Below are 72,089 nucleotides of genomic sequence, written 5' to 3' on the forward strand. Positions count from 1 at the left end.
TTTAATTATTTTCTTTCTTTATGTAAGTGTGAAGTTTGTTTTTTATGAAATTTGTTATCGAAAGTGAGGAGTCTTTCACCTCGATTTTCTTAGAAATATTGTTTTTATAAATGTAGTAATCATGTAAAATCTATTCCTAGCTCATTTTCTAAATATCATGTACAAGTAAAACGTTTTTGTTTCTAGACACTCATTTCAACATTGTTACACTAACAAATAAGAATTATTTCCAAGAATTGCTTTGACAAAGAAATATACAACACAAGTATTGAGATATTATCCTAACAAATGGTACAAATGTTAAAAAAAAGGGAAAACATCCAACAAGATAATTTTTTATTCTTTGTTTTTATAAGGAAAAAATAAGTAAAATATAGTTATTCTTTTATTTTTATGAAGAGAAAATAAGTGGCATATTGTTTCTTTATATACTGTCCATTTCAGTACTAATGACTTATTTTTATCGATAGTCTATTTTTTACTTCAGTCCATAGTCAATGACTGTTATTTTTTAGTTTATTAGCTGTCTGGTGTGCTTATTTAGTTTTTCACATGTTTGTTTTGCACAATTTCTACATCACACAATTTGATTTCACACATTCACACAATTCTATGAATGTTCAAGCATGAGGTTGGCAAATGTTTTTGCACGAAGGTGATGGACTTGAGCGAGATGGATGTGGGCAAGAATTTGATGTACAGCTTCGTTCGTCGTTCCTTGTTGGTTCTGCAAGTGTGTGTTGCTGTTGTGGAGGTCCCATAATGGAATGGAGCTGTGAGTGCAGAATCTTGTGGTTTACTGGCTTTGTATGCATGAAAGTCATCGTTATGTGTCGCTGAAAGCGGTCATTTTTTCGTTGTAATACTTCGCAGACGACTAGTTTACAATAGAATAGGGATTTGGGAAGGTATGTCGTCTATTCTTCACCCATCTTCTTTCTTGGTCTCAATCTTGCGAATCTTCAACTTCTGTTCTTCCTGCTTTTTCTCTGCTTCTTACTTGCTCCTTGGTTCTTCTCTGGGCAGGATATGGAAATATTTATTGATAACTAGACGCTTCGTATCATTTTTACTTTGTGGAAGTTTTCTTCAGTTTCGTGCATCAGTGTGCTGTTTAATAGCAGTAGCGTGACTTTTACACATATTTTTTGCCAGTGGTGGCTTGCCCATGCGGTCTTCCCGTCGGTCTTCTCGTCAGGCCGTTTTTTGCTCGCTCCGCTGAGTCGTGGGCGCCCCGGGGGTGGCGAAAGTCGGGTGTCTGCTTGTCTGTCCTTGCACCCTTCTGACATTTGGCGTCCCGTCGTTCGGCGTCCCGTCGCTACAGGGCTCAGGCACTCTATGGTTCCGCTTGGCAGATATACAGCAGCCCAGTTCAGCTACAAGGACCTTCTGTTGGTCTCGCTGTCCTCGTGTCTTACTAATTACGTCTTTTTTTTTTCTTGATACTTCTCGTGTTGCAACTTGTTGGTCGTTGCATCTGCTCTATGTTGGAGTTTTTACAATGGCTCTTACAAAAAGTTTTACTTATAATCACCTAACATATGTCTAGTATCTACACTGTTGTGCGCATTCTTAAAAAGCTTTACAAATTTCGGCGCCCTTTCCATGTTACAATTCTAAGATATTTGGAGTCTTAACATCTACTCAAGAATCCTCAAATTCGTTTTTTATTTTTGTGTAGTGTCTTGGTGTATAACATTTTAGGATTTCATGCTGTTAGACTATCTATGCTTTATCCCTTCACCTTAATCGATGGTACTATTGGTGTTATTATTGAAACTACTTTCATTTTCCCACCTTCCTCTCTATTCATTCTTCTTTCTCCTGACGATCTTATCTGCAACATAATCTTGAAATATTGTGTTGATTATTTACCAGTAATAAAATTAATCTTGAAACTTGTACTGAAAGTGTTTAATACTGCCAGCCTTAGATAAAAATACCTCTGCTTTATCTCGTAAAATACCCTCTAATTCTCTTTTACTGTGTTCCGAAATACCTTGAACTTCTTGCAATTTTTCATCGATTTCTTCATAGACTTCTAACATGAGTTGAGGCGATTCCCCTTTTTTTTGTGCATACCATTCTAATTCTTCATCCTCTTTATCTCGCGTACTTCTTAATTGTTTGTTTATAAGTGTTATTTCATCTAATTTTAGCTTTTGCTCAAAGAGAAGTGTGACATTCCCGAATGTTACGCTACCTTTCCCCATATCTATTATCGCTTGTCTCTCATTTAAAAAATCTGCACCTATAATCAAATCTACAGTTAGTTTAGGTATAATCACGAAGTTGGCTTCGATCTTTTGACCTTGGCACGAAAGAGTTAACCTTGTTTGTAGCGTAACTTCCGCAGCATTGTTTGTAATAGGACCTCTTACTTTAATCTTATGTGCTTTCAGAACTGGCAATTCCTCATTGGCATTACACTGCATGAATAAACTTTCTGAGATCGCAGTCAGTTCACACCCACTATCAATTACAATACTGACTGGGATATGCTTTACCATGGCCTTCACAATTGATTGAATTTGAAAGGGTTGGTTTTCTTCTTCCTCTTGCATCAACGAATCCTCCACTGAATCATACATGAGTCTTTTTAGGAATTTCCCTTGTGAATTCGAACTTTCTGTAGGATAAGCTTCGACTGCTACTTCTCTCTCTTTTATTTTCTCTTCTCTATTTCTTTCTTCATTTACGCTTTCTTCTACATCCTCTACTTTTTCCTCATCCTCGTCTATTTTCTCCTTCTTCGTCGCTACTTCCACATAATCGCATCTCAATGCTCTAATTATCGCTTCATAACTTCCTTCATTATATATGTTGGGTTGTGTGCCCACTCGTAATTTATTTACAACTTCTGTCGACTGCGCATTATCCTCATTATATTCGCTTTCCCTGGTTTGATCTCAAATAGCTCTGCAATACTCATTACTTCGTCCTTTCCTCCTACATTCGTTGTGCATGCCTCTGGTAATTCATCTTCCTCGTCAGTATTTTCCCAATTAATTTCGTCCCAACACAATGTTGTTATTTTCTTGTCTTCGTTTTCATCTGGTCCGTGCGGATTTGTTTCTTCCTTATTCTCTTCTCGTGATAAGATTTTTACTTCTCTGTTCAAGGTCCTGCAATTGTCCTGGGTCGGTGCGTCATTCTCTTTGGCATGAGCGCTTAGCTGTCAATTCGAACGTTTATCGGTCTTTGGTGATCTTACCTCCACCTCCTCTACCTGTATTCGCTTTTCGTGTTCAGCTTGTTGATAGTGGTTCCTTGGTTGATAATTTGTCGGTCTTTTGGTTCTCCAGTACCTGTTCCGGTTGTCGTTATTCCCTCTGTAATAGTTGTTGCCGTTCCTGGGTGAATTATAGTTATTGCCATATTCTCTTCTAAATCCATAACCGGTTCTTTGTTGAAATCTGTTGTCGTTTCTTGGTGTGAAGTTATCACGTGGTTCGTAATTATTGTTTCTTCGTACTGTGTCTTGTGGATTCCACTGCTTTTTGCCTTCGTTTTCACGTGCGCTTCGTCTTTTTCTTGCGTCATCTTCCTAAAATATGAACTCTAGTTCCCTTAGAATACCTTTAAATGCTTCGACGTCATTGCCTTCGCGACCTACTAATGATTGCTGGTATTTCAATGGTAGCTTCATCGCGCATAATTTAATCAACTCTCCGACACTGTATGGTACATCTAAACATTGATTTTTCTTTGTCATTACTTCGAAAAATTTCACGTGACTCTCTTCTCCTGAATTTTCAAAATATGGGTTCTGTAATAATTCGTACTTTGTTCTGAGCTTCGCTGGACCAATATCGTGAGAGAAACTTCTCTCTGAAATCTTCGTACGATCGGCATGTCGCTGCAACATTCTGCATGGTTTCTGCGACTGTTCCTGACATGTGTGCACATATAAAGTCTAATTTGTGTGCTAGCGTCCAGTGTTCTGGTAATCCTACACGGAATTGATCAATAAAAGTTCGTGGATGTAATGAGTTGCCTTCGCGAAAGTGTTGAAATTTTCTGACTGTGAGGAAATGACCGTTGTCGTACTTCGTCACAGTTCCATATGAAATTCGCGATTCTTCGCCACTTTTGTTTCTGATAATTTCTCCCGTCGTTCTTTCCGGTTGTGGTAGATCCATTGGATATTGTCCACTGTAACTTTCGCCTACCCTTGCGTAGTATCGTTGGAGTGGTACGCAATAATTTTCTTCCATCGGTTGTGAACGTATAGCTGAATGCATTGCACTGTACTCTTCGCGACCTGGCTTTCCATTGTCACGTATGTTACTTTCCGCCTGTGATTGGAATCGCAAATGCGTAATATTTTCGTCAATTGCTTGTTATTCCGGTGCTGTTACAGATACGGATGTGTTTGCAGACTCTGTTCTTGTTCGATCCTGTTCACTACGCTCTTCAATGCTTTGCAACAACTATGTTCGCAATTTCTGAAATTGTCGCTTCGTTTGTGCCTCTATTTTGCCTAAGCCGTTATTATATCTTTTCAGTGCTGCTTTTGTGATACGTTTGTGTAACACACTGTTTTCAACAATTTCACGCGCTGTACCTGCTGCTTGTCTAGTAATTTCGTTGATCTGTTTCTCTAGTTTCTTGACTTCTCCGTGGGTGTTGTTACGTAATGTTTTGATCTCGTCCTGAATGTCATTACGCAATGTTTGTACGTCCGCTTGTACCTTGTCAATGTCTGTTCTCAATTGATTGTTACCTATCACTTCTCAAGATTCTTTTGCCTCGTCTTCACTATGACTTGGGTGTAACTGAATTTTTTTGTCTTGTTCTTTAATCTCACGCATTTGTCTCGTGGTTTCTGCATTCTGAATTTGAATTTGGTTCGCTATGTCTTTATTTTGCCTTGTTATGATTTCCGTAATTTGTTGTAATAATTCTGCGAGATTGGTGGGTCCTATTGCGTTTTCTTCCGACGTTCTACGCTCTGCGGTTTCGTCCAAGTGTTGGTTCGCAACCGATTGCATTGACCTGTGCTGTGACACGTTTCTGCTCGCATTCCTTGTACTCTGTGGTGAGGGAGCTCTGATTACTTGTACTATGGGTTCTACGTATTCAAGACGCAAGTTAGAATCCTCATCGACTGTCTCTCTACTTTCCTGCTCCTCTGTCGTATGCTGACCAAGGTTTTCTGTGCCTTGGCGTACATTATCCTCGTTATGGTGAGTTATATGTCCTATTTCTCGCTATACTGCATCGTCTGTTGTACTGTCCTCTATTCTGTGTCCATTTTCATGTTGGTTCTCTACCTCAATTTGGTCAAGGTCTCGATCTGCCATTGCTAATCTTTCCGAATCCCTTATTTTCTGATTTAAAAGCAATTCACGCGCCCTACTTCGCGTCAACATGCGCTCATACGATCTCACGCGTTTCATGAATTTTTTGTTCACACGACTTGACAAACCATTCACTTACTTGTTGGGTCAGAACCAACTTGTCAACGATGTATACGCCACCTGTGCGCTTGCATTGAAGAGAAAACTTAATTCTAACAATATAAAATTTCATAATTTAACTACGCTATTGCCTCTGCTACAATGACACATTATTTGTGGAATACTTTCATACTATCTATCGCTGCAGCTACTGTTTTCGACTATGTATAACTTAAGCAAAATAATTTTTACTACGAATATTTTTCAGCAGGTATTTTTCTGACCTAGTTAGGCATATGGTAGACCTTCAATCATGGTATTTTACCATCCTGGCTGGATCGCCATTTTCTAAACATTCATGGTGGTGTCTGTTTGTTCTATTCGTGTCTCCCTACCACTTTCGCGTAACGTCGCTCTGAGTATGTTTTTTAGGGAATTGACTAGTTTGAACCTGGGACATGTTGCTGGTAAGGAGACGCCAGACCACACATGACATGTAGAATTCAGAAGAGTTCAGTGAGACTAGCGATGATATAACCAAATACTAAATGATCTCAGCGTCAGCTCCACTGCACTCCCTGTAAAAGAATCTTAATACTAACTAAATATAGTGGGAGGGGTTCAAGGCTTTCCTTATCTAACTTGTCGTACATTACAGTGGCTGATGTGGCTTCTCAATAACTATATAAAAGAAAAATCATCGCGTTTCAGATCTGTTCTTCAAGTGGCAAATGTGAACACCATGAGTTTTAACTAACGATCGCCACTAGTATTACGCAAAAAAGGGGGTGTAACAGATGAGACTTCTGCAGTTCTGAGTGAAGCCTTATGCGCTCAAAAATGCGGCATCGCGTGCGTTCATTACCCTGTCGGTGTTTAGGCAGCGTCAGGGCAGCGGCGGGCAGCACAGCTCCGCTCACCTCGCCATCTCGGAAGCAACTCTCCACTTCTCCTTACTACAATTTACCGAAGTTGATTTAAAAAAAAAAAAACTATCTGGCTGTGTTTTCATCTGACCAGTCTGGGTCTCAATGTTAACCTTAAGCTCCGCCTACAAACATTCTGTCCAATGAGAAACGTTACACTTTTCGTGGAGGGGCAATGTTTTTAAAGTTTGCAACGTAACAGAGACGCGAAAAAGTCTCACGCTAAAACCTGCAGCTAGTGTGGTCCTTTTAGCGTTATCGTAAGATCTATACTGCTCTTCTGGAGGGCTCTATCTTTTAGCATGGGCTGGGGGGTGGTCCTAATGTAACAGACACGTGAAAAGGCTCACGCTAAAACTTGTGGGTGGTAGTGGTCCATTTTGTGTTATCGTAAGATCTATACTGTTTTTCTGGAGGGCTCTAGCTTTTAACATGGGCTGGGGGTGGTTCTTGTAGTAACGGAGACGCGAAAAAGTCTCACGCTAAAACGTGCGGGTGGTAGTCTTAGAGGTAGGCTGGCGACGTGGGTGTCCAGTCCGTCCCGTATCGTAGAGCCTTCTAGCTTAACACGGTTCTGCTCTCGGCTTCTGTTCTAGTTTCTCCCCTCGGAACTGCGTCGGTCTCACAGTGGGAAGGTATGACATGCATTTAGCCATTCTTGTGTTAGTCTGTGGTATTCCATTTGCTCACTCGTTACTCGTATTACTCTGGTTAATTTAATGTCACGATTTATTCCGAGCTATGTGACATACTACTGGATTTGCTTATAATGTCAGGGTTTTCATGGAAGGTGTTGGATTTGCCTGCATTTATATATATGTATTTATATATATATATATATATATATATATATATATATATATATATATATATATATATATATATATACACGTGTGTGTGTGTGGGGGGGGGGGGGGGAAGGCAGAAAGGTGGAAGGAGTATATAGAGAGTTTATACAAGGGCGATGTACTTGAGGACAATATTATGGAAAGGGAAGAGGATGTAGATGAAGACGAAATGGGAGATAAGATACTGCGTGTAGAGTTTGACAGAGCACTGAAAGACCTGAGTCGAAACAAGGCCCCAGGAGTAGACAACATTCCATTAGAACTACTGATGGCCTTGGGAGAGCCAGTCATGACAAAACTCTACCAGCTGGTGAGCAAGATGTATAAGACAGGCGAAATATCCACAGACCTCAAGGAGAATATAATAATTCCAATCCCAAAGAAAGCAGGTGCTGTCAGATGTGAAAATTACCGAACTATCAGTTTAATAAGTCACAGCTGCAAAATACTAACGCGAATTCTTTTCAGACGAATGGAAAAACTGGTAGATGCGGACCTCGGGGGGGATCAGTTTGGATTCCGTAGAAATGTTGGAACACGTGAGGCAATACTGACGATTTATCTTAGAAGAAAGATTAAGAAAAGGGAATCTACGATTCTAGCATTTGTAGACTTGGAGAAAGCTTTTGACAAAGTTGACTGGAATACTCCCTTTCAACTTCTGAAGGTGGTAGGGCTAAAATACAGGTAGCGAAAGGCTACTTACAATTTGTACAGAAACCAGATGGCAGTTATAAAAGTCGAGTTGCATGAAAGGGAAGCAGTGATTGGGAAAGGAGTGAGACAGGGTTGTAGCCTCTCCCCAATGTTATTCAATCTGTATATTGAGCAAGCAGTCAAGGAAACAAAAGAAAAATTCGGAGTAAGTATTAAAATTCATGGAGAAGAAGTAAAAACTTTGAGTTTCGCCGTTGGCATTGTAATTCTATCAGAGATAGTAAAGGACTTGGAAGAGCAGTTGAACGTAATGGACAGTGTCTTGGAAGGAGGATATAAGATGAACATCAACAAAAGCAAAACGAGGATAATGGAATGTAGTCCAATTAAGTCGGGAGATGCTGAGGGAATTAGATTAGGAAATGAGACACTTAAAGTAGTAAAGGAGTTTTGCTATTTGGGGAGCAAAATAAGTGATGATGGTCGAAGTAGAGAGGATATAAAATGTAGACTGGCAATGGCAAGGAAAGCGTTTCTGAGGAAGAGAAATTTGTTAACATCGAATATAGATTTATGTATCAGGAAGTCGCTTCTGAAAGTATTTGTAATGGAGTGTAGCGATGTATGGAAGTATGGATGTATGGAAGTGAAATGTGGACAATAAATAGAAGAGAATAGAAGCTTTCGAAATGTGGTGCTACAGAAGAATGCTGAATATAATGTGGACAGATCACGTAACTAATGAGGAGGTATTGAATAGGATTGGGGAGAAGAGAAATTTGTGGCACAACTTGACTAGAAGAAGGGATCGGTTGGTAGGACATGTCCTGAGGCATCAAGGGATCACAAATTTAGCATGGAGGGTAAAAATCGTAGAGGGAGACCAAGAGATGAATACACTGAGCAGATTCAGAAGGATGTAGGTTGCAGTAGATACTGGGAGATGAAGAAGCTTGCACAGGACAGAGTAGCATGTAGAGCTGCATCAAACCAATCCCAGGACTGAAGATAACAATATATATATATATATATATATATATACACTCCCGGAAATTGAAATAAGAACACCGTGAATTCATTGTCCCAGGAAGGGGAAACTTTATTGACACATTCCTGGGGTCAGATACATCACATGATCACACCGACAGAACCACAGGCACATAGACACAGGCAACAGAGCATGCACAATGTCGGCACTAGTACAGTGCATATCCACCTTTCGCAGCAATGCAGGCTGCTATTCTCCCATGGAGACGATCGTAGAGATGCTGGATGTAGTTCTGTGGAACGGCTTGCCATGCCATTTCCATCTGGCGCCTCAGTTGGACCAGCGTTCGTGCTGGACGTGCAGACCGCGTGAGACGACGCTTCATCCAGTCCCAAACATGCTCAATGGGGGACAGATCCGGAGATCTAGCTGGCCAGGGTAGTTGACTTACAACTTCTAGAGCACGTTGGGTGGCACAGGATACATGCGGACGTGCATTGTCCTGTTGGAGCAGCAAGTTCCCTTACCGGTCTAGGAATGGTAGAACGATGGGTTCGATGACGGTTTGGATGTACCGTGCACTATTCAGTGTCCCCTTGAGGATCACCAGAGGTGTACGGCCAGTGTAGGAGATCGCTCCCCACACCATGATGCCGGGTGTTGGCCCTGTGTGCCTCGGTCGTATGCAGTCCTGATTGTGGCGCTCACCTGCACGGCGCCAAACACGCATACGACCATCATTGGCACCAAGGCAGAAGCGACTCTCATCGCTGAAGACGACACGTCTCCATTCGTCCCTCCATTTACGCCTGTCGCGACACCACTGGAGGCGGGCTGCACGATGTTGGGGCGTGAGCGGCAGACGGCCTAACGGTGTGCGGGACCGTAGCCCAGCTTCATGGAGACGGTTGCGAATGGTCCTCGCCGATACCCCAGGAGCAACAGTGTCCCTAATTTGCTGGGAAGTGGCGGTGCGGTCCCCTACGGCACTGTGTAGGATCCTACGGTCTTGGCGTGCATCCGTGCGTCGCTGCGCTCCGGTCCCAGGTCGACGGGCACGTGCACATTCCACCGACCACTGGCGACAACATCGATGTACTGTGGAGACCTCACGCCCCACGTGTTGAGCAATTCGGTGGTACGTCCACCCGGCCTCCCGACTGCCCACTATACGCCCTCGCTCAAAGTCGGTCAACTGCAAAAACGGTTCACGTCCACGCTGTCGCGGCATGCTACCAGTGTTAAAGACTGCGATGGAGCTCCGCATGCCACGGTAAACTGGCTGACACTGACGGCGGCGGTGCACAAATGCTGCGCAGCTAGCGCCATTCGACGGCCAACACCGCGGTTCGTGGTGTGTCCGCTGTGCCGTGCGTGTGATCATTGCTTGTACAGCCCTCTCGCAGTGTCCGGAGCAAGTATGGTGGGTCTGACACACCGGTGGCAATGTGTTCTTTTTTCCATTTCCAGGAGTATATATATATATATATATATATATATATATATATATATATATATATATATATATATATATATCACCGGTTGTCATAACATGACTAGTAAAAGATTATAATTAATGTTAGTCTGGTTGGGAATTTGGTAAGCTAGTGTAGATACCTTGTGAAACAGCTGCTCAGTAATGCAAGGTTATCTTCCCCAGATAGCTGACAGCTTTTAACCCGCTTTTATTGTCTCGAATATCAGCACTGTTTTCAGAACAACTTAATGCATCAACATTTCAGTGTTAACTTTGTGCCAGTCCACGATTTCTGACCACATACTGCGTATAAACGTTATTATATGCCTGGGTGGAAACGATCATCATAGGATCAGGCTGGATTCAAAAGTTAACATTCATATCAAAGACAACTGGCTCATAATTCGCACCAAGTAATGAGTGCTATCGACAAGGGATTTAAAATTGATTCCATATTTCCATATCTCCGGCAGGTTTCTCGCACCGTTCCTCAAGAACAGCTCCTAATCAAATTGCGTGCATGTGGAGTATTGTCTCGTACGACCGACTGCGTGCCTGTGACGTGTCGCCCGATATGTGGGACCGTATTTGCGATTTCGTATCGAAAAGGTCTCAGTTCGAAGTAACTGCAGGGAAATCATCTACTGACTACGGTATAATATCTGCGTTCGCTAAGGAAGTGTTACAGGCCCTCTGCGTTATTAACATATGTAAGTGATGTAGCAGACAATCTGAACAGCCCTCTTAGCAGTCCTCTAGAAATCAGTGCCATCAGAAAATATAAACCAAGTGCAAAGTATTTAGAAAAGATACATGTTTGGTGCGGAAAGTTGCAATTTGCTATAAACAATGAAAAGTTCGTGAGTTGTAACTACATACAACAGAAACGAGTACTGAAAAAATTCCGTTAAATTTCGGTTCTATGATAAGTTGGACAAATTTAAATGTTCAATGAAACTCTTCTAGGTTTGCGACTACATTGTCAATATGTAAAACTACCGATGTTTCGGTAACAGTTGCAAGTGACCTTTTCAGGGTGTTTTTGTGTACACCCACACACACAGAAGAATTTTATTGACTGTGACAATGGCCGCGGAAGCTTACGTTTAAATTTAAATGTTGTTAATTCAACTCAGTTACTGGGGATTACAATTACGAACAATATAAATTAAGCACCCCGCCCCCCCCCCCCCCCCCATGAACCATGACCTTGCCGTTGGTGGCAGGCTTGCATGCCCCAGCGATACAGGTAGCCGGTACGTAGGTGCAACCACAACGGAGGGGTATCTGTTGAGAGGCCAGACAAACATGTGGTTCCTGAAGAGGGGCAGCAGCCTTTTCAGTAGTTGCAGGGGCAACAGTCTGGATGATGCACTGATCTGGCCTTGTAACATTAACCAAAACGGCCTTGCTCTGCTGGTACTGCGAACGGCTGAAAGCAAGGGGAAACTACAGCCGTAATTTTTCCCGAGGGCATGCAGCTTTACTGTATGGTTAAATGATGATGGCGTCCTCTTGCGTAAAATATTCCGGAGGTAAAATAGTCCCCCACTCGGATCCCCGGGCGGGGACGACTCAATAGGAAGTTGTTATCAGGAGAAAGAAAACTGGCGTTCTACGGATCGGAGCGTGGAATGTCAGATCCCTTAATCGGGTAGGTAGGTTAGAAAATTTAAAAAGGGAAATGGATAGGTTAAAGTTAGATAAAGTAGGAATTAGTGAAGTTCCGCTGAAGGAGGAACAAGACTTCTGGTTACACAAAATCAAATAGGGGTATGCAGAAGTAGGTTTAATAATTAACAGGAAAATAGGACTGCAGCTAAGCTACTACAAACAGCATAGTGAACGCATTATTGTGGCCAAGATAGATACGAAGCCCACGCCTAGTACAGTAGTACAAGTTTATATGCCAACTAGGTCTGCAGATGACGAAGAATTTGAAGAAATGTATGATGAAATAAAAGATATTATTCAGATTGTGAAGGGAGACGAAAATTTAATAGTCATGGGTGACTGGAATCCGGCAGTAGGAAAAGGGAGAGAAGAAACATAGTAGGTGAATATGGATTGGGGGAGAGAAATGAAAGAGGAAGCTGTGTGGTAGAATTTTGCACAGAGCATAACTTAATCATAGCTAACACTTGGTTCAAGAATTATAAAAGAAGGTTGTACACATGGCAGAATCCTGGAAATACTAGAAGGTAACAGACAGATTATATAATTGTAAAACAGAGATTTAGAAACCAGGTTTTAAATTGTAAGACATTTCCAGGGGCATATGTGGACTCTGACCACAATCTATTGGTTATGAACTGTAGATTAAAACTGAAGAAGCTGCAAAAATGTGGGAATTAAAAAGGAGATGGGAGCTGGACCAACTGATTAAACCAGAGGTTGTACAGATTTTCAGAGAGCATAAGGGAACAATTGACAGAAATGGGGGAAAGAAATACAGTAGAGGAAGAATGCGTAGCTTTGAGAGATGAAGTAGTGAAGGCAGCAGAGGATCAAGTAGGTGAAAAGACGAGGGCTAGTAGAAATACTTGGGTAACGGGAGAAATATTGAATTTAATTGATGAAACGAGAAATTATAAACATGCAGTAAATGAAGCAGGCAACTAGGAATACAAACGTCTCAAAAATGAGATCGACAGGAAGTGCAAAATGGCTAAGCAGGGATGGCTAGAGGACAAATGTAAGGATGTAGAGGCTTACCTCACTAGTGGTAAGATAGGTAGAGCCTACAGGAAAATTAAAGTGATCTGCAGAGAAAAGAGAACCACTTGTATGAATATCAAAGGCTCAGATGGAAACCCAGTACTAAGCAAAGAAGAGAAAGCAGAAAGGTGGGAGTATATAGAGGGTCTATACAAGGGCGATGTACTTGAGGACAATATTATGGAAATGGAAGAAGATGTAGATGAAGATGAAATGGGAGGTATAATACTGCATGAAGAGTTTGACAGAGCATTGAAAGACCTGAATCGAAACAAGGTCCCGGGAGTAGAAAACATTCCATTAGAACTACTGACAGCCTTTGGAGAGTCAATGCTGATGAAACTCTACCATCTGATGAGCAAGATGGGTGAGACAGGCGAAATACCCTCAGACTTCAAGAAGAATATAATAATTCCAATCCCAAAGAAATCAGGTGTTGACAGATGTGAAAAATACCTACTTATCAGTTTAATAAGTCACAGCTGCAAGATACTAACGAGGATTCTTTACAGACGGTTGGAAAAACTAGTAGAAGCCGACCTCTGGGAAGATCAGTTTGGATTTTGCATAAATGTTGGGGCACTTGAGGCAATACTGACCCTACGACTTATCTTGGAAGCTAGATTAAGGAAAGGCAAACCTATGTTTCTAGCCTTTGTAGACTTAGAGACAGCTTTTGACAATGTTGACTGGAATACGCTCTTTCAAATTCTGAAGGTGGTAGGGGTAAAATACAGGGAGCGAAAGGCTACTTACGATTTGTACAGAAACCAGATGGCAGTTATAAGAATCGAGGAACATGAAAGGGAAGCAGTGGTTGGGAAGGGAGTGAGACAGTGTTGTAGTCTCTCCCCAACGTTATTCAATCCGTACATTGAGCAAGCAGTGAAGGAAACAAAAGAAAAATTCGGAGTAGGTGTTAAAATCCATGGAGAAGAAATAAAACTCTGAGGTTCACCGATGACATTGTAATTCTGTCAGAGACAGCAAAGGACTTGGAAGAGGAGTTGAATGGAATGGATAGTGTCTTGAAAGGAGAGTATAAGATGAACATCAACAAAAGCAAAACAAGGATAATGGAATGTAGTCGAATTAAGTTAGGTGATTCCGTGGGAATTATATTAGGAAATGAGACACTTAAAGTAGTAAAGCAATTTTGCTATTTGGGGAGCAGTATAACTGATGATGGTCGAAGCAGAGAGGATATAAAATGTAGACTGGCAATGGCGAAGAAAGCGTTTCTGAATTTGTTATCATCGAGTAAAGTTTTAAGAGTCAGGAAGTTGTTTCTGAAAGTATATGTATGGAGCGTAGCTATGTGTAGAAGTGAAGTATCGATGATAACTAGATTGGACAAGAAGAGAATAGAAGCTTTCGAAATGTAATGCTACAGAAGAATGCTGAAGATTAGATGGGTAGATCACATAACTAATGAGGAAGTAGGATTGGGGAGAAGAGAAGTTTGTGGCACAACTTGACCACAAGAAGGAATCGGTTGGTAGGCCATGTTCTGACGCATCAAGGGATCTCCAATTTAGTATTGGAGGGCAGCGTGGAGGGTTAAAATCGTAGAGGGAGACCAAGAGATGAATACACTAAGCAGATTCAAGAGGATGTAGGTTGCAGTAGGTACTGGGAGATGAAGAAGCTTGCACAGGATAGAGTAACATGGAGAGCTGCATCAAACCAGTCTGAGAACTGAAGACCACAACAACAACAACAAATTCAAGCAATATATTGGAAATGTTGTACGTTAGGCGAACATAAGACTTCTTAGCAGAACACTAAGGAGATAAAACAAATCCACTAAAGAGACTGTTACACTACGGTTGTCCGCCCTTTTCTGGAGTAATGCAGTGCGATATGGGGTTCTTAACAGACACGAATGATGAGGGACATCGAAAAAATTCAGTGAAAGGCACCTAGTTTTGTATTTTCCAGAAACATTAGGGAGAAAGTCACGGATAGGATGTGCAAGTCTGGATGGCAGTCATTAAAACGAGGCATTTTTGGTTGTGGGTAGACCTTTTCACCAATTTCAGTGATCAGTTTTCTCCTCTGAAATCGATTACATTCTGTTGACTCCATCTACGTAGGGAGAAACGACTATCGTGATACAGTAAGAAATCAAAGCTCGCACAAAAATTAGTATGTGTTAATTTTTCCTGCGAGCTTGTTGTTATCTTACCGTGCCACACATCGCCATTAAATTTCTCTTAGACTCATTTTTTTCGAGAGCTTGGGACGCGTAAGATAGACAAAAGAAATACTTTTCACTTATCTTCATTTTTTCTTCATGTTGTTGACTCCACGTCTTGTGTCTAAGTGTACATTCTTGCGGTTGAAATTTTGATTTTACGTTGTAGGCTCGTGATGACTATATAACTGATGAAGATTTGCATGTACTATTCTTGAATTTTATTCTTTGTCACGTCCTTCAACATCACAGCGCTTTTACAATTGCCACTTAATATTCCAAATTACATTGCCAGTGTCGATCATATAAATACGTCTGTCTCAGCTCCTCACACTCCGTGGCACCCACAACATTCCAAAGAGTCTAGAACGCGAAGGAGCCCACAAACCTTCTTGACAAAAGAAGAACCTTCACCAAAGTGCATCGTTATTTCGTAAATGAGTTCAGAAACAAATCTTACAATTACCGTTAAATTATGCAATTAATAATACGAACTTTGAGTGCACCAGAAATTGCGCAATTTCAAATATTTCTAAAAGAAGAGCAGCTTTTCCGTTCGTACATAGTACTAACAAATTAATTTCTGTTTATACATAGAAGGCCGAAACACAACACATCGTTCACAAAATCACATGAAAAGCCGAGAATGTTCACCTATACAAGAACCGACAGTATACATGGTATCGGTTATTTCTATAAAAAAAGGTAGTGTTAGAGGAGGGTGCCCCCTTACATTGTGGAGAGTGCACCGGCCGAGATATAGTCTGAATGGAGTTCTACAAAACACCAGGCAACGCCTGAGTGTGAATTGCTGAGTAATAAAGTAGATTTAGAAGTGGATGCAGACTACAGCACTACGCCTTACCTTTCGCAAACAGTGTTCCTACCGGCTGAGCTATCCAGATGCGACTTGCGACAATCCTCACAGGTGTACTTCCGCCAGTGCTTTATCTCTATCTTTCCAGATTTCACAGAGGTTCTCCTGTATAACTTGGGGTAGTAGCACTCTTGGAACAAAGGATATAGGAGAAAAAAAGTTTAGTCTCAGCCTAGGGGACTGCTTTCAGACTGAATGTTTCCCACTGCTACGGAGTGTCTACTGACTGGAACATCCTGCCAGATTTATTGAGTGTCGGTCAGGGACTCAAACCCGGAACCTATGAATATTATTGGGAAATGCTTTGTCAATGTCTCACTAGGTAGGCAGGAAAAATTGCCTGTAGTTCGGAAGGTAAGAGAAAGCAAGTTGCATAAACAGAGCTGAGAGGGCGTTTCGTGAGTTGTAACTACAATAGAAACGAACGTTGTCTTTGGTGTAACATTAGTCCATTTCAATAAATGAATACGAAGAAAACAATGTGTGTTCTTGCTCACTTTTTAATTTTGTTATCTATGCAATTTAGTTAACACTAATTTGGGCAAGTCACTTTCGTCTACAACGAATTTGAACAAATGATTCATATCATACAACTAAATATCACATGATCACTTTATTGTAACGTGTGAAATTCTTATTTTAGGAGAAAATGTTTTCTTTGCCAGTCGTAACTCGTCGGCAGTTTATTGTCACTCACATCTACAAAAAGTGCAAACAATATGACAGTGTAGTAGATAGAAGGCCGAATAAATGCGTCACGGAATTCTTGCCACGTCAAATTTCTGTTCAGTCTCGAGCTTTCGACAACTTCCTCCGTCACCACTGTCACACGATTACTGTAGTCCGTTATATAATTGACCGAATTAAAATACCAAACGACGTACAGAAATCGCCTGACATTGAAGACTGAGGCAAGAACTCCGTGAGGCATTTCTTCAGGAATGTTACAGCGGAAACCTACGTGATACACAGAAAATATTATGCAAGAAGAAGCTAAAACCAATGTAAATTGTTTAAAAAGTAATATTTTCTTGTGGATACAAAATGGCTCGTACTATTGTCACCCACTTCCATTTCTTCCCTTTCTAACAGTAAATAATTTGAATGATGTATCGTGATAGTAAAGATATGCATCAGATTTTATACAACGTTGTAGTTCATTGTATTTCAGAACAATGAAGAACATAGCTCTGTCGGGAGAGAATTTACCTGCAAAAAAAAAAAAAAAAAAAAAAAGCAAAGTTCCCAGGTTGTAGACCCAGTCCGGCACAGAGTTTTGATCTGCCAGGAATTTTCAAATCAGCCTATACTTCACTGAAGATTCAGTATGGAATTAATAATAATAATAATAATAGTAGTAATGATAAGTGGCATATTCCATCTACTTAGGCGACAAGTTTGGAAAAGGTGAAAAAATGTTACAGAGCATTCACCTGCAGAAACTCAAGAGAGCATAAGGAAGAACTCACGACAATCCAAAAAAAAGTCTAACAACACATAAAAGAATCAGACGTTCCAAATGTTAACAAATCACATAACATGAAAAACATCCTGAATGAGGAACGTCAAATCATGACAGAGGTTCACTGCCAAAACACAACGGACGATAGCTACATACGAAAAAACATGAAAGCAAGGAAAATGACCCACCCTTGTGTCCGACATGGAAAAAATTATGTTAAAGCATCAACAAACACCCAGAAACCCTCGACGAATATGTCAGTAGTGTTAGACAAAAAATGTGTACCTTCAAAACAGTTAACAGACGAGAAGAAATGAGAACGAAACTATGAAGAAGATAGGAATAAAGTCGACCGAAGGCAGAAAGAGAATTTATGGAGAGAATATAAGAGCAACATGGAAGCTCAGAAAATTGAATCACAAATCTTTCTTTGATCCAATACCGTGAAGAAGAACTTAATAACGATAATATAAGAACATAATAGTAATGTACATGGTAATGAATATATGGAATTTAAGAATTGCCAGTCTTAATAAAATTGTGTTAAAGTATTTCCTCATTATGTAGTTGTCGAACATGAACAATAACATCTAACAGAAATGTTTGACAACACTACACAGGAAATTAAATCTGCAAAAGGAGTGCAAGAGAGATATACTGTATAATAGGGTAAGACCAACAGAGGAGATGCAAGGAAGAAAATAAAACACACAGGAATGATAAAAGCGTGGACACTTTTGACTAAGTGTCAGAGATACTGGTTCCTTCCTGGGAAGAAGGGCAATAGCTGGAGTATGCTGTGAAGTTAAGAAAGCTTCAGTCCGGTCTTGAACGTACAGTGGTTTAGTGTAATGTGCACGCTACACTGTAGATTGTTCGAGAGCCGTTACGCTGATATGGAAAAGGTGATGGAGAAAGTGTAATAACGCATTTATGAATTAACAGAATCTGGAACTTTTGTATGAGAAATGAAAATGTTTACAGTTCATGTCGTTGGAAACACGGTACTGTACAGACCAAAACCGCTATGTGAATGTGATGTTATTGTGCCATACGGTCTATAAACTTGGTTTCATTCCCTTACGTAAAAAAAGAAAAGGGATTTGCTACCTTAAGGAGACTGTATCTGGAAAGATAATTCTTGGAGAGAAAAGAAATGATCTATCCAAGCTTATGGTTCCTTTAATTGAATTATGCGGAAGAAGTAATCGTCGGAATACTGTGAAAATACTACTAGAGGCTGGATCCACGAGTCTGATGGTGAAGCGACTGGAGTTCTTTGAGTCCGCACTTTATTAATCTCGTGCAGTACATCAGGGCGGAGGGTGAGGAGTTAGGCCTCCACGGTCGACCCAGCAGTTCACCACCCAAGACTCTAAGCCTCCGCAACGACCTGTGAGTTCCTGTACTTGGCCCATAATGGGCTGAGCGGAGCTCGACAGCTAATTTACTAGCTTTCTATTTCCAGGGGAATGTCGATAAATTTGTTTTATACTGTATGTATTCTTAGCCCAGCAATATAATTTCTTAGGCTTTTCCGGAGATCCGGTGTCATCTCGCATATTAAATACAGCGTTAATACATTGTTGTAGGTTTCGTGGAGAATAGTTGCCAGTAAAACCAAGGAGATAGTAAAGAATCTGCCGACAAAGAGAGCTCGGGACTTAGAACAACTAATTTATGAACTTTCTATTTCTACAGAGGCAGGATGCTATAGGTATCACATTACTTCATGATAAATGATGACAGCCAAAACTGTTGCAGGATAAACATTTTATTAAAATTCTTGAGCAAAGTTTCGGTACATATAAATATACCTTCATCAGAAGCAAAAAATCCTTAACAGGAAGACACTTTCATTAGAAAAGCCTTAGCATTGGAACTGATTTTTTTTTCCTTTATTGTCATTTTATACCTACAAAGGTAGGCCGGCAGCGGCCTAATATGCCGCTCTTCGGCCACAAGAAACATGTTGTTGTTGTTGTCTTCAGTCCTGAGACTGGTTTGATGCAGCTCTCCATGCTACTCTATCCTGTGCAAGCTGCTTCATCTCCCAGTACCTACTGCAACCTACATCCTTCTGAATCTGCTTAGTGTACTCATCTCTCGGTCTCCCTCTACGATTTTTACCCTCCACGCTGCCCTCCAATGCTAAATTTGTGATCCCTTGATGACTCAAAACATGTCCTACCAACCGATCCCTTCTTCTAGTCAAGTTGTGCCACAAACTTCTCTTCTCCCCAATCCTATTCAATACCTCCTCATTAGTTACGTGATCTATCCACCTTATCTTCAGTATTCTTCTGTAGCACCACATTTCGAAAGCTTCTATTCTCTTCTTGTCCAAACTAGTTATCGTCCATGTTTCACTTCCATACATGGCTACACTCCAAACAAATACTTTCAGAAACGACTTCCTGATACATAAATCTATATTCGATGTTAACAAATTTCTCTTCTTCAGAAACGCTTTCCTTGCCATTGCCAGTCTACATTTTATATCCTCTCTACTTCGACCATCATCAGTTATTTTACTTCCTAAATAGCAAAACTCCTTTACTACTTTAAGTGTCTCATTTCCTAATCTAATTCCCTCAGCATCACCCGATTTAATTTGACTACATTCCATTATCCTCGTTTTGCTTTTGTTAATGTTCATCTTATATCCTCCTTTCAAGACACTGTCCATTCCGTTCAACTGCTCTTCCAAGTCCTTTGCTGTCTCTGACAGAATTACAATGTCATCGGCGAACCTCAAAGTTTTTACTTCGTCTCCATGAATTTTAATACCTACTCCAAATTTTTCTTTTGTTTCCTTTACTGCTTGCTCAATATACAGATTGAACAACATTGGGGAGAGGCTACAACCCTGTCTCACTCCTTTCCCAACCACTGCTTCCCTTTCATGCCCCTCGACTCTTATTACTGCCATCTGGTTTCTGTACAAATTATAAATAGCCTTTCGCTCCCTGTATTTTACCCCTGCCACCTTTAGAATTTGAAAAAGAGTATTCCAGTCAACATTGTCAAAAGCTTTCTCTAAGTCTACAAATGCTAGAAACGTAGGTTTGCCTTTTCTTAATCTTTCTTCTAAGATAAGTCGTAAGGTCAGTATTGCCTCACGTGTTCCAACATTTCGACGGAATCCAAACTGATCCTCCCCGAGGTCTGCATCTACCAGTTTTTCCATTCGTCTGTAAAGAATTAGTGTTAGTATTTTGCAGCCGTGGCTTATTAAACTGATAGTTCGGTAATTTTCACATCTGTCAGCACCTGCTTTCTTTGGGATTGGAATTATTATATTCTTCTTGAAGTCTGAGGGTATTTCGCCTGTCTCATACATCTTGCTCACCAGCTGGTAGAGTTTTGTCATGACTGGCTCTCCCAAGGCCGTCAGTAGCTCTAATGGAATGTTGTCTACTCCGGGGGCCTTGTTTCGACTCAGGTCTTTCAGTGCTCTGTCAAACTCTTCACGCAGTATCGTATCTCCCATTTCGTCTTCATCTACATTCTCTTCTATTTCCATAATATTGTCCTCAAGTACATCGCCCTTGTATAGACCTTCTATATACTCCTTCCACCTTTCTGCCTTCCCTTCTTTGCTTAGAACTGGGCTGCCATCTGAGCTCTTGATATTCATACACGTGGTTCTCTTCTCTCCAAAGGTCTCTTTAATTTTCCTGTAGGCAGTATCTATCTTACCCCTAGTGAGATAAGCTTCTACATCCTTACATTTGTCCTCTAACCATCCCTGTTTAGCCATTTTGCACTTCCTGTCGATCTCATTTTTGAGACGTTTGTATTCCTTTTTGCCTGCTTCATTTACTGCATTTTTATATTTTCTCCTTTCATCAATTAAATTCAATATTTCTTCTGTTACCCAAGGATTTCTAGCAGCTCTCGTCTTTGTACCTACTTTATCCTCTGCTGCCTTCACTACCACATCCCTCAGAGCTACCCATTCTTCTTCTACTGTATTTCTTTCCCCTATTCCTGTCAATTGTTCCCTTATGCTCTCTCTGAAACTCTGTACAACCTCTGGTTCTTTCAGTTTATCCAGGTCCCATCTCCTTAATTTCCCACATTTTTGCAGTTTCTTCAGTTTTAATCTACAGGTCATAACCAATAGAATGTGGTCAGAGTCCACATCTGCCCCTGGAAATGTCTTACAACTTAAAACCTGGTTCCTAAATCTCTGTCTTACCATTATATAATCTATCTGATACCTTTTAGTATCTCCAGGGTTCTTCCACGTATACAACCTTCTTTCATGATTCTTAAACCAAGTGTTAGCTATGATTAAGTTATGCTCTGTGCAAAATTCTACTAGGCGGCTTCCTCTTTCATTTCTTAGCCCCAATCCATATTCACCTACTATGTTTCCTTCTCTCCCTTTTCCTACACTCGAATTCCAGTCACCCATTACTATTAAATTTTCGTCTCCCTTCACTATCTGAATAATTTCTTTTATTTCATCGTACATTTCTTCAATTTCTTCATCATCTGCAGAGCTAGATGGCATATAAACTTGTACTACTGTAGTAGGTGTGGGCTTCGTATCTATCTTGGCCACAATAATGCGTTCACTATGCTGTTTGTAGTAGCTTACCCGCATTCCTATTTTCCTATTCATTATTAAACCTACTCCTGCATTACCCCTATTTGATTTTGTGTTTATAACCCTGTAGTCACCTGACCAGAAGTCTTGTTCCTCCTGCCACCGAACTTCACTAATTCCCACTATATCTAACTTTAACCTATCCATTTCCCTTTTTAAATTTTCTAACCTACCTGCCCGATTGAGGGATCTGACATTCCACGCTCCGATCCGTAGAACGCCAGTTATCTTTCTCCTGATAACGACATCCTCCTGAGTAGTCCCCGCCCGGAGATCCGAATGGGGGACTATTTTACCTCCGGAATATTTTACCCAAGAGGATGTCATCATCATTTAATCATACAGTAAAGCTGCATGTCCTCGGGAAAAATTACGGCTGTAGTTTCCCCTTGCTTTCAGCCGTTCGCAGTACCAGCACAGCAAGGCCGTTTTGGTTAATGTTGCAAGGCCAGATCAGTCAATCATCCAGACTGTTGCCCCTGCAACTACTGAAAAGGCTGCTGCCCCTCTTCAGGAACCACACGTTTGTCTGGCCTCTCAACAGATACCCCTCCGTTGTGGTTGCACCTACGGTACGGCCATCTGTATCGCTGAGGCACGCAAGCCTCCCCACCAACGGCAAGGTCCATGGTTCATGGGGGGAGGACAACATACAAGAGATAAAAACAGGAAGACATAATCGCAAAACACAGACATGGAGGACAAAAATCAGAAGACAACAGAGAATAAAAAGAATTGAAGTCGTTCACCGACGCAGCACTGTTTCAGTTTAAAAAAAAAAAAAAAAAAAAAAAAAAACGGGCAGCACAGCACGGAACAGAGAACACTAGCACAGGTGAACGGTGGAGCAGAAAACGGAGAAACACTCGAGGCACAGACGGGACGAAAGACACGGACACTGTGGAGATGGGCTTCGGCGCTTGCAGGGGCACTGTCCACACCGAAAAGCTGGGGGCCTGCCAAGGGAAAAAACAGGGGGAGGGATGGAGGGAGGGGGAGATAGGATGCCAGGGAGGAGGAGGGGAGAAAACGAAAAGAGGGGGGTGGAAGCCCAGGGAGAGGGGGAGGGGAGGTAAGGATGGAAGGAGGGAGAGAGGGAGGGAGAGAAGGGAGAGAGGGTGCCCACAGGAAAATGAGAGGAGAGGGGAAGGCAAGGCTCAAAGTTGGTAGGAGGGGTAGATGGAGGGGAGGAGGGCATCATCCGGGAGGGGGAGTCGGCGGAAGCCACCTTGGGAGAGGGTGTGGAGAGTGTGAAGATGGAGAGCAGGTGGGATACAGGAGTACAGGCGCGGCAGTGGGTTGGGGTGGGAGAGGATGGAAGAGACAAGCGGGTGGGGAGGATCAAGCTTGCGGGAGGTGTAGAGGATCCGTATCCGTTGGAGGAAGAGGAGGAGGTGTGGGAAGGGGTTTGGAACTGAGAAACACAAAAGCTTAAGTAACAGTGAAATTACCAGAGTAATACAGGCACACAATCTTTTACTTACTTACTAAAATTATATCAAGCAGTGGAGATTAATAAATCAATTGTGCCAAAGGCGTCGTCAATAATTAGAACATCTTCTCCGTTTGTACAACATGACTATGGGCACAGGGTCAACGCGAACAGTTTAGCACCAGTACTTTGCCTATGAACTATCGAGACAAGAGTGTGAAAGCACTAGGGCAGATGGTATCGCCGAGAGAGGGCACTTGTGGTATGCGCATATTAAAATCCATGAATACCTACATGAGCGCATCAAAAATTATTAAAAGTTGTGTTAATCTAAACTTTCTGTCGTAATATATAAAACATATCTGACCATTTAAAACATTTATGTAAAATACAAAATATGGGACCAATTTACCTGTGTCCTAGTGTCAAACAGATGAAGCTTGGAACACACCTAACGAGAGAGGGCACCAGTGCAATGCGCGAGAATCCCGCGTAACGGAGGCGCTGAAGTACACACTGGCGAAAACAACCGAAGTGTTATAATAAACCGAAATATCTGTCGTTGTGAATAAAAACATACACATCGAAAATCACAAACAGCAAACATCAAAAATACGTAAAATCCCAACAAGACAGGAAAAGCGCATTTCACCGGCATCAACAAGCAAGAAAAGCCGGGCGGGGTGGTCTCGCGGTTCTAGGCGCGCAGTCCGGAACCGTGCGACTGCTACGGTCGCAGGTTCGAATCCTGCCTCGGGCATGGGTGTGTGTGATGTCCTTTGGTTAGTTAGGTTTAAGTAGTTCTGTGTTCTAGGGGACTGATGACCACAGCAGTTGAGTCTCATAGTGCTCAGACCCATTTGAACCATTTGAACCAAGAAAACTAACTTCTAGTCAGCCAGACTAATTTACATTAAGGCAAGGAGGGGTTTGAAACTGTCTAAAAATTTTTGTTTCTAAGCCGCACCTGTTCATTAATAACAAAACCATCTTTTAGAGACAGATGCTTGAAAATCACTAACCCTTCGAGCAAGTCCAGTTTGTAACCCTTATTCGCTTCATGACGCAACTCTACGTCGTCGAGTTCACGTGGCGTATGGTCTAAGAGCCACAGATGCTCGGCAAACGTGGAATTGTGTACGTTTTCCTCATTTTTACCTAACCTGTGTTCTTTATACCTTACTTTAATGGGTCTTCCTGTCTGTCCAATGTAATAGTTTGGGCAGTCGTTACAAGTCATTTTGTATACCCCGGACTTAGTACCGAGTTCTTCCCGTGCTCCAATAGTATGAATTACTCTTTGTTTCAGTATTTAGTATTTACGGAAAAGGCAACTCTGTAACCGTATTGTTACTGTAAAAGTCTTCTTATCGTATATGAAACGATCCCCAAAAATGGAATAGAAATAAAGTTATTACCCTCATTGTTTTTCGCCCTGTTATCGCCTAACGTTGAATATTTAACAGATGTTTTTTCTTAACAAGTTGGTCAATTAATTTAGGGTCGTATCCATTGTTAGTAGCCATTGCTTTTAATAGAGATATTTCTTTTTCTAAACAGTTCTGTTCTACAGGTGTGCTCACAGCACGATGAACTGCACAATGAAAGAAGGCGATTTTGTTAGTTTGAGGATGACAAGAATCTACTGGAATAATATTATCAGAAAAAGTTTCTTTACGAAAAATGTCGAATCTAATAGTGTTACCAGATAACTGAAGTTTCAAGTGAAGGAAAAGGAGTTCTCTCTCGTTGTTGTGTATCTCTTTTGTGAATTTCATTTTCTCGTGAAAACTGTTGAAAACAAGAAACACTTATTGTAGATCTTTGTCACTCCCTTGAAATATTATGAGTATATCATCAACATCACGAGCATAGAACAGAGACATGTTACACAACGCAGGATTGTTTTTGAACAATTTTTTTTTCTAACGTATTCACAAAGATGTCAGCTAAGATACTAGCTAACGGGCAACCCATGGCTAAGCCGAATGGCTGCTCATACATTTTTCCATTAAACTGAAAGTAATTATAATCGAGTACAACCTACAGTAGTGACATAAGTTCCGACAACTGTAGCTCACTTACAGTTCTATGTTGTCGAATGTTACCTTCAATAATTGAAACGTCCCCTTAGAAAATTGTACATGACTGTACTTAAGCTGACACACAACGGAATCTGACTTTCAATAATCCCTACAATAGAATGGTCCTGACTAACATTAAACTATACCTTTCACGAATCACTTACCTCACAAAAATCTTCATTACTCGAGCTACTGCAATACAGCGAGCGCCACTACTGCCAGCTAAATAAAAGATTCAAAGTACGGAAGGCACTAACTTCTGATAGGCATAGTTAGCGAATGAAAGATTTTAATAGAGAACAAACATTGTATTTACCTTAATATTGTTCAAAAGTCATATTATATATATATCAGTTCATTACATCCAGTCTTACAAAGTTACTGTCTCTGTCCAGATCATCCGCTCTCATAACTCCGCCATCTCTCTCCCCACATCCACCACTCCTGGCAGCTCACCTCCAACTGCGCAACGGTACGTGCTGTTAACAGCCAACTGCCCAACACTACAATGGCAGACAACAATGAAAACTAGCCACAGACTGCACACAGCACAACCAGTGTTTTTGATACAGAGCGCTACTTGGTGTTACCATTAAAAAAACCTAAACAGCCAACTTACATAGCCTCCATGCTCCCCACCAAAAATTTTACATACTGTTTTGGGCAGTGGCCAATACAGCTTTCAAAAAATGTTCATAATTACAATAACAAAGAAATCAAATGCACAAACTTATCGATACAATGTTGGTCAATAGCTAAAATTTTCTCACAGTCCATAAAGACAGTCCTGATCGTTCATCACAGTAAAATTTTAGTGTTTTTCTCAAAGTCTGAGCAGTAAAAGAGAATGCACATGGAAGTAGTGGATTTCCATGCAGTCTTGAAGAAGTAGTGTTGTCCTTCCAACGGAAAGGCAGTGCTGACTTTTGACATGCAGACAGGTAATGGGCCATAAGAGAGCAAACCCACAGCAAAGTCAGTCGAAGTTTTGAAGAATATTGGTAGGTAGGTCATCACAGAGTAGATCCACTATAGTCCTTGTAGAAATAATGGTATTAACGAGTCATGAAAGGAGTAGACCCACTGTAGTCCCTGTATAAATAATGGTATTAGTGGGTCATGAAAGGTGTAGACACACTGTAGTCCTTGTACAAATAATGGTATTGGTGGGTCATGAAATGTGTAGACCCACTGTAGTCCTTGTACAAATAATGGTATTGGTGGGTCATCAAAGGTGCAGATCCACTGCAGTCCTTGTAGATATGGCCATCAGGCATCTGCTGTGACTGTGCAGGTGCACAATCACCATCGAAGAGTCTTGCAAAGAATATAGCAAGTCCATAAACCACCACTTGTCCACTCACAAAAAATTAGTTTCAAATGTCCTTAGAACCAGCAATTCTGTTATCCAGTCTCTTGCTGAATTATTAACACATGTGCAAACACTATCAGTCCCTACTTCCCACATATTGTTCATATACTATGACCAACAGAAACGTGTGCAGTGAAATGTAACTTACAAGTTACTTAATTTGATGAACTGGTGTCAATTACAATTTTATAACATAAGAATACAATAACAAAGGTACAAAATACATCATTAAAGAACATGACAATACAGATAACATTTGTAGTAATAGGGGCTTTACAAAAGAATAGAAATCAATGTATACATCAGTGTTACAGGAATTATGAGGTAAGTAAATACTTAAAATAATGAGAATACTTTTCGAACAATAATTTCACACATGAGCATTAAAACAGAACAGAATAAATAATGTCTAAAAATCTTTACAAAGAAAATAACATAGTATTTAAAAATTCTACAACATAAATCTTATTAGCTAAACACATAAAGACAGGAAAAAGACAAATACACAAGGGCGCATAAACACATAGCAAAATAACACAGGAGAAAAGGACAGGGTTTGTTTTCAGTGCAACATTTGGTACTGCAGTCCAACCCAAAACTTCATTCCATAGATCATTTGTCTTATTTCGATATTTGTTTCCAACAAAAAAATCCTACCCAAGCATGATTTTTGTAGTTAATATGTTCACATATTATTTATTTTCCATTATCTTACTTCATCATTTATTTCCACGAAAATCCTACCTATACGTGCTTTCTGTACTTTTTTTGTATAACTTCTCAATGCATTTCTTCCAATGCATTGCAACTCATTCTCTTATATAGGCTACTGCCTCTTAAGCTAACTTAAATCTACTGAGCTCAGATGCTAAACTAAGGGATGAAGTAATGCAGCAGTGCAAAACAATTAACACAAACAGCAATGATAAAAAATGCAAATTGGCAAAGCAAGCAACATAAATTAGCAAAGCAAATGCAATATTACAACTAATATAAAGCAATGCACAGCAAACAAGAAAAATAAATCAGTAGTAAAACTAGCTTAACAGAGTATTACAAAGTGAAATTTAGTAGCACTATGCCTGGCAAACAGCAGCAGCAAATGCAATAACTTATATCTAAACATGACAAAGCTCAAGCAGAAAAAATATTACACTAAAGATTGCCATGTCTAATACCTACGTCACATCTTAACACTAGAGAGATGCATCACAATTTATTCTACAAAAGAAATTACCAAGCACTTGAAAAGAAAATTCTCTATGCAATTCCAGTGAAGGGAAATGTCTTTTTGTGCTCCTTCGTTTTTTTAAGTACATCATAAAGTTATTCTTTACTGGGTCTGTTGGCATAAAATATTTATATTAGTACAGCTATAAAATTTTATTTTCACCAATGCTGCAGGGTAGCTATAAACTAGATATTAAACAAATTGAGCAATCTCTCAATTAGAAAGACAATAGATGTAAAAATGTTTCTCATCTTTTCATTAGGCATTTTAGTAAATATCATAAATTAAGAACTCCAAAGTGTAATCATATGATTTGAAGTTTGAGCGTGTCGTATTTGCGACACTTTCTACAAAGAAATGTCAATAGCGAGGAAAATTGCCTCTGAAAGGCACACACTAATTGTTTCTTTCCAGGCGACTGTCACGCAGCTGGGTGCCCACGACGCATTACATTAAGGTGATCACTTACCTTTCTCACAGAAATATATACGACACCAGTTTGCTCTACAGTGACAGTCTCATATAAAGAATTTCACAGGTCGAGAATTTGCTTTACAAATGTGTAGAAACAAAATCCTATAAACATAACAGTGTCCAAAAAATTTTCGTCGGCGTTGTGATACATTTACACATATACATACATTTCATAATTCTGAAAGTACGATTCTTGGTTTCCAACATCCAATTCCAAAAATCAGAGTCCCTAACCACTACTCATTATTCCTTACCTTATTATACATATACATATTCATCGACACTTCTTCAATATTTCATCATAAGAAACACATAGCATAATGATATTTCTCATATACGGTAGCATCATCTTATTGATCATAAACATACCTCAACAGTATAATACACATCGTCATTGTAATAATATCATAACATCTCAGTCAATTCTCAAAAACGTTGTAGCTTCCTCCAATACTTTCAAAAACTAAAAAAATTCTCTGCTCATTTCAATAGTGTCATCTACCTCAAACATCCTTTAAAAATCATGATCTCGTACCAAATACATCATTCAAAGCCCTCATAGTATCACAATGGTTCCGAAAAAATATGAACATTTCACAAAGTAGAGACAAAATACAATTTCATAAGTGTGAAGCTATCCAACTGTATAATTATGTAAATATCTGTCACTGATGTATTAAAATAAATATTTGTCTCTCTCAGTTAAATGATCAGATAGCTGTAAAATTCTGTGTTAGAGAAGTATGGTGCCAATGTGTAAAGTTGCATAAGCAAATACCATATTAGCAAGGGCTCGTTGTGCTTGTCACACATGGTACACAAAGTAAGCGTGCACCCCCTGAGATTTAATGTAATTATACCCTCATGTGTTACAGATTACAGCAATGGAATGGCCATATGAAACGTCAACCTAAAAAATTATAAATGACTGTACTTAAACTGACACACAATATTTTTAGCGCAACGGAATCTGACTTTCAATAATCTCTGCAAAAGAATGGCCCTGACTAACATTAAACTATACCTTTCACAAATCACTTACCTCACAAAAATCTTCGTTCCTCAAGCTACTTCAATACAGCGAGCGCCACTACTGCCAGCTAAATAAAAGATTCAAACTACTGAAGGCACTAACTACTGATAGGCATAGAAAGCAAATGAAAGATTTTGATAGAGAAAAAACAATGTATTTACCTTATTATTGTTCAAAAGTCATATTACATATATCAGTTCATGACATCCAGTCTTACAAAGTTACTGTCTCTGTTCAGATCATCCGCTCTCACAACTCCACCATCTCTCTCCCAACATCCACCACTGCTGGCAGCTCACCTCCAACTGCGCAACGGTACGCCCTGTTAACAGCCAACTGCCTAACACTACAATGGCAGACAACAATGAAAACTAGCCACAGACTGCACACAGCACAGCCAGGGATTTTCATACAGAGCGCTACTTGGTGTTACCATTAAAACAACCTAAACAGCCTACTTACATAATCTTAAGAGTGATATCCACTGGAACATCAGTGTATAAACTTACGACGTCAAAAGAAGCCAAATGAGAGGAAGAAGTGATCTCTATCGATTTTAGCTTGTTTATTATCTCAGCACTATTTTTAACAGAATAATAGTTTCCAAAAACAAAGGCTTCTTCAATTTTAGTGTGTAAGAATCTCGCTAATTTATGATATGGACTCTTTGTTCCGCTAACGATGGGATGAATTGGGTGTTGACTTTTGTGTAACTTAAACTGACTTCTAAGCGTAGGTGCTCTAGGGTTCATATTAATTAAAGTTTTCTTCTGAAACTCTTTCATAAGATGTTTAATTTTTCTTAAAATACCCCTAAATTGCTTTTGTAATGTATGGGTAGGATCCTGCACGATTTCGAATATCCCATTTTCCTCGAAAAAGCCAAAGTTTTAACAAAATATTCACTTTTGTAGGCTACAACAAGCGAATTTCCTTTATCGGATTTAGTGATAAGAGCCTCATTATTTTTTAATTATGGTTAATACCAGTAATAATGCTACCGGCTCTCTGTTTGTGTCATTGTTTTTTACCGAATTGACTTCTCTTTCTAAAATTGCGCTACATTTATGAGCAACCCTATCTTGTTGGGATTTTTCTGTTTTTACAGAGTCAAGACCAACTTTAAGTGCTATAATAAAATTATCCACCAATTTAGGTTCGTTAAGGCTAGGCATGAAATTGTATTTAAAACCTCTCGCTAGCATGGCGCTTTCTTGAGAAGTAAAGCTTATGGAAGTTTTACTTGGTACTCTGTCAAAAAATTTGTGTTCGCAATTCACAGTTCTTTGTGCATGAACAACATTAGATTTAGGCATAGCATTTTCTAGCTTCTCAAGTTTAAAATCGTGCCTACGCTGAATTTCAACCCTATGATTCTGTAACCACTCATTAACACCATGCCAAATATTGTCTACATGAATGTTAAAATAATCTTTAAAAGTTCTAGTAATAAAGAGATACAAAGAAAAAGCTTCTTCATTTAGTTTATCTTTCTTCTTATAAAGGTCACTGATTCTGTCACTCATAATTTGTTTCACCAGTTCTGCTTTAGTAGACGGAACCTTGCTACACTGTCTCACATTGAGAAAAGCCTTCACGTAATTGGGGTGTCAAATGGCGTCTCTCACACTGTTTAGTGAAGTCAATAGCCATACCTGTTTTCAGGATTTTAAATGAGATGTCCATGTATTTCGAAACAGCCTTTGAAAAATGGGCAGGTACATGTTTCAAGATTTTAAACATGGCTGCAACAGCAACTGTTGAAATTCTTCACGATAAATGATGACAGCCAAAACAGTTGCAGGATAAAAATTTTTGCCAACTGAAAGTTTTTGACAGAGTATTAAATAAAACTTCCATGAGCTTTACTCCTCAAGAAAGCGCCATGCTAGCGAGAGGTTTTAAATACAATTTCATGCCTAGCCTTAACGACCCTAAAGTGGTGGATAATTTTATTGTTGATCTTAAAGTTGGTCTTGACTCTGTAAAAACAGAAAAATCCCAACAAAATAGGATTGCTCATAAACGTAGCTCAATTTTAAAAAGAGAGGTCAATTTGGTAAAAAAGAATGACTTAAAACAGAGAGGGGGTAGCATTATTACTAGTATCAACCTTAAATTAAAAAATAGTGAGGCTCTTATCACTAAATACGATAAAGGAAATTCGCTTGTTGTAGCCTATAAAAGTGAATATATTGCTAAAACTTTGGCTTTTTCGAGGAAAAAGCAAATTAGGGATATTATTAGAAAAAATGAACATCTTATGAAAGAGTTTCAAAAGAAAACTTTAATTAATATGAACCCTAGAGCACCTACGTTTAGAAGTCAGTTTAAGGTACACAAAAGTCAACACCCAATTCGTCCCATCGTTAACGGAACAAAGAGTCCACATCATAAGTTAGCGAGATTCTTACACACAAAAATTGAAGAAGCCTTTGTTTTTGGAAACAATTATTCTGTTCAAAATAGTGCTGAGGTAATAAACAAGCTTAAATCGATAGAGATCACTTTTTCCTCTCGTTTGGTTTCTTTTGACGTCGTAAGTTTATATACTAATGTTCCAGTGGATAACACTCTTAAGATTATTGAAGGTAACATTCGACAACATAGAACTCTAAGTGAGCTACAGTTGTCGGAACTTATGTCACTACTGTAGGTTGTACTCGATTATAATTACTTTCAGTTTAATGGAAAAATGTATGAGCAACCATTCGGCTTAGCCATGGGTTGCCCGTTAGCTGGTATCTTAGCTGACATCTTTGTGAATACGTTAGAAAAAAAATTGTTCAAAAACAATCCTGCGTTGTGTAACATGTCTCTGTTCTATGCTCGTGATGTTGATAATATACTCATAATATTTCAAGGGAGTGACAAAGATCTACAATAAGTGTTTCTTGTTTTCAACAGTTTTCACGAGAAAATGAAATTCACAAAAGAGATACACAACAATGAGAGAGAACTCCTTTTCCTTCACTTGAATCTTAAGTTATCTGGTAACGCTATTAAATTCGACATTTTTTGTAGAGAAACTTTTTCTGATAATATTATTCCAGTAGATTCTTGTCATCCTCAAACTAACAAAATCGCCTTCTTTCATTGTGCAGTTCATCGTGCTGTGAGCACACCTGTAGAACAGAACTGTTTAGAAAAAGAAATATCTCTATTAAAAGCAATGGCTACTAACAATGGATACGACCCTAAATTAATTGACCAACTTGTTAAGAAAAAACATCTGTTAAATATTCAACGTTAGGCGATAACAGGGCGAAAAACAATGAGGGTAATAACTTTATTTCTATTCCATTTTTGGGGATCGTTTCATATACGATAAGAAAACTTTTACAGTAACAATACGGTTACAGAGTTGCCTTTTCCGTAAATACTAAATACTGAAACAAAGAGTAATTCATACTATTGGAGCACGGGAAGAACTCGGTACTAAGTCCGGGGTATACAAAATGACTTGTAACGACTGCCCAAACTATTACATTGGACAGACAGGAAGACCCATTAAAGTAAGGTATAAAGAACACAGGTTAGGTAAAAATGAGGAAAACGTACACAATTCCACGTTTGCCGAGCATCTGTGGCTCTTAGACCATACGCCACGTGAACTCGACGACGTAGAGTTGCGTCATGAAGCGAATAAGGGTTACAAACTGGACTTGCTCGAAGGGTTAGTGATTTTCAAGCATCTGTCTCTAAAAGATGGTTTTGTTATTAATGAACAGGTGCGGCTTAGAAACAAAAATTTTTAGACAGTTTCAAACCCCTCCTTGCCTTAATGTAAATTAGTCTGGCTGACTAGAAGTTAGTTTTCTTGGTTCAAATGGTTCAAATGGGTCTGAGCACTATGGGACTCAACTGCTGTGGTCATCAGTCCCCTAGAACTTAGAACTACTTAAACCTAACTAACCAAAGGACATCACACACATCCATGCCCGAGGCAGGATTCGAACCTGCGACCGTAGCAGTCGCACGGTTCCGGACTGCGCGCCTAGAACCGCGAGACCACCCCGCCCGGCTTTTCTTGCTTGTTGATGCCGGTGAAATGCGCTTTTCCTGTCTTGTTGGGATTTTACGTATTTTTTATGTTTGCTGTTTGTGATTTTCGATATGTATGTGTGGTTAATTGACTAGTATGTTTTTATTCACAACGACAGATGGTTTCGGTTTATTATAACATTTCGGTTGTTTTCGCCAGTGTGTACTTCAGCGCCTCCGTTACGCGGGATTCTCGCGCATTGCACTGGTGTCCTCTCTCGTTAGGTGTGTTCCAAGCTTCATCTGTTTGACACTAGGACACAGGTAAATTGGTCCCATATTTTGTATTTTACATAAATGTTTTACATGGTCAGATATGTTTTATATATTATGACAGAAAGTTTAGATTAACACAACTTTTAATAATTTTTTGATGCGCTTATGTAGGTATTCATGCTCTTTGAATATGCGCAAGTGTCTGGCACATACCACAATTGCCCTCTCTCGGCGAAACCATCTGCCCTAGTGCTTTCACACTCTTGTCTCGATAGTTCATAGGCAAAGTACTGGTGCTAAACTGTTCGCGTTGACCCTGTGCCCATAGTCATGTTGTACAAACGGAGAAGATGTTTTAATTATTGACGACGCCTTTGGCACAATTGATTTATTAATCTCCATTGCATGGTGTTATTTTAGTAAGTAATTAATAGATTGTGTGCCTGTATTACTCTGGTAATTTCACTGTTACTTAAGCTTTTGTGTTCCTCAGCTCCAATCCTAAGGCTTTTCTAATGAAAGTGTCTTCCTGTTAAGGATTTTTTGCTTCTGATGAAGGTATATTTATATGTACTGAAACCTTGGTCACGGGTTTTAATTACATTTTTATCCTGCAACTGTTTTGTCTGTCATCCTTTATCTTGAAGATTTTCAACAGTTGCTGTTGCAGCCATGTTTAAAATCTTGAGGTATCACATTTCATTTATTGAAAGATGATAAGTATTTCGTATTAGACAACTTGTATTAAGGACAACGCAATGATGTAAACAGACTGGTGTGCATACCACGTCCCCTGTACAGTCGCATCCACTCCACCTGAGTAGTGGAATTATTTGAAAACATCAGTCCTTCCACTAGGAAGGACTGATGTTTTCAAATAATATAAAGTTATACACATATGGGTGCATCGCATTTTGAAGGCTGTGTAAAGTGCCGTCAGCTACAGGGACTTTTGGAACTACAGTGGGCTGAAGCAGGAACACTCCACAATATCCCACAGCAAATTCCGCATTTGTTAAATCGCAATTGGCCGAGAAAAGAAAGTTTGATGCACTACTTGGTGATCGTGGCAGCGTAGTAAAAATTTGCTAAATAATTACATAAAATACAGACAACCAAACCTTTGTTCACCCTTGGCGACCATGTGATAGGCAACTTGTTACTGCTTTGGATGTCTGGCTGATCATCTTAGTTGTTTAGTAATATAGAAAAGGAAACTAGAAAATCTGAAAAGGGAAATGCAAAGGCACAATGTAGTAGGGGTCAGTGACGTGAGGACAAGTATTTCTGGTCAGACGAAATGTCAACAGTAGCAGAAAATGATATAACCGGAGTAGGATTCGTTATGAATAGGAAGGTAGGGGAGAGAGTGTGTTACTAAGAACAGTTCAGTGACCGGGTTGTTCGCATCAGAATCGACAGCAAACCAACACCGAAAACGGTAGTTCAGGTATATATGTCCACGTCGCAAGTTGAAGGTGATGAGATAGAGAAAGTGTGTGAGGATATTGAAGGGTAATACTGTATGTAAAAGGGAATGAAAAGCTAATACCCATGGAGGACCGGAATGCAGATTTAGCGGAAGGAGTAGAAGAAAAGGTTACAGGAGAATACGGGTTTCAGACAAGTAATGAGAGATGAGAAAGACTTATTGAGTTCTGTAATAAATATCAGCTAGTAACAGTGAATACTGTGTTCAAGAATCACAAGAGGAGGAGGTATACTTGGAAATGGCCAAGTGATACGGGAAGATTTCAGTTGGATTACATCATGGTCAGACAGAGATTCCGAAATCAGATTGTGAGGTGCTCCCAGAAGCAGATATAGACTCAGACCACAGGCCACAGACCACAATTTAGCAGTGATGAAGAGTAGGCTGAAGTTTAAGAGATTAGTCAGAAGCGGGATACGGAAGCACTACGGAATAAAGAGATTAGCTTGATGTTTTCTAATGCTGTAGATACCGCGATAACGAATTGCTCAGTAGGCTGTTCAGCTGGAGAGGAATGGATATCTCTAAAATAGGTAATCACAGATGTTGGAAAGAAAAACGTAGGTAACAAGAAGGTAGTCGGAATTTATATCTGAATTATCGTTGTAGATGTTGGTTTCCTGACGATTGTGATGGAACAATTGTACCTCTGAACAGTTCACAGTAACTCACTCTCTGCCCGACCTTCCTATTCATAGCGAATCCTGTCCCCGAAAGTAGTTTGCGAGAGTAAAGAAATAAACAAATAACAAAGTGTTTTGCATCAAGGCGGACTCAATTTCTGATATTACTGTTTTTCTATGCAAACACGGACCAAATGGAAGAGTTCCAAGATAAAATCCTACTCTCGTTATATCTTTTTCTGCTGCTGTGGATATTATTCGTCTGACCAGAAATCCTTGCCTTCTTTCCATCTCAGTTCGGTGATTTCCACTATATGTAGATACAATCTTTGTATTTCCCTCTCCAGATTTTATAGCTTTCCACTATGTTCACACTCCCGACATTCCACGCTCCGTCTCTACAACGTTACCCATTCTTTGGCTAGTCAATCCGTTTCTCATGGTGACCCTTTTTGCAGTCCCCTCGCGGAGAGATCCGTATGAAGGACTATTCCGGAATCTTCTGCTAATTCTTCCGCCTTTAGGGGCAGTTTGCCTTCCCAAGGGCCGGAGAGTGCTCTGAAGCTCCGTGCGTTCCTCCGCCCTCTTCAACAAGGTCGTTGGCAGAATGAGGGTGTGTTCCTATGCCCTAAGTCTTCGGCCACCCTTGGCCATGATTTTTATTGAAATTTAAGCAGTGGCGGGCTTCGAACCAGGGACCGAGGACGGGACGAGGCACTACCCGCTGTACCACGGCTACATCAAAAGACTGAAAAGCTTCACAGCTTACAAAAATACGTAACAAACAAAGTAGGAGTAATCCGATAAATTACAGAGCCATGTCACTGATGTCGATCTGCAGAAGGATTTGGGGGCATACTGTGTTCGGACATTCTGAATTACCATTACCTAATGGTCTTTTGAGACACAGCCAACACTGTTTCAAAAAATATTGTTCTTGTGAAACACAGCGAGCTCTTTATTCTCACGAAACAATGAGTATTGTCGACAGAGGATCTCGAAATGATTCCATATTTTTAGATATCCTAAAGGCTTTTGACATCGTTCCTTGAGACGCCCGCTACACCCGATGGGCAGAACAGGTAATAGGATTGTGGTAAGGGCTAAGGGTTGAGGTCAGTTTCTGCTTCTAATTGTCATTTATGGTAATTTAATAAGCTTTACAACCGAAACGGCACATAACCGAATCTTTAGCGAATTCAACTCTTTCACGGCTGAAGGCCTCCAACAAGCGATCTTAACAAGATAAAAATCCAATTAAGACAGCAATAATATATTTCAAAAACAACATATGCAATGTGCAATACAAATGACTGAGGGCCACAATCAAATTCCAAAATTTTATAACATGTTACCATAGACCTTTAAAGGCAGAAGGCCAACAAGGAACCTTAAAAAATCAACAATTGAATCAAGATAGCAATAAAATAATTTAAAACCCCAAAAAGCAACATATGCAAAGTGCAATACCAATGGCTGAGGGCCGCAATTAAGCATCAAAATTTTTAAAATATATTACCATAATCTTTAAAGGCAGCGTTTAAACTTAAAACATAAATTTAAAAATTAATTTTGCAAAATTTTAAGAAAACAAAATAAATAACCATAAGCCTAAAATTTAAAGTAGCTGAAGACAGATAATTAAACACCGGGAGCACTCAGAAAGCGGTCTGCCCTCGTTCACTTAGGTGAGACAACTATGTCTGATCCGTCGGAACCCAACCATGGGACAGCCACGGACCAACCTACACAACGACTTGCTTCCAATCAGTCAGTACATGAGAACTCAAACCGGCAATGTTACAAACATGATAATACACAACGGAGTATGTATTAGCTGCCAAAATTACACACCATGTTGGACAGCGACAACAGGTGAGGAAAGGACGCTGCCTGAAATTGCGTCAGTGCCCAGGGCAGGTAACGAGAACAAACAAAATTCCACTGGTGCACTCAAATCATAGTCGACCCAAGAAGTTAATTGCACCGCATGGTGACTAAATCTCAGCAGTAGAACCACTCCGTGTTGCTCACCGGGAAAACTGCCGAACAGCAAACCACCGAAGTGAATCCCCACAACACGAATGGACGTGGCTTGGGTAGTTGAAACCACTACCCAACTCTGACGTCCTGGGTCGGCGAACCACGTAGCTCGTAGGGATCGGACAGCTCCACACACGCTCCGACACTCCTTCAGACCGACTCCTTCAGACCCCCCTGCGGGAAACTACATGCACCAAACCAAAGATGATACACGGTGCAAATATGGATACACATCACAGCTGCCACACGTAGAAGGAAGAAAACCACAACGTAACCGCGACAAGGGGGAAAAAAACCATAGATAGTCGGCCAGAGTGGCCGTGCGGTTCTAGGCGCTACAGTCTGGAACCGAGTGACAACTACGGTCGCAGGTTCGAATCCTGCCTCGGGTGTGGATGCGTGTGACGTCCTTAGGCTAGTTATACTTGATTAGTTCTAAGTTCTAGGGGACTGATGACCTCAGAAGTTAAGTCGCATAGTGCTCAGAGCCATTTTTGAACCAAATACAGATAGACGGCGAAGTTCACGAAAACGCATAGTTGGGAGAGAGCACAGCTGATTCCTCAGTAGCAGCTTCTAATCAGATTACGCCCTATGTAGTATCGTTTAAATTGTTCCTCTAAATTCGTAATTTCCTGTAGTATCGATCACAGCGTGAAGTAGTGCACGATAAGTCATCGGGTAACACGAGACAGCTGGCGTCATCCAAGGAACTGCTATACTCACTGTGCTGTTTCTGAGCAGATACCTTAGGTTATTTGAAGGTGATGTTGTAGTTTGCCTTCTAGTAAATTCATCAAAAGATCAAAACGGTTTGCAAAATGATTTAGAAAAGATATCTGCATGGTGCGAAAATTGGCAATGAATCCTAAATAATAAGCAGTGTGAGAACATCCACAGAGACACTAAAAGTAATCCATTAAGGGTAGGTTACACGTTACATAACACAAATCTAAAGGTTGTCATTCCAAATAAACCAATTAATTACAACTACGAACAACTTGATTTGGAACGATCACAGAGAAAATCTGAGGTGACGGCAGACCATAGAAGATATGATTCATTGGGAGAACACTCCTCTTATACAGTACTGCTGTGCTTTATGGGATAGGCATCAGATAGGACTGACCAGGGTGGTCCGGTGACAGGCGGGCTCTGCTAATCTTGAAAGGGTTAAGCCGACTGGTGTGAGGGAGTCGAGTGGATGCTTTCCATACGCCGACATTGTCAGTAGAGCGGCGGAGACACGCCAGCAGGGGCCTGAAGGAGAGGCTGGGCTAGAGGTTCCGTTACTTCGCAGAAACTTAGCAAAACACGTTCTGGCGGGCTACCAGCGAGGCGTGGCAATGACTTGTGTCCCCAGGCAGTCTTGGCAGGCAAATTCCCGCGTTTTCTGCCAAATCGTAACTGTGATTGGCTTGCTCAGGACATCGTGACGTAGCAAAATCGGCGCAGAAATTGGCGCCAAGAATTTCAATTGGTGGAATGGTAGTGCTTCGGCAATAGAGTGATATTTTCCACCGGTTTTCGAGTTACTGATTGGAACGTTTAACCACGGCCACTGTCGTGGGGGAGGGAATGTTCTGTGTTCGGTTTGAACGGGTGCTCTTGTGGTAGCCGGCTCTCGCCTTTCGGTCGGGGTAGGTTACAAGACTGAGCTCTCGCTGCTCTGGACAGCTTGCCTTCCGTTGGCTGTCTAATATACTTTCATTTAATTGTAACTGTTTGACGAAGTTGCTGAAGTTTCGACTTCAACGTAACTTTCTGAGTACAGTTGGCAATTGAGCGTTCTGCGTACAAGAGGCCTATTTTGTCTGTCTTGAGCAGTTTTGGCCAAAGTTGACTGTATCAGAGTTACTGTGTGACTTCGCTTGTTAAAATCAATCACTGTACCGTCAATGATTGTGTGGCGAGCCTTCTTTTGTCTCCCTCAGAGGCGCATTTGTATTGATGGGAAGTCTTTAGTCTGGAGCAAACAGACCAGGACAATTTGTTTCGGGCTATACTCGCGACATTATCATCACCACGACGGGACGTCGAAGCAACCAGCCATCGCTTCCTGTACGCCAGATCATGTCCTTGCAGTTCAGAAGACAGCTTGGTAATGTATGTCCGCAGCACCGGCAGATTAGGGAATTTGCACTGTGATAATCAGAGCTGAGCAGAGCGCGCCTCTTCGCCTTTTCTAACTTTGTTCTGTCTTGGATGTTCATTGTCTGAGTTCTCACTACTGTAGCAGAAATTAATGCTGAGTTGGCTGGGTGTTTCTCTTAAGATTTGAGTTGCAAGGAATTGGCTTCACATACCACTTCGTCATAAATGTCACAATCTAGTTTAAGGACAACTTCACCTTCACAGCCTTTATTTGAGTATCCAATTTGAGCCAATTTGTTGTATTGTAAATTTTTCATGTGTTTTGTTTATTATTTTGAGTTTAGTAATAATAAATCATATTGTTATATTGGACAGAACTTTCATTCTGTTAATCGGTAGAGCAACCCTTTCATTTCTCACTACGTTAATGAAACTTTCCTTTATTTAACTTATTTGTGAAATTAATTTACTGCAGGTGCCATACGCTTTCCTACTCCACTTGCAGGGTCGATTACAGTCAGTTGGCGTTTCTTTTTAATCCATGTGCAACAGCAAAAGTTGGATTCAGAATAGGGGGCTTAGAGCATCATTTATATATGAAGATTCTCGAAGAACTTAGTGTTAAATACACTACTAGCCCCGGCACCTCGCAGATGTAGATGTACTTCAATATTTTTAACATGTTACCTGAAAAGAATGCCTACCACTACACGAATGAAATATGAAACAGTGGATATACGCAGAAAAATGAAGTACAAAACAAAAGGGAAAATCAGTAGAGTCCATCACGTAAAAACGTTCCATATGAAAGTCCATAATGGCTATTACAGGCTCCCAAGTGAAAAGATAAGTTATACATTCTCCACCGATGTAAAAGTGTGAAAGGGTCAAACTTTTCCAAAAAGCAATTTGCATTACGCATGTACATTACACATTCGTGCTTCCATACTTGTGTAACAAACAGATAAAAAGTAAACTAGGACCAGGAGACAGCAAAAAGCTGCTTCAGCCGCCTTGGAAAGATTTTCCCTGTCCTCCGTGCCCGCAGGCACCCTTCCGTCGTGAAGTATGAGAGCTGTGTATGTGTAAAGTGTTGGCGTCTGTAATGACGTGCGTGCGCTCGTGTGTCTGTGTTTGAGTTATTAGCACCGAGTTCGTATTGGTTGGTGACGAAAGAAGGGAGAGGGAGAAACCCGATGTCGACACGCAGCCCAATCACCTCAAACAGCACCAAGGTTAACGCACCAATCCGACAGACGGATCATCGTCAGCAGCGTCACATGACCTCACTCCGTGAGACACTGCGGACAGACTTAGAGCTTAATTTGCTACGTTTGCGCAAACTTGTTAACCAGAAACATAACGGCGTTACCTCTTCTCCCCTTGCCAGCCAAGTAGTAGCTAGATTGGAACCGGTTTAGCCACGAGTCGAGTGCCGTGGTACAAGCATACGTTATCGAACTTGGGTACTGAAGCGGGTAACACATACGTGACACATCACCTTGGATTCCTTGTAGGCTTCTGATCACCTCATTTGAAAACTTGATCAATATACAGTAAAACATCAATAAATAAAAGCACCACAACGTAAGGAATTGCACACAAAGACTCCTTTATTTTATCCATTGGAGAGATGTAATGGGTTCCGATCACTGCGGAGTTTGCGAGGCTGCGGTGCCTCGGCAGCTACAAGCCTGCCCCAAGTAACCGGAGACTGCAACTCTGGTACCTTTCAGCGGCTTAACCGCGGTTGGTATGGATATAATTTGATCCTGAGGAAAAACAGAAAAAGACCTCTAATATGGAATGTGTGAGTGGGATGCAGAGACGTCTGCGCGAAAGTTTTAGTGTGTGTGCGAGGGCAGTTCAGTGACTAATGTAACCCTTTTCTAGGCAGTTTCGTCTGAAGAAATTCTCAATTTATTGTGACACATCGTGAAATTTTCTCATACGTGGCGGCGCTGTACGTACCATTCAAAATGGCGTCTGTAACGTAGTTGTCTTCCAAGCAGAGAGCACCATTGACTTTCTTTTCGTGGATCACAGATATTCCTAGGCGGTTGCAGAATGTGTACGGAGACTTGGCAGTGAAAAGAAGCAGATGAGTCGGTGGGTGAAGTGTTTGTCACCGTCGCAACACGGTCCCGCAAAACCTGTCCTGTCCGATCTCCCGCAGGACAGCCGCCCACGGGGGAACCTTCTGCAGTTTTGGAATGTGCGAACACTCTCGTTCGAGCTGATCACACAGAGCTCGGAAGTAAGTAGAGGGGCCTTTCCCGTAACAAAGGCCGGCCGGCGTGTGTGAATGTATATTAAGATCTCCTACACACAGCCACATTGTCTGGTCTTAAAACAACTTTTATTTTCGTGTTGTTCATTTAGATTGTTTTTCTGTAGACGTGAGATAATGCAATGTATATTTGTTTCATTTGCTGCCCGTATAAAAAGTGCAGTTCAGGAACAGTCTTAACATTTTGACTGAGCTCAGTAACATCGCACGTGCGTCATTCCAAACAACCAACAATAGAACATGTCAACAGTTCGCACCGCGTCCAGCTAAAACGGCAATTTTAAAGTAAACACTTTGTGTAATAAATGAGCGAATGGATTCAGTAACGTAGGTAACATTTTTTCCTGAAAGCAAGCGGCATAGACTTAAAAAACATAGCGTCATCAGCTGACGACTCCCGATGGCTTTTCATGTCATTCGGTTTTCCTTTCACTTCCAGCTTCGGTTTGTGTCGACAGCATGCGAAGAAGAGAAACACGAGGCAGCTTCCCACTCCACACAGCAGACGGCAATAGCCGCGTAGCTGCCAGCTTCGTCGGACGTGGTCCTCTGTCCACTATTAAAGACAGTTCCGATATGTTAACTACATTTCGTACGCAGCATCCTATGTGGTAAACCCCAACAAACGTAAAAAGCCCAGCGACTATATTTTTCACTGCAATCTTTTCAAAATTTGCAGAATCTTGTACCTTACTTCGAACTATCACAATAACTATAGCCTATAATGAAAAGAAAGCAAGTGCATTATCAAGCTGTAATGTGAGGCTGAAAGATGCAGAAAAATAATATTTTTCTTACCGAATGGTTTCCTTAAAATCTAATGAGTAAGACTGCACAGCGGATATCACGAGCGAATTCCAGAACAGTGGTTCTTATCTTTTTACTCGAAAACTAAAAGCTTTACTGAGAAACTAAGTACAGAAAGCGAAGGAACTTGATCTACGTAAAACAGTTTTTTTAAGGCAAATCGAATGACATGAAATTTCACTCCCTGCTTACCGTGCGATACGTTTTGCGTGGGGCGACTGTCACCTCGAAGGTTGTGGGTAGCCAGCTGGAGGGGAGGGGGAAGCTTAACACTCATCGCGCCGTCCGAAGGCCGCTCTGTTTGCTTCCGTGCTCTGTACGTGATCGACGCATCACAAAGACAGTAGATTCCCAACTGGACGCCTATGTTGGCAGGGCAGACAGACTCGTTCACCAGTTGATATGTTCAAGTGTTGTTGTAACCGCAGAAAAGCCAAGTCTAAATGCAGTTGTTCTCAGACGATACACCAGAAATCATACGGGGAGATAGAGTTAACAGGGGACGCCAGGCGTGTCAGAGGGGTCACAAAAGATAACGACGCAGCCAGATAGCCGAGGCGGCGGTCCAAGCGGCCAGGCAGCTGCGCGTGATAAGCAAGGAAGCAGACTCAGCTATTAAGATAAACAGGGCGCTCTGGGCAGGTCCCTTAATAAACAATAACTTGCAGTATCAACACTCTTGGCTAGAGGGAGAAGTCTGGGAGCGGAGAGAGAAAGAAAGAGGGCCCTAGGTGGGGACCGCACTACGTCATGAGGAGCCAATGAAGGGCTCAGGACGCAGTGGGTGACCATATAGGGAGAGGCCCCTCTACCCCTCCACCCAGCTTCTGAAGAAAAGTACTGAAGTTAATACTAAAACAATCCCTAATAAGGAAAAGTTGCACTCGACGCTACGTCATGCCAAGCGCTGGCGGGGTCGAAGGCGAAGAGCTAACAAAACTCGGAGGCACGCCGCTCCGGGGATCTCTCTCTCTCTCGGGTTTAGGCAGCGACGGTAGTCAGCGTGAGTAGCAGCCGACTTGGGCTGAGGGCGGGCTGCAGGCCCCTCTACCCCTCCACCCAGCAAGTTGGAGATAGTCGCCGATGAGCGTTTCGGCAGCGACCGCGGGACTCTGACGTAGGGTGCTAGTGTGGGCAGCAAAGCGCTGGAAAGTTCTATCAGGCAGCCAGAACGGTGGAAGTCAGTCACCGTCTCTGTAATGGGCTTGGCTATTCTGTAGGTACAATCACTACGCAGTTAGGGTGATCTGTATTCTTTATGAATAAATTAGAACTTTTATAACGTCCATACGAGTTTACTTCTACCAACATCCTAGCCTTGTACCTTCACACCAGGGAATTTAACATCTTAGCCAGATCAAAAGTCTCCCTCTCAATTAGGTCAACCGGCTAATTCCCGTTTACGAACCGTGTCGCTCAATCCCTCGCAAAACCCACGCTTGGGACGCGACATAAATAAAAGTTTTGGTGCCAGGTGTGGGGTACCACAAAGGCATATAGGCAAAAAGGAGATAGGAGCCAGTAGATTTTGCTACAGCGACTGTGGCAATTAGCAGGAAGTTGTGGCGACTCGCAACTTTCAGCATTAGTAGCCCCACTACGACAGAGTCCAGAGAAGTAGTCCTCGCGGGTGCAGGGCAACGCAGGATAGCGCAGCACGGCGCGGAGCGACGAGGCACAGAGGTGCCTAAGCAGCCAGCGTTCGAGACCGGGGGTCCGGGGCGAGCAGCGGCAGCAGCCGTAGCAGCGGCAGCCGAGGCGAGCGACGGGGTCGGCACAGCCCAGCAGAGCGGCGGCCGACGCATCGCGGCAGCGCAGAACAGCGCGGGCATAGAGAGCACAGAGACAGCGCGGAGCAGCGCGGCACAACGCGGGACAACGCGGATCAGCGGAACAGACGGCGCACCACAAGAGAAGCGGTACATATAAAATTATATTAAGAATTTTGTATCTTGTATTGTAAAGTGCTAACATAGTTAAGTTGGTAAGATGGCCCAAACTAACGAAGTTCCGTCATCCTCCAGTAGCGGTAAGATATCAGTGAAAGAAGCCTTGTGTATAGTTCCAAAAGTGTTCGAAGGAAATAAGAGAGATCTTAGGGAGTTTATTGAAAATGTAGACGCTGCATTTGAACTTGTGAAACCGGAGGAACACGAAACGTTACTGAAGTTTGTTAAAGCCAAAATAACCGGAGAGGCCAGATCGAGGCTGCAAGTAAGGGAACGCACGGGGACATGGCAGGAAGTAAAACATGTTCTAGAGGAAAATTATGCGAGTAAGCGTACCATTGACTACTACGCGTGCAAGATATTTCAATCGAGACAGGGACAAGGAGAGCCAATTGCGACATGGGCAAGCCGAATAGATGAAATGCAAAGGGATTTCAGGGAAGCAGTAAGCAGAGTTACGGCTAGGGAGAACTTGAAGGGCGCAATAGAACTGGTTGATTCACTAGGAAGAGCATGCTTTATACAAGGGTTAAGCAATGATAGAATACAGACGATAGTAAGAAGTAGAGGCGATGAAATCACGCTAGCAGCGGCCGTGGAACTAGCATTGCAAGAAGAAAGTGCAATACTGTCAGTGAAAGAGCGGGGACTAGCCCCAAGAGTAACTTTCAACCGGGGAAAGGAAACGGTGAAGAATACCAGAGATATTAGAGATTTGAAATGTTTCAATTGTGGATTGAGAGGGCACATGGCAAGCAAGTGTAGAAAGAATAGGCCAGAGGGAAGAGTACGGATAATGACGGGCAAAGAGTTTACGAATTTTTGTTACGGGTGCGACAAGCCAGGACATACAGACGCGGAATGCCGGGTAAGATTAAGAAAAATTCAGCCGATAGATACAAGAGACTTTAGAGGAAATCATAGGGAAGCTGATGGAGGGTTACGAGAGTGGAGGTGCCCACAATGTAATCTACCAGGGAACTGTGGAGTTCCGTGTACGAGGGTAAAAGACGTTGCTTGTTTCAAGTGTAAGCGGCCGGGACATTACGCGAAAGATTGTCACGCAGGGCCCTGGCACGCATGGAGAAAAGGCAGGGTGCCAGTATCGAGCAAAACCGGTAAAGTGGTGCAGGGAAACTAAGAGGCGGCAAGGCCGCACAGTCGGGCCTTGTTGCGATAGGTAAACCCTCAGTTAGGGTAATCGACTGTGCAACAGAAAATGACGTTTTGGTTTTATACTGCATAGAATTAAAAAGATATTTGAAGTTGCTAATAGACACTGGAGCACAGTTGTGTCTGCTCAAGAGAACGAGTATTCCGATAAATAGTACACTTGCAATTAATGAAGCGGAAAGGCTTCGGCTAAAAGGTGTAACCAGTGAGGCCGTCAGCACAATAGGTACGGTACAGGTACACTTAAGTGTGGACGGTTCTGAGCAAGTAGGGCAAAAATTTCACGTGTACGGGAGAGGATTAGATATTCCGTACGACGGACTGATAGGCAGAAATTTCTTGACAGAGCATAGAGTTAAGTTAGACTATGCAGGTAAAATAGTGAGACTAAAAGGGCGAGATATACCCTTAGTAGTAGAGGAAGAGCCAAAGGGACATGAGAACGAACAAGATTCAGAAGTAGGCGGGGAAATAGGGCCCCGAGAGGAAAAAATAATGTTATTAAAGGTGGAAGGAAATGTAAAAAGGGGAATCGAAAAGGAAATGATTATTCCTAGGCAGGAGATTGCACAAGGGGTACATGTACCTGAAGCGTTAGTAAAAGTGCGAAATGGGAAATGCATAGTAAGTGCATTAAACTTGTCAGAAGACAGAGTGCAGTTAGGAAACGTCAGGTTAATGACGGAAGAATTAGAAAAAGTAGGGAAAATACGCGAAGTAAAATGTTGTACTAATGTCATAGGAAAGACAGAAAGTTGTACTAGTGTGTTGCGAAGGCAATTAAGAATGGATCATTTGAACGCTGAAGAGAAAAGCGCTCTAGCAGAGGTTTGCGCGGAATACGGAGATGTATTTCATCTACCAGGGGACAACCTGTCCTATACTTCCGCAGTGAAGCACAGAATACCGATTGCACCGGAACACGCGGGAAAGGTAGTAAACGCTAGACCGTACAGGATCCCGGAAGCGCAAAAGGAAGTGCTAAGGGAGCAAATAGAGCAGATGCTAAGAGATGACATAATTGTCGAGAGTAAGAGCGCTTGGAACGCACCGTTACTGTTAGTTCCAAAGAAGCTAGACGCTAGTGGCAAACAGAAATGGAGAATCGTAGTGGACTACAGACGATTAAATGATATCACTGTAGGCGATGCATTTCCACTACCGAATATCTCCGAGATACTGGATCAGATAGGGCAAGCTAAGTACTTCTCGACGCTTGACCTCGCAAGCGGGTACCATCAAATATTGACGGACGAGAAGGACAGAGAGAAAACGGCATTTAGCTCAAACTATCAGCATTACGAATACAAACGAATGCCGATGGGACTGAAGGGAGCCCCAAGATGTTTTCAGAGACTGATGAATACAGTCTTGGCAGGTTTACAAGGAGTGAAATGCTTTGTATATCTAGACGACATAGTATGCTATGGGAAAAACCTGCAGGAGCATAACGAAAAGCTCCGGGAAATATTTGACAGGTTGCGAGAGCACAATTTGAAGCTGCAACCAGACAAGTGTGAATTCCTGAGGAAGGATCTTCCTAGGTCATTGCATCACTGACAAAGGAATATCACCAGATATGGCGAAGGTGGAGAAGGTGAAGTTCTTCCCACAGCCAAATACAACTAAGGAACTAAAAGGGTTTCTCGGATTGATAGGTTACTACCGCCGTTTCATTGCTAACTTCAGCAAGATTGCGAAACCTCTCCATGAGCTCTTAAAAAAGGGAGTGGAGTACCGATGGAGCGAACGTCAGAACAATGCGTTCGAAGAACTAAAAGAGAAATTAATAAACCCTCCGTTACTTCAGTACCCTGACTTTACGAAACCGTTCATCATTACAACGGATGCGAGTAACGCAGCCTTGGGTGCAGTGTTATCGCATGGTAAGAAGATTGGCGAAGACTTGCCCATCGCATATGCATCCAGAGCATTGAACAAAGCCGAACTAAATTATAGCACTACGGAAAAAGAGTTGTTGGCTATAGTTTACGCAGTAAAACAGTTCAGACCATATGTATATGGCAGAAAGTTCACTGTAGTGACAGACCATAAGCCACTAACGTGGATATTTAGTGTCAAAGATCCGAGTTCGAGACTCCTGAAGTGGAGACTGAAACTCGAGGAGTATGATTATGAAGTAATATACAAGCCAGGAAAGTTAAATAGTAATGCGGATGCGCTGAGTAGAATAAGGCATGAAGGGAAGGAAGAGATAGATGCGAAGCAGAAGGTGGAGACAGAGATCCCGGCAGCAAAAGCAAATGGGGAAGAAAGTTCCGTAAACGTGCGGCAAGCACAAGTGTCGAGTGAAATAGAGCAGGAAACGGATAGTGGTGAGGAAATTAGTCCCGAAGAAAAAGAAAATATACTAAAGGAAATGCATGACAGTCCCTTGGGAGGTCACCAAGGAATGCACAGGACACTCGAAAGAATTAAAGCATACAAGCAGTGGCGCGGAATGAAGCGTGACATTGAAAATTACATTAGGAAATGCCCATCGTGTCAAAAGAATAAAAACACGCAAATGAAAACTAGGATGCCCTTAGAAATTACAGACACAGCAGAAACAGTATTCGGAAAGTGTGCGATGGATATAGTGGGTCCACTAGATGTATCTAATACAGGAAAAAGGTACATGTTAACATTCCAAGACGATCTGAGTAAATTTACCTTAGCAATCCCAATTGACAAACAAGATGCCGAAACAGTAGCTGAGGCATTTGTGGAAAACGTAGTATTAAGGTATGGAATTCCATCAGTATTATTAACAGATCAAGGGTCTAACTTTCTGAGTGATGTATTTAAAAGTGTATGTAAATTGTTGAAGGTAAAGCGTATAAATACTACAGCGTACCACTCTGAATCAAATGGTGCACTAGAAAGAAGTCATAGAACTATTGTAGAGTATCTCAGACACTTTGTAACAGGAGATCAAAGTTCTTGGGACAAATGGCTACCGTATGCAATTTTTGTGTTCAACACTACACCACACCGCAGCACAGGATACACACCATTTGAATTACTATACGGAAGAAAGGTTAACATACCAGGAGTACTGCAGCAAGAAACACAGCAGGTAAGTTACAATTATGAAATGTATGTAAATAAACTAAGAGCGAGAATGCAGGAAGCCCACAGAGTGGCCAGAGACTCGATTATAAGAAGTAAGATGGTTCAAATGGCTCTGAGCACTATGGGACTCAACTGCTGTGGTCATTAGTCCCCTAGAACTTAGAACTACTTAAACCTAACTAACCTAAGGACATCACACACATCCATGCCCGAGGCAGGATTCGAACCTGCGACCGTAGCAGTCGCACGGTTCCGGACTGCGCGCCTAGAACCGCGAGACCAAGAAGTAAGAAAATCAGTAAGGAACAGTATGACATGAAACAAAATCCAAAAAACTTCAAGGTAGGAGATAAAGTATTACTGCACGATGAGTCGGTGAGACGGGGTAGATCTCGGAAATTAGATTCACAATGGAGAGGTCCATTTGAAGTAGTAAAAGTGGAAGGTCTTAACGTAGTAATAAAAGTTAAAAGAAATAAGGAAACAAAAGTACATGCCAACAGGCTGAAACAATTCTTTTAAATTTCAGGTATGGCACTCAAGTGGCAGGTCGTGAAATTCGTCATAGTGATAACAGCATACTACATCACTGCATCAGAGCATGCAACAAATGAGTACCAAGTGACGCCATTTCCGAGTTCATCAGGACTATATTACGATCATAGAGGACAGGTAGAAATATACAGTACCACATGGAGAATAGTCACATACGTAAATCTAGATATAATAACAGAAAGGTTTCAGAATGCAGAGAGGTATGGTAGGGCAGCGGTACAAAGGTGCCGAGAAACACTAACACAATTAAATGTAGGATTAATAGAATGCAGGGTACTAGACCAACAAGTAACCCATCATGTGGAAAAAATCACAGGATTGCAACTTTTAGTACAGCAGCTAACGAAACACGAGACCAGAAGGACGAGAGGAGTATTCAACTTCGTCGGGCAGGTAAGTAAAATACTGTTCGGGACGTTGGACGAAGCAGATGCAGCATACTATAAGGAAAGAATAGACGCAATGGAGAAAAACTCAGAAGGGTTGTTGAGGCTAACAAAGGAACAGGTGGCAGTGGTAAGAGCCACATTGGCGGGAGTAAACAGGACGGTATATACACTAGAGTCAAATGAGCACGTTCTGAAGACAGGTATGCAAGACTAGAACGATTCATGAAGGAATACGTGAAGGAAACCGATATAGGGTTTAAACGTGTAGCGTCCTTCGCCACAGTAACAGAGCAAGTATTACAACTATCGGCAGTGTTTGGTCAGATCGAAGAGGAATACGAACAAATGATAAATGCCATTGTAAATGCTCAGAAGGGAATACTACAGCCTCATATAATTAATCCAGTCCAAATTGTAAAATACCTAAGTTTAATACGGGAAGAACTAAAAGATGTAAAGTTTCCTGTTCCTCTTACGGAGTCCTCAGGTTATCTATTGTTAAGAATAATTGATTTAGATGTTTTCATCTCGGGTAGCATACTAGGATATGTAATTAATATTCCATTAATAAATAATAACAATTTCAATTTCTATAGAGTACTCCCACTACCAAAAGAAATACCATAGTGAACCAATACCCAGAGACTAGTTCAGCTAGAAGACACAGTAATAAAGAAACTGAAGAGATAGTAATTTATGAAAGATGTGGAAAAGACCAAGGTGATACGGTCGCTTTCAGAAACAGACGTTAAATAACTGTATTTGAAATATGTAATTGAAATGTAACTGTATTTGAAATGTGTAATTGAAATGTAACTGTATTTGAAATGTAATTCTAATTGAAATGTGAATGTATGTATCAATGAAAGTGTCTTTTGATTTTAATGCAAATGCTTTTGACATAACTGAATGTTAGGCATGTATAATGTAATTGTATTATTGTGTGTTTAATGAATTTGACTTTACTAAATGAAAATGAAAAATATAACATATCAGATGCTAATGTAATAAACAAATCTGTAAAGCATGTAATGGAAAAAAAAAGAGTCACAATTGACGCTACTCTGAGGAGTAACGCCAATTTCCCTGGCGGGGGAGGTGTTGTAACCGCAGAAAAGCCAAGTCTAAATGCAGTTGTTCTCAGACGATACACCAGAAATCATACGGGGAGATAGAGTTAACAGGGGACGCCAGGCGTGTCAGAGGGGTCACAAAAGATAACGACGCAGCCAGATAGCCGAGGCGGCGGTCCAAGCGGCCAGGCAGCTGCGCGTGATAAGCAAGGAAGCAGACTCAGCTATTAAGATAAACAGGGCGCTCTGGGCAGGTCCCTTAATAAACAATAACTTGCAGTATCAACACTCTTGGCTAGAGGGAGAAGTCTGGGAGCGGAGAGAGAAAGAAAGAGGGCCCTAGGTGGGGACCGCACTACGTCATGAGGAGCCAATGAAGGGCTCAGGACGCAGTGGGTGACCATATAGGGAGAGGCCCCTCTACCCCTCCACCCAGCTTCTGAAGAAAAGTACTGAAGTTAATACTAAAACAATCCCTAATAAGGAAAAGTTGCACTCGACGCTACGTCATGCCAAGCGCTGGCGGGGTCGAAGGCGAAGAGCTAACAAAACTCGGAGGCACGCCGCTCCGGGGATCTCTCTCTCTCTCGGGTTTAGGCAGCGACGGTAGTCAGCGTGAGTAGCAGCCGACTTGGGCTGAGGGCGGGCTGCAGGCAGACAGTTGGAGATAGTTGCCGATGAGCGTTTAGGCAGCGACCGCGGGACTCTGACGTAGGGTGCTAGTGTGGGCAGCAAAGTGCTGGAAAGTTCTATCAGGCAGCCAGAACGGTGGAAGTCAGTCACCGTCTCTGTAATGGGCTTGGCTATTCTGTAGGTACAATCACTACGCAGTTAGGGTGATCTGTATTCTTTATGAATAAATTAGAACTTTTATAACGTCCATACGAGTTTACTTCTACCAACATCCTAGCCTTGTACCTTCACACCAGGGAATTTAAGATCTTAGCCAGATCAAAAGTCTCCCTCTCAATTAGGTCAACCGGCTAATTCCCGTTTACGAACCGTGTCGCTCAATCCCTCGCAAAACCCACGCTTGGGACGCGACAGTGTGTTTGCTCACTGCGTTCCTCGCCACCTAACAGAAGATCAAAACGAGCAACGAAATGCCACCTGTTTATCCAACGAGGACGCACTCCGCGGCAAGTAGTGCTCGGATGACGGGGAGGTTATCGATGTAGCAAGACGTCGACACCTTCGGGCCCGTACAGGCACCCAGCCCCTCCCAGATAGGTGGCGTGAGATCGTCGCATTGAACGGAATTTATGTTGAAAAATATGCTTTGAATGCAAAAGTGACGAATTCTGAATAAAACCAATCTGATTTTAGGAAAAAAAACTGTTGCCTTTGTCACTCAGTGCCCCGCGCAGTTACTTAACAAATACTTCGGATCAAAATTTTATGGAAACCTAATGAAAATATCTTCAACCCCGAACCGCCCAGTATGAGAGCTGGAACGCTAGTAGGCGGTTGGGACCGGCGCTGGAGAGACATTGGAACTGTCACAAGCCCGTTGCCGAGAGCCGAAACGACGGACGTCGTTTGTCTGCTGTACAACAAACAGAGGGACGGTCGTGCTTGTACGTGTAGAACGTAGCAGGCTTTTTGTAAGGCTGCGTTCGATTATGACCCATTAACTGCCTATGTTAACCACCGATTAGTCATCTTACGGTGAATGGTTCCGAAATGTAAACTCTGTAATGCGTTGAAATGGAGACAATAAAACGTTGCTCTGGTGGAAAAATCTAACTTCCAGCCAGAGGAATGGCCACAACCCATAGGAACTTCTGTACGGATGTAATAAATCGAGGTGTTCTTTGTATATATTTAGAAAAGTTAAGGCCTGCTTTCAGATTCCCCATATGCCAAAATACACTCCTGGAAATTGAAATAAGAACACCGTGAATTCATTGTCCCAGGAAGGGGAAACTTTATTGACACATTCCTGGGGTCAGATACATCACATGATCACACTGACAGAACCACAGGCACATAGACACAGGCAACAGAGCATGCACAATGTCGGCACTAGTACAGTGTATATCCACCTTTCGCAGCAATGCAGGCTGCTATTCTCCCATGGGGACGATCGTAGAGATGCTGGATGTAGTCCTGTGGAACGGCTTGCCATGCCATTTCCACCTGGCGCCTCAGTTGGACCAGCGTTCGTGCTGGACGTGCAGACCGCGTGAGACGACGCTTCATCCAGTCCCAAACATGCTCAATGGGGGACAGATCCGGAGATCTTGCTGGCCAGGGTAGTTGACTTACACCTTCTAGAGCACGTTGGGTGGCACGGGATACATGCGGGCGTGCATTGTCCTGTTGGAACAGAAAGTTCCCTTGCCGGTCTAGTAATGGTAGAACGATGGGTTCGATGACGGTTTGGATGTACCGTGCACTATTCAGTGTCCCCTCGACGATCACCAGAGGTGTACGGTCAGTGTAGGAGATCGCTCCCCACACCATGATGCCGGGTGTTGGCCCTGTGTGCCTCGGTCGTATGCAGTCCTGATTGTGGCGCTCACCTGCACGGCGCCAAACACGCATACGACCATCATTGGCACCAAGGCAGAAGCGACTCTCATCGCTGAAGACGACACGTCTCCATTCGTCCCTCCATTCACGCCTGTCGCGACACCACTGGAGGCGGCTGCACGATGTTGGGGCGTGAGCGGAAGACGGCCTAACGGTGTGCGGGACCGTAGCCCAGCTTCATGGAGACCTCACGCCCCACGTGTTGAGCAATTCGACGGTACGTCCACCCGGCCTCCCGCATGCCCACTATACGCCCTCGCTCAAAGTCCGTCAACTGCACACACGGTTCACGTCCACGCTGTCGCGGCATGCTACCAGTGTTAAAGACTGCGATGGAGCTCCGTATGCCACGGCAAACTGGCTGACACTGACGGCGGCGGTGCACAAATGCTGCGCAGCTAGCGCCATTCGACGGCCAACACCGCGGTTCCTGGTGTGTCTGCTGTGCCGTGCGTATGATCACTGCTTGTACAGCCCTCTCGCAGTGTCCGGAGCAAGTATGGTGGGTCTGACACACCGGTGTCAATGTGTTCTTTTTTCCATTTCCAGGAGTGTAATACACTGCTTGGTAGTTGCTAAGGAACATCTGACACTTGTTAAGGAACAACTTTCTATTGCTACACGATCGAGAATAGCTACAGAACGGGCGACCAGTGCCAGCAAAAGTAAAGGGCGGGAGTGTTATAGCAGCGAAGGATGTGTTCCAAAGCACTGATGCATCCGATATTTCGTGCAGTACGATCTTTGACGGAGAGTGTTGTGGAACCGATTTCTGCTACTTTCCGTGTGGAACGGCAGCGTGCAGTAGGGCGGTTAGAAGCCGGTCAAAGTGTCGCAGTTGTGGTCACACTAACCAGTAACCGGTGTGTCCCAAAGTGCTATCCTGAGATGAAGAAAACCCACTGAAGGAGGAAGTGCTGTCCGAAAGCACATCGTTGGACGTATACGGACCAGCGCACTGCAAGAGGTAACCCTAGGGACAAACATGCCGCTCCAAGGCAGATTGTTGCCGACCTTGCAGCTGCTACCATTACACATGTCTCACCCAGAACCACTTTGCGGAGATTAAACGAGGGTAGTTTGTATGCTCGGAATCCTTGGTATTGATCCCACTTCAGCCACGCCCAGAGGCCGATTAGTGAAGTTTTGTGGCTGGAGGCTGTTGTCTAGAAGAGAAAGACGTTTCCCTGAAAATTTAGGGTAAAACATTTAGAAACTTCTGTTTTAAGATGTTATCACACTCCAGAATATCAAACCATTGCAAAAGTTTGTTTTAGTTTGGACAAAATAGTTTTAAATATCTCGAAATTTTGTAGCATTCACAAACATATTCTCAATAACTTCTTTTATGTAATTGTTAATACACAGCAACAATCTCATAAGCCTTTAGTTAACACAGAGTTAATAAGCAAATTAAAAGCAAATAAACTGAAATTAGAATAAAATATTTTTAAAACAGTAGTTCTTGATTTGTTGACTATTTTGTTTTTGCCACTTTACTTCATAAATGTACATATACTTAAATTTTGAAGATTATAAGTGTAAAGTGTGCTGCTGTGGCAGACCGAGAAGCCCTGCTAATATTTGGCGCCCGCAATTCCAACAGCAGGGGGAGCACAAGTCACTGTGTAAGTTGCAATGTTTGTGGTTGTTGATTCCAGTGCCTAGCAATTTTAATTGTATATTACACCACTGAGGATGGTCACTAAGTGACCGAAAATCGATTTTGCGAATAACAAAACAACAAAATACCACCAACGCTTTTTCTCCTTCCAATTATATCCAATATCTGGTTGTGGTGCACAGAACACTCCATGGAGTCGCCAATTAATAAGTTTTTGGTTTATTTATCCTATGATTGAAGACAACTCTGTAAGTTGAAATAACATGTTTAATGTCGAAATATTAGCACAAAAAATACACGCTTTTACACATTTTTCAGTGTGAAAAGAAAAAAACAGTTGTCAGTATAACGCATCTCGTCAACATCAAAAAATGAAATAATCCTGAACACAACAATGTTAAATATTAACTCTCAGAAGGTTAATTTATCCTGCACACCACAACATTAAAGTTTACTAAAAGTCCCTTTAGAGAATTGTTCCTACACTTACATTACGATGCTGGTCAGTACTACGAAAATCGTCCGATTCCGGTACAAAGTCCGGTAGTATTTTTGGAATGACAGTCAAGTCTACAATGGATGGTTAGCTATGTGACAAATTGAGGAAAAGATTACACAAGGTCGCTCGACTTTACAGTGGACACAATGTCGTGAACCAACAAGTTTACACCTCTGCACGCAGTATTTACCTTAAGCTGTGATGAGCTGACGTCTGCTAGGCTGCTCTGTTCCACTGAAATTCCTAATAACCTAATTACACCTTTGCTGAATCTTCCAGCAGAAACTTTCCCTATGTTTCTCGTTATGCGAGAGAACATTTACTCATCCCTAGTCTTAGAATATGGCGATATACACGTGCATGGTTGCACCAGCATGCATATTATAATGCCCTCTCAGTTCCCGCAAGAACATTTAACTTATTGACAAGTTCGTTTCACCACAGTTGGAACTAAACGATGCTACAGTTAATTTCTAGCTGGATGTCAGCTGCTGTGAACCCAGTGTTCACTCAGATTACTCCTCTGTGTCGTACAGAGTGTTATGCGCTCCATTCTGTACTTGACGCCACTTCAGAGAAGGGTCCGCGAAAATTTCCGTCTTGTCTTACTCATAGTTGAACTGTCTCACCAACTGGGTTCTTTCGTTCTTCATGTCACGGTTTTTTTTCGACCAATAAGAGTGTTCCTCTAATTTTGTGGAAACTCTCTCTACGAATTGCGAGGTCCCTACCATCAAATTGCGTCAAAACTTTGGCTCTTTGCTCCTTCCTAGCGCGTTTCCGCCAATCAGACGTTTTGTGCCCGTTCCAGACGCCTAAATGCGTACGTTGACTCTCTCACGTGTGTACCACTCGCTGGACACATGATCTAAAATGCGTCACTGGTATTGTTTCGTATCCATTTGGAATTCTGAAATGTAGTTTTCTAAAATCTTTCTTTCCTCCCTCGGATGAGCCGTTATACTCGCTCTCCCCGTCTGAGTCACCTGGTCGGTCATTGGCTTTCCGCCTGTGACACCCCTTTAAGTGGTTTCCATGATATCCCCTGTGGAATTGCTTCTGCCCCCACCCCTCTCAACTCCAAATTAAAACGCCTCTCACTGCTTGTTTAACCTTCCACTCAAACATGCATTACAGGAATGGTATGTTAATTACCATCAATTGGATGTCACCCATTTTTGCATTATATACTGCTAGGCAAATTTGCTCATTACTGCCAAATTAAGTTAGGAGCCATATTCACCTTCCACTTGCGATATATAAAGCTTCACGTAAGGTGCAAATCTGACCTTCATTTTTTCTGCCATCTTACATCTGGTACAGACAGATCATTCTCTCGGGCCCACAAAGTAAGGTAGTTTGTGGAATGCTGAATTAAATGACTAAATCCACTATCCAAGACTCTACATCTACATATACATATACATATATACTCCGCTAGCCACTAAGCGGTGTGTGGCGAAGGGCTCAATTCGCGCCAATGTCTTATTTCCCACCCTACCAACCCCCTTCCCCCCACACCATCCTCTATTCCACTTCCGCATCGCGCAAGGGAAAAACGACTGTCTAAACGCCTCAGTGTGACGTCTAATTTCCCTTATCTTTGAATGGTGATCTTTGCGAAATTTGAAAGTTGGATGTAATACCACCAGATGTTACAATTGTTTCTGTTGAAGTCTCCCCACTCAGATCATTATGTCTGAACACAAAATATATTCCATGATTCTACAACAATTCGATGTCAGTGAACATCCTCAGCGAAAATCGGATTTTAGAATTTATTGAGCAGCCCCTTCCGCTTAGCGCGTCGTCTATTTGCAAGTGCGTCCCATTTTAAACTTCCTATGAGATCTATAACACTCTCGCGATGGCTAAATGTACCAGTCACGAATCTTGCCGCTCTTATTTAGACCTTTTCAATCTCTTCCATCGGACCCAAATGGCAACGGTGCCATACAGACGAGCAATACTTTAAGACTGGACGAATTAACGTATTGTAAGCAATTTCCTTTGTTGAAGGACTACACTACCACTAAACCGCAATCTAGAGTTCGCCTTACCCGTTACTTGTGTAATCTGATCATTCCATTTGAGATCATTTTGAATAGTCACACCCAGAAACTTGACGAATGTTACCGTTTCCAAAGACTGGGCATTTATTTTGTACTCGTACATTAATGGGGATTTTCCCATTGTTATAGCCAGTAGGTTACACTTACTAATATTGAGAGATAACTGCCAGTAATTACACCACGCATTTATTTTCTGCAAATCATCATTGATTTGTCACAAATTTCGTGTGATACTACTTTCCTGTAGACTACAGCATCATCGGCAAAACAGTCTAATGCTGCTGTCAATACCGTCAAACAGATCGTTTATGTAAATCGTAGAAAGCAACGGACCTATTACACTGCCCTGGGGCACCCTGATTTACGCTTCGTAGAAAGCAACGGACCTATTACTCTGCCCTGGGGCACACCTGATTGACGCTTGTTTCTGTCTCTCCGCATTCAGGATGACCTACTGTTCTCTATCTGTTAGAAAACTTTCTGTCCAACCGCATATGTCATCGGACAGACCGTAAGCGCGCACTTTTTAGAGCAAGCGACAGGGCGGAACTGAGTCGAACGCCTTTCGAAAGTCGAGGAATATGGGAGCCGGTATCTAGAGCCTGCTGTATATCATGCACAGAGAGCCAGTTGTGTCTCGCATGACTGCTGTTTCCTAAAACCGTGCTGGTTTCTGCAGATGAGCTTCTCACAGACTAGAAAGATCATTCTGTCTCAACACAAAATATGTTCCACGATTCTACAACAAATCGATGTCTGTGAAATTAGCCGGTAATTATGTGTATCCGATTTTCTATCCTTTTTATAGATTTCTATGACCTGAGCTTTCTTCCAATCCCGTGGAACTTCCCGCTGTTCCAATGATCTCTGATAGATTATGCATAAGAATGGTGTTATATTTATAGCATAGTCAACATAAAATCTTACGGGGATACCATCTGGCCCAGATGCATTTCTGGCGTCTAAGGGTCTTAACTGTTTTACAATCCCAGATACACTACACACTATGTCTGCTATCGTTGCGTTTGTTCGATTATTGAAAGGGGGAATGGTGCTGCAGTCCTCTACCATAATTGAGGTTTTGAAAGCTAGTTTTAGAATTTCGGCCTTCTCTTTATCATCATCCGTTACATTACCCGTACTGTCAGCAAGAGAAGGTACTGAATTATTTTTAGCGTTCATAGGTTTTACGTACGAGCAGAAGTTTATGGAGTTATTTTTAGAATCTACAGATGCAATATTGCTTTCAAATTCGTTAAAAGAATCTCTCATTGACCTTCTGACAACTGCTTTCATTTGGCATAATTTCTATTTGTCAGCGGGAAAGTGACTACGTTTAACACGACTGTGCAAAATTCTCTGCTTTCTCAGCAACTTACTAGTATGTTTGTTGTACCAAGGTGGATCCTTCCTCTCCCCTATATTTTTGCTAGGCATAAATTTCTCTAGTATGTGGTGGACAATACCTTGAAATTCCGACCAAAGATGCTTAATATCATTGTGTTCCGCGGTGAATGCCTGGAGCTGACAAGATATTCATTAATGACACTTTTATTTGCTTTCCCAAACAAGAAAACTCTATACGCTGTTTCTCGTGGTTTTTTTTTTTTTTTTTTTTTTTTTTTTTTTTTTTTTTTTTTTTTTTTGCTTCCACAGAAATAGAAGCCACAACGACATTACGGTAGCTAATACCTTCTTCTAGATTAACTTCCTCAAAAAGATCAGATATGTTTGTAGCCTAGATATCTATGTTCCCATCTCGAGTTGGTTTCCTAACCAATTGCTCATGGTTATATGTTGAGTTGAGAGCGCTCCTAGAATAACTTCACGCGAGTCTTTGCTTCTGTCCCCTTTGATAAACGTGTATTTTTCTCCGTCAATGGACGCCAGATTAAAGTTTCCACCTGTAGCTAATGGATAATTAGGATATTTATTTCCTATGTACTCAAGACATGTTGCGGATGCTGGTAGTATATAAAAAGTCCTAATACAGTGGTCACTCCTTGCCTGATTGACAGCTTCATCCAGACTATTTCACAGTTCAACCCAGTATCGACCTCAACTGCCTTTAAAGAGTTTTTAACTGCAATGAACACACCACCTCCCATAGCATCAGTCCCATCCTTTCTAAACATTGTCCAATCCGAGTTCGAAATTTCACTGCTATTTATGTGTGGTTTCAACCAGCCTTCGGTACCTAATACAACACTTTTATTTCGGAGTGTAAACCGGGAATCTTGCTACAGATACTTGGACAATTTACTAACATGAGATTTAGCATATTTAAATTGTTTGGAATGTCCGGTTTAGGCGAACTAAGAATTTTTACAGTTGCACATCCACGTCACATCACTACAATGAAAGGGTAATTTTTCAGGCCAACGGTTTGTTTCCTGTGGGGAAGAACCTAATCTAAAAAACCACTATGTTCACGCCACAAGGACTGTGCTACCCATGTAGCTGCTTCTTGTGTCTAGAGAACCCCTCATCTATCGAAGGGCGTCCTATAACCTTCCACCCCATAGTGTAGGTCAAGGAATCTACAACCATTTTCGTCACAGAGTCGACGTAGCCTCTGGTTTACATTCTCCACTCGACTTTAGACCAAAGGATCTCAGTCGACCCTGGGTACACTGCTGCAAATCGTCAGGTTGGAGTGCGGTCCTTCTTCCCCGCCATAACCGCTATGTTCCTGAGGGGCTTCATGACCCGCCTAACATTGGAGCTCCCAATAACTAACAAACCCCTATCCTGACCCTTCTGAAGGAGTGGCCACTATCCTGGCAGAAGGTGCATTCTGATCCACCCCCTACCCCCCCCCCCCCTCCCCCAGCATCAGGATGCTAGCACACTGAATCCATTAGCAAAGTGCATGGGATTTGGCAGGAGCCTGCGTCTCCCATGCAGCCTTCACCTTGAAGCTCTAGACCTCGACACAGTCCGCCACACACACTGAGGTGAGAGTGGGCTGGTCAGCTCAGTCGTGTGTGACAGAGAGTTGTGACATCTCCTCCCTCCCCCTCCCTTGCACATCCAGTACAGCTGAGGCTGCCCCAGGCACCCCATCCCCACTACACTTCAATGTGGCACCCTGGAGCCTATTGACTGTCTCAAGAAAGGTTTGAGCTGTGTTAGGACTGTGGTCAACTCCTCCTGCACCCGCACACAACAGACAGTCCCTATACATCTAGCTAATATCTGATTTACTATAAGAAACTTAAGGAAACCTACTGCCACACAAGGTTAACAGCTACACTCTAGTTGGCAGAACGGACACTCAACATGAAAAACAATGAAAATAAAAATGTATGTTAGCAGCTAGATCTGGTGCTTATTTTCCTGCTAGTGACTATCTAGTGAACTCTAAAGAAGAAAAATAGTAACGTACAGTAAACTGCTAGGGAACTCCACCATTGCCGGGCCTATGTCCGGGGCCTCATTTTGCCACGTTGTCAACAAGTGGCCACGAAAGCCTTAATAATTTTGTGTAACAAAATTAGACACAAAATACGGCAAAATAAACAGAGAAGCACACTTCAAGTATCTGGGTGACATCCTTGAACCTACAGGTGGAGAAAAGATTGCACAGAAGACTCGACTAGAAAAAATGAAGAGAGCGATCGGCAAGACACAGCACGGATAAAAAAAAAAAAAAGAAAAGACGCATCTCCATTCACATAAAAGTCAGATACTACAACACAGTAATCAAGCTTGACATACTGTATGCAAGTGAGACGCTAACACTCCATACGGAAAGTGACATGGAAGGCATACTGAGGGAAGAAAGGGAAATCATGAGTAAAATTCTCGGCCCAAAGCTGACGGAAGAGCGATACATATTACACTCTAGGAAAACTGCAGAGAACATCTCAAACATAGCAGTAGATGTCAGAAAAGAAGTTGAAGTTCTATGGGCACATCACCAGGCTATCACCAAAACGCCTCACCAAGAGAATTCTAGCATACACACAACGTGTCAAATCAACAGTATCACGGATTACACAAGTCAAACTGGACCTAGAAGAAGCAAAAATTGATCCAATAGAAATCGAAGACAGACATGTATACAGCGACAAGGTACAGAAGGGGAATGTGAAGTCAGAGAGTGAACTCCCGAAGAAACCAGGTACAATGTGACCTGAAGATAGATAGAGACTCTATGGAGACAAAATGAGAGAATCGTGCAAGTTCAGAAAGAACCCTCAAATGAGGCAGAATGCTTTGCGTGATCCTACAGCGTCTCGAGGCAAATAATATGTTGCCGTGAGAACGTAGCAGCATACAAAGGTAAACAACAAAATACCGCAAGTGGAGTAAACCTATTCCTCCTGTGCAACGAAAACCGTCGCTGCTGATGAATATCTGTTCTGTAGGACATTGTAGAAATTTCGAGCGAGAAAGCTGTTAAGAAAATTAATTCTGGTAACATCTGAGACATAATTATTCTATCGCGTCATATACTAACGCAATTTATTTACGAGATCATCCATCCGTGGCAGGATTTTAACTCCCACGACTCATCTTAACTTTGGGGGACACACTTAGTAAATGCTAACACAGTAGACACTCTGGGATGTTCAATACCCCAATTTCAATTATAACGGTATGTTGTCATATAAGTACATATAACTTTACCCAACTACTTATTATTTGAATGACGGTTACTGTTTATGTGTGTGTATAAAAGTATTAGATTATAAGTAATACTCTATGTATTATTATACAATAAATCTTTTAGTGTACTATTTTGCACAATATGTACATGGTAAATTCTGAACTTTTTGTAATTTATTTAGGGCAATCATAAACTGGCAAATGTATATAATACAGAGTAGATGTAAAAAAAAATACAAAATTGAAAGGTATAAACAATAGTTTGGTTTATCCTGGACAATAATTATCCTACATTTAACTTCTCGCACTCGTAGCAAAGTTTGACACGATGTTCGTCACACGTATTCCATTTGCAGGAAATACATCTCGACTTTGTTTTTCTGTCTCTGTTTCTTGGGCAAAAGTTACATCGTCTCCTACGAACTGGTCCATCATCTTGTAGGAGAATCACTGCTTCATTATTTTACACACCCCGTATTTCACAAACAGAGTTGCGGATACTTCACCTGAGTACAGGAACTTCCAATTTTGCTTGGATATATGGTTTTTTTACAGACTGTGTTGACTCCATTAAGGACTTACGTCTCTTCATCTTTGTGTTTCGTGGCCCCAGATCGTAAAGAATCATGGCATTTATACCACTTTGGTCCATCACACGATACCACATTCGTAATGGCCATCTGTTGGATTTCCTGCTAACTGCGAATGAATGACATAATTGATCGAATGAATCCGTCCCTCCTTTTGTTGAATTATAAAATAAAACAACTTCTGTTTTTTGCGCGATTTCATCAATCTCTTCCGTGAGATGTATGCAAGACAACAACAAAACATTTTTGTTAGCTTTTGGGGAATATAAAACAAACATCTTGTCATTATCAAAAGAAACTTCCCTCCGCTTTCCTTGCCGTGAACGATGGAGGTGTTTCTGCTTTATTTGACCTCAAGTTTCCCACCACAGTTAATTTATGATCTTGAAGGATGTGGTAGAATAAAGGCACAGGACTGAACGAATTATCAGCTGTAATATTGTCGCAGAAGAGGCTGAGTAGCACGGTGGTGTAGAGGCTATGATATTAAACTGTGTGAGTTCAAAACTCACCAGGACTGTACAATTTTAATTCCTATATTCGGTTCGAGTGCATTCTAGAAGGATCCACAAAACGTCAAGAATCATTGTACTGGAATGTTTCGTAGCAGAACCGTATGCGTTCTGGCCGGAGGCAGTTCGCTCCTCGCTCTTGTATGTGCAGGTGCTGAATAAACCTTCGTTAAGTGAAGTTAGTGTTCGTCATTCATCGAATTACACCTTCTTCTACGTGACATTATTCTGCTAGAGGCGCTGGGTATTGAAACTTGTGATAGCGCATATTATCGACGACACAGTGGCTCCCATCAGGCCACGACAGAGCCGCTGTTTCCGTGGCGAGGAACCCGAGTTCGAGCCATATTCAACAGATCGCAGTCTACCGGTGACAGAGGACGTTGCGATGACAACTGTGTGCCACTACATGAGACCTCCTTCCGGGTTCTCTGGTGACGATGGCCAAGATCCAAACAAGCGGCTGAAGGTATATGATCGTACAGCCAAATTTAACAAATGGGATGACACCGTGTGTTTGACTGACGTGTTTTTCTACTTGAAGGGCACTGCCAAGCATTAGTATGAGAACAAGGAGGAGAAGTTCAGAAGCTGGAAAGTAATCCAGACGGGACTGCGCAAGTGTTTCGGAGACACACAACGACTGCAAGGCTGAAGATAAATTAATGTGCAGGGCACAGCGTCCAGGGGAAACTACAGCATCCTACATTCAAGACGTCTTGGAGCTGTGTAAAATAGTGGATCCTAGAATGAAGGAGGAAGATAAGGTTGCACATCTCATGAAGGGTGTTTCTGAGGACATGTATCAAGCCCTACTCCTGAAGGAGGTTTCGACAGCAGACGACTTCATAAAATCGTGCCAGCATATCGACAGAATGCCTAAAAAAAAAGAATTACACGCAATAGGTTTGAAGGCTTACAAACGTAGTATCGGTGTTTGTGATGGAGGAAGCAACTGATTTCACAAGTGTTCTTCGTCAGATAGCGAGAGGGGAAGTTCAGAAGGTACTTGGATTGCACGGCGTGCGAAAAACCGAGACGCTTCAAGAGGCCATAAGGGAGGAAGTGGAACAAATATTCAACTCTCGTCCTTCGTTTCCCTTTAAAACGGTGAAAAAGTCGAGATCCAGGAGGAGTTACGTTCCTACAACGCCGTATGAGGAACCTGTATGGGCAAGGAAAACTGACATCTGGAGGACACAGGACAACCTACCAGTATGTTTCCACTGCGGACGACCGGGCAATGTGGTGAGCTATTGTCCTGAATGGCCAATGATATTTGATGATGCCCGAGCTAGAAGACAGCAGACCGATCGTAGCCAACTCCAGGACGACGAAGATGAACAAAATGATGTGGGTGCAGGACGATGTGGGTCACCATCACCACAAGCTAGCCGCTGGAGCGGACGCTCCCCAACACGCCGTTTAGAAGCTTCAGCTGATAAGCTAGCCGCCAAAACCTGGAAAACTAAAGGATGCGACCTTCCTTGGAGGTGAGGCCGCCAAAGAGAAAAATCCTCCGCAGTCGATTACTACAAAAATGATAGGAAACTACGTCGATATCCTCACGGATGGCCGACCATCCCAAGCTCTTGTGGACTCTGGAGCATCATATTCAGTCGTTTCCGAGAAGTACCGTCGCCAGTTGCAGAAAATCGTATTCGTTGACAACAAAACATCTCTGCTGAAGGTGGCTAATGGGAAGATGTACCATTCGTGTGGGTATAAGTGACCATACACAAACCTGTACCCGTGGTCTAGCGGTAGCGTCTTTGATTCATAATCAAAACGTCTTCGGTCTCGGGTTCGTTCCCCGCCACTGCCTAAATTTCGATAAATAATCAGCATTGGCGGCCGAAGACTTCCGGCATAAGAAGTCAGCCTCATTCTGCCAACTGCCTTGTCAGCGGAGAAGCGGATAGAGGTTCAGGGCACTCTCTTGTCCTAGGGGTGGGAAATTGCCCCTAAAGGCGGAAGAATCAGCAATGATCAACGACATGAGGATGCAGAAGGCAATGGAAACCACTGTGAAACGTCCCCTGAGAACAATTTATACACGACTGGGCTTAAGCTGACACACAATATTTTTGGGCAACGCAATCTGACTTCCAAAAATCCCTACGAAAGAATGGCCCTGATTAACATTAACCTATACGTTTCACAAATCACTTACCTCACAAAAAATCATCGTTACTCAAGCTACTGCAATACAGCGAGCGCCACTACTGCCAGTTAAATAAAAGATTCAAACTACTAAAGGAACTAACTACTCATAGGCATAGTTAGCAAATGAAAGATTTTAATACAGAACAAACAATGTATTTACCTTAATATTCATAATATATATATCAGTTCGTGACACCAATTCTTACAAATTTCAAAACTCCGCCATCTCTCTCCCCACGTCCACCACTGCTGGCGGCTCACCTCCAACTGCGCAACTCTACGCGCTGTTAGCATCCAGCTGCCGCTGCCCAACACTACAATTGCAGACAACAATGCAAACCAGCCACAGACTGCACACGGCACAGCCAGTGATTTTTATACAGAGCGCTACATGGCAGAGGCGTTACCAATAAAAAAACCTAAACAGCCTACTTAAAACTGCATTACAGACACGTAACGTGTATCCACAGGACATGTGGCCTGTAGTTGAAGAAGTGTCATGATGATCTCTCCATTGGAAAAAGATTCCGGAATAGTCCCCCATTCGGATCTTCGGGAGGGGACTGCCAAGGGGGAGGTTACCATGAGAAAAAGATTGAATAATCAACGAAGGGATAATGTTTTACGAGTCGGGGCATGGAATGTCAGAAGCTTGAACATGGTAGGGAAACTAGAAAATCTGAAAAGGGAAATGCAAAAGCTCAATCTTGATATAGTAGGGGTCAGTGAAGTGAAGTGGAAGGAAGATAAGGATTTCTGGTCAGATGAGTATCGGGTAATATCAACAGCAGCATAAAATGGTATAACAGGTGTAGGATTCGTTGTGAATAGGAGGGTAGGGCAGAGGGTGTGTTATTGTGAACAGTTTAGTGACCGGGTTGTTCTAATCAGAATCGACAGCAGACCAACACCGACAACGACAGTTCAGGTATACATACCGACGTCACAAGCTGAAGATGAACAGATAGAGAAAGTGTATGAGGATATTGAAAGGGTAATGCAGTATGTAAAGGAGGCGAAAATCTAATAGTCAAGGGCGACTAGAATGCAGTTGTAGGGAAAGCAGTAGAATAAAAGGTTACAGGAGAGTATGGGCTTGGGACAAGGAATGAAAGAGGAGAAAGACTAATTGAGTTCAGTAACAAGTTTCATCTAGTAATAGCGAATACCCTGCTCAAGAATCACAAGAGGAGGAGATATACTTCGAAAAGTCCGGGAGATACGGGAAGATTTCAATTAGATTACATCATGGTCAGACAGAGTTTCCGAAATCAGATACTGGATTTTAAGGCGTACCCAGGAGCAGATATAGACTCAGATCACAATATAGTAGTGATGGAGAGTAGGCTGAAGTTCAAGACATTAGTCAGGAAGAATCAATACGCTAAGAAGTGGGTTACGGAAGTTCTAAGGAACGATGAGATCTCACGCTATAGATACAGCAATTAGGAATAGTGGAGTAGCCAACACAGTTGAAGAGGAATGGACGTCTCTAAAAAGGGCCATGACAGAAGTTAGGATGGAAAACATAAGTACAAAGAAGGTAGCTGCGAAGAAACCATGGGTAACGGAAGAAGTACTTCAGTTGATTGATGAAAGGAGGAAGTACAAACATGTTCCAGGAAAATCAGGAATACAGAAATACAAGTCGCTGAGGAATGACATAAATAGGAAGTGCAGGGAAGCTAAGACAAAATGGCTGCAGGAAAAATGTGAAGACATCGAAAAAGATATGATTGTCGGAAGGGCAGACTCAGCATACAGGAAAGTCAAAACAACGTTTGGTGACATTAAAAGCAACGGTGGTAACATTAAGAGTTCAACGGGAATTCCGCTGTTAAATGCAGAGGAGAGAGCAGATAGGTGGAAAGAATGCATTGAAAGCCTCTATGAGGGTGAAGATTTGTCTGATGTGATAGAAGAAGGAACAGGAGTCGATTTAGAAGAGATAGGAGATCCAGTATTAGAATCGGAATTTAAAAGAGCTTTGGAGGACTTACGGTCAAATAAGGCAGGAGGGATAGATAACATTCCATCAGAATTTCTAAAATCATTAGGGGAAGTGGCAACAAAACGACTATTCACGATGGTGTGTAGAATATATGAGTCTGGCGACATACCATCTGACTTTCGGAAAAGCATCATACACACAATTCCGAAGACGGCAAGAGCTGACAAGTGCGAGAATTATCGCATAATCAGCTTAACAGTTCATCCATCGAAGCTGCTTACAAGAATAATATACAGAAGAATGGAAAAGAAAATTGAGAATGGGCTAGGTGACGATCAGTTTGGCTTTAGGAAAAGTAAAGGCGCTAGAGAGACAATTCTGACGTTACGGCTAATAATGGAAGCAAGGCTAAAGAAAAACAACCAAAAGGGAATAATAAGAGTTGACGATCAAGAACGAAGTGCTCGTATTAAGAAGGGAGTAAGACAAGGCTGTAGCCTTTCGCTCCTACTCTTCAATCTGTACATCGAGGAAGCAATGATGGAAATAAAAGAAAGGTTCAGGAGTGGAATAAAATACAAGGTGAAAGGATATCAATGATACGATTCGCTGATGACATTGCTATCCTGAGTGAAAGTGAAGAAAAATGAAATGATCTGCTAAACGGAATGAACAGTCTAATGAGTACACATTATGGTTTGAGAGTAAATCGGAGAAAGACGAAGGTAATGAGAAGTAGTTTAAATGAGAACAGCGAGAAACTTAACATCAGGATTGATGATCACGAAGTCAATGAAGTTAAGGAATTCTGCTACCTAGGCAGTAAAATAACCAATGACAGACGGAGCAAGGAGGACATCAATAGCAGACTCGCTAAGGCAAAAAAGGCATTTCTGGCCAAGAGAAGTCTACTAATATCAAATACCGGCCTTAATTTGAGGAAGAAATTTCTGAGGATGTACGTCTGGAGTACAGCATTGTATGGTAGTGAAACATGGACTGTGGGAAAACCGGAACAGAAGAGAATCGAAGCATTTGAGATGTGGTGGTATAGACGAATGTTGAAAATTAAGTGGACTGATAAGGTAAGGAATGAGGAGGTTCTACGCAGAATCGGAGAGGAAAGGAATATGTGGAAAACACTGATAAGGAGAAGGGACAGGATGATAGGACATCTGCTAAGACATGAGGGAATGACTTCCATGGTACTAGAGGCAGCTGTAGAGGGCAAAAACTGTAGAGGAAGACAAAGATTGGAATTCGTCAAGCAAATAATTGAGGACGTAGGTTGCAAGTGCTACTCTGAGATATGAAGAGGTTAGCACAGGAAAGGGATTCGTGGCGGGCCGCATCAAACCAGTCAGTAGACTGATGAGCAAAGAAAAAAAAAAAAAAACCTTACAATTTATAGTCTTACAAGAGTGTAGTCATGACGTCAATCTCGGATGGGACTTTTTGAAATCTTCTCAGGCAATTATAGATTGTGGTCGCTGGAAGGTTATGCTAGACGAGATGAGATAGTGTGGACAGGAAGAGGCACTTCCGAGTATGTGGAGTCTATGTGTGCTGGATGAAGTGATAATTCCTTCAGTCAGCGCTAGAAAGGTAATTGTCACGTGTCATGCCATGCATCATCCCCTGGGTCTTGTAGTGGAATGTAAGAGAAGCATACCACTGAAGAATACCTTGGTCATCCCAGCCTCTGTCGTCTCGTTTAGGAACGGATTCGGTGAATTGTGGATAGTTAACTGCCGCCAAGAACCGCAGATCCTTCCAAGACGCATGTGCATAGCAAACGCTGAGCCGTTAATTGAAGAACAGCTGAGCGGCATAGGAACCTCCCATACCCAGTCTGTGGGCGAAACTAGCGGTACCACTACGAGACAAGATATTCTAGCTCAACTATCACCATATCCCACTAAGGAACAGCTGAAGAAGCTACTTGCCATTCTTCAAGAGTCCTCTGAATGCTTCAATCCACAGGTGAAGAGCAAATTAGACAAATCGACGGTGAAGCACCAGATTAGCACACGAGATCGTCAACCAATAAGCCAGAGAGCATACCGTGTGTGAGCAACGGAACGTCGAGCAATTCGCGACGAGGTAGAGAAAACGATGAAGAAGGACATCATTCAGCCTTCACAGAACCCATGGTCGTCACCAGTGGTCCACGTGAGGAAGAATGATGGCAGTTTGCACTTTTGTGTTGACTACAGGAAGCTTGATAAGATAACTGAAAAGGACGTTTACCCTCTTCCAAGAATTGACGATACACTAGATTGTCTGAAGGGGGGTAAGTTTTTCTTAACCATCGACATGCACTCGGGATACTGGCAAATCGAAGTAGATGAGGCTGATAGTGAGAAAACTACATTCATCACCCCTGAAGGCCTGTATGAGTTTAAGGTAATGCCGATGGATTCCAGTGTGCAAGTGAACCTGTTTGCTGGTCTGCCAAGCCAGTTTTGACTCTGTACCACGACTGTGCGTGTCGGAATATGTCAAATGTTTTAGACGGCCGACTCAAGACAACTAAGTACACGCATGCGTCACTCGTTGTGACTGTGATGACATAAGCAGTACCTCTGATGATTCAGAATGTGACTGGCACAGGCTCTAAGTCACACACTATGGAAAGACACAAGTCTCACCATTTAGGTAGAGACCTGCAGTTCTTTACTAGCAAAGCGCCAGTACAAGAGACTTGTACAAGAGTGATTTCCTTTCTCCCTGTTTCCTCCTCAGCTCGGTTCCAAAAGCACATTTCTCTTTTTTGACTAACCCCACTTTCACACAAGCCAGTCACGAGCTGCAGTCACGAGCTGGAGCCAGGCATTGAAAGCTAGGAGAATGGCCTTTGCACTGCAAACCGATTTGATCAGAGACTTATTTCCCACACGTTTGCCGTGTCTTTTGCTAACACAATACACGGTGGACACAACCTCCATAAACAGCTTGTTTCTCCCCTGTTGCGTCCAATTCAAAGTTTGCAAAGAACGACCATAAACAGGCAAACAGCTTCGTGCATTGACAAAACATGTTTTGAAACAGAATCTGGAGGTCTGGGCGCCAGTTTCCCTGTCCCACGGACATTTGCAGAACGTTTACATTTCTTTTGGCGGCTTGCTCGCTAACAACGTCTAAAAAGCGCTGTCGGTGACTTTTCGGCACTAGGCAGTATACCTGGACGTCTGCCCCCTGTCCAGCGCCAAGCTTAATGTGTTCTGCACAATGTGACCACGGCACGTGGCTGTCTGGAAATGTTTCCCCGCTGTTCAGACCACCAACGCCGTGCTTTTACTGCAGTCGTTTAAATCACCACCCTGTTCCTTTGAACGCAGGTAAAGCTCACCGTATCTCCTTCCCTAGGGCATGCAAACAAGACCATAAGCTACTGCCCACCATTTCATTATACTGTATGAAGTCAGATCACAGTAGATCGTATTTCCTACAACGAATCAGAAGTGAGAGTGCCCTGCAATCTCTCAGTGTAACGAAATAGCGTATTCCTAAAATTTATCTAGGGTGGTGATCAACAAGATTCTTTCGATGGGCTGCAAAAAGCTCTGACTAACCTTTTACTTGGACTGTACAACTACAAACAATTGCCAGTGGGTATGGGATCCGTGCTGTTCTGGTGCAAATTTCGGATGGAAAAAGAGAAGGTTATAGCCTATGCTTCTAGGACACTTACAAAAGCCGAGAGAAACTACTCAACTACAGAAAAAGAATATCTTGCTGTGACCTGGGCCATGTGCATATTTCTATGGAAGGCCATTCACAGTTGTTACAGACCATCATTCACTTTGTTGGCTGACAGGTCTTAAGGATCTAACAGGACGACTCGCCAGGTGGGCACTGCGTCTTCAAGAATATGGCATTGCCATAGTGTAGAAAAGTGGAAGAA

This window comes from Schistocerca gregaria, chromosome 9 (genome assembly GCF_023897955.1).
Source record: "Schistocerca gregaria isolate iqSchGreg1 chromosome 9, iqSchGreg1.2, whole genome shotgun sequence".
In the NCBI taxonomy this organism is placed as follows: Eukaryota; Metazoa; Arthropoda; class Insecta; order Orthoptera; family Acrididae; genus Schistocerca; species Schistocerca gregaria.